This window comes from Gymnodraco acuticeps, unplaced genomic scaffold (assembly GCF_902827175.1).
Source record: "Gymnodraco acuticeps unplaced genomic scaffold, fGymAcu1.1, whole genome shotgun sequence".
In the NCBI taxonomy this organism is placed as follows: Eukaryota; Metazoa; Chordata; class Actinopteri; order Perciformes; family Bathydraconidae; genus Gymnodraco; species Gymnodraco acuticeps.
Window position 1 is genome coordinate 119,313 of NW_022991289.1, and position 72,089 is coordinate 191,401.

Genomic DNA, 72,089 nt, shown 5'->3' on the forward strand with positions numbered 1-72,089 from the left:
CCTTGGAAAAAGTGTTGTGTTATTTTTTTTCATGCATAAAATGAAAATATCCTTAGTTTGTTGTAATGCATACCACGAAGGAGTTAATACATCACACACTGAGGGAACATCACTATATTGTAATTATTTATATAGGCTTTTTCGATCAAAAATGTTCGGGATCGGTCAGGGGGTACTTGGCTGAGAAAATGTTTCAAAGGGGGTACATTACTGAAAAAGGTTTGAGAAGCACTGCCCTAGACTAATGGAGTCTCTGAAAAGGTTCAAATTGGTTACTTTAATTAAGTAGCGTGGTAATGAAACAGAGTAGTTGGAGGAGACAGAGCAGCTGTTTGTCTCGCAGTGGCTCCGGTGGAAGCGTGTCCACAAAGCTCCGGCACCTCTCTATATATCTCGTCATTTGACTCCTCTTCAATGGCGGCCGGGGACGTAAGGGGTTCTCCCGCCTCGGTCTTCTATGTCCGATATCGCGTAAAACATGAGGATTTAGACGTTGTGTATTCATTGCATCACTTCACACGCCTTTTCTCCTTATTCACTCTTTCATGACTTTTTATTTAATGCATTTTAACGGCTGTAATCGATGTTATCGTAAAACCGGAAGTGGTCATTGTTGTCAACGCCAACGTCTCTCAATACAGCTTTTCAAAGTAAACTTGAACCAGAACTGTTTTCAGAATAAAACAGTTTTGAACTTACTGTTTGTTTAAGCTAAATTACGTCATTCAATATTGATTTTAATTTCTAACATAGTATACAAGTATATCAATTCATATCAGTATGTATAAGAAGTTGTAAGTATAGAAAAATATTTAGGAACAAAGATATGACTTCTTAGGTGTGCAGGTGTGACGTGTTACATTCCTGCTCCAGTCACATGACTCCCAGTGGGTCCCCAGTACTCAGCTGTACAGAGCAGCAGTGGTACAAACCAAGAACTATGGCAAGTCTGAGAATAATGTCATTGTAATTCATATACTAAAACTACACACTCATCATGTCTCATACACACATCATCTCATCATTTCTATATCTTGCTTAAACCCACAGTGTGTAAAACCTGTGAGGTGCTACTAGTGGACCCTGCTCTCTGTAAAGTTCAAGCTGGCAGTCCCATTAGGCGCTTTCACACCGGAGTACTTTTTCCAGTGTAGTTCTGATATAGTTCCGAAAATGTACGTTCACACCAAAAAAATCCGGAACTAGAACTTAGTTCATGAGAAACTTTTAACCCCCTTTTCAGTTCCTCCTAGAGAGCATGTACTTTCATGGGAGAAAAAGGTTCCCATTTCTGATGGCGGATTGCAAACCACGCCCCGTAAAACTCCCAAAAAGTTTTGTGAAACCGCCATTTTATTATCCTCGCATTAGCATTATTAGCATTCAAAGAGTTCTGATGAACTAAGTTCTGATTAACTAAGTACGGCAAAGTACTTGGTGTGAAAGCGCCTCTTGTCATATGAACATCACCATGACAGCTAACTAAGTCACACCGCTGCCCACGACCATGCTCCACCACGGCCAGATCTACCACTGGCTGGCTACAGACAGAGCCTGTGGCATGTGCTGAGGACGTGGGCAGAAGCAATATCTATTTTATCCACCCAAAAATTAAGACCCATCTGAAAAAAATCGCTATATTTAGCATTAAATAACGTACACTTAAACTGATATAGCTTTTTTGGGTGGATAAAATAAATGTTGCTTCTGCCCACGTCCTCAGCAGTAGGCTGTATGGCTCTGCTCCTGTATGTTTCTCCACTGGTCTACTGTAGGTAATAATACACTGATTATGGATATATACCACATACTACTCCACTTCAAAAGACCAAGGGCCTCATTTATAACGCCGTGCGTAGGATTCACGTAGGAAGGTTGCTTACGTAGTAGAAATCCAAAAAATAGGTACAGAAATGTTCCGACATTTTCTGATTCACCAAACATTGCGTACCGGCGAGGAAAGTGCGTACAGCACTTCCTACGCCGGTTTCCCTTTATAAATCACAATCGACTCGAAATGCGGTGCAGCTTTTGCGGGCTTCACGTAACGCCCATATTTGCCTAAATAGTCAAAGAAACGCCCATTCCTTCATTTTGACTGACTTTATGAAGAATATCGCAGGAAATGACGACAGAACAGCTCAAAAATACATCTCACACCGTGTCAGATTTTGGTTATTTTGGGGAGGTCGAGATAAATCATATTGTTTGGTGGATGCAGTTTGAACCAGAGTAGCAGCATGGAGGTCGGATCGTCACCAAAATAAATAAATAAGTGGTCCGAAAAAGGTTCATGACAAAAAAAATACACATAGCCTTCCTCAGGCAGTGTGTTTGTACCGGGGACAGGAGACACCCCCTTGATGAGAAACTGTAAGAAATGATCGGGGAATCCCTCCGGAGTGGAGTCATGACGACTGGATCTGAATTATGTTTTTGTATTTGGTGGTTTGTGTCCCAGCTGTCGATCAGCTGTGCGCAGTGTCCACTGCAGCCTGTGCATCTCAACCCCCCCCCCCCCCCCCCCCCCCCCCGCAGCAACTCTATCCACCAGTTAAAGGAAATACAACCAATGTGTTGTGTTATATTAGCTGTACAATTTACCACATATGGTGTTCTTAGTTTCCATACCTCCTGTGTTTTACGAGCGACTTATCAAGTCTTGGCAAACGGCATAAAACACGATTAAACATGATAGTATATAAAACCATGCTCGTATCTACAACCTATAGAAAAGCAAAACGACGTCAGTTTAGACATAATTCTGTCCTCCTGCTTACCGCATCATGTATGAGAAAACATTTCATAACATTAACACAACATATTCAAGGTGGTTTTAAATAACATATCCGTATTTATTTATTTCTCCAAGTTACGTTTTTGTGTGCACTGAGGAGTCTCAAACAGGCGTTTATTAAATCATTTTAAGATTGGCTTTAATCAATGTTTGAAAATGAATTCTTCATATATGATAAATGAGAGGTAACATTTTATTTATGGTATTATTTCCACATATTTCTCTCCATTCTTCCTTCTGCCAACGCGATGTCGCAGTTTCTCGTCTCTCCCGTTTTTGTGCTTAGTGCGTACGCATGGGTTAGAGTTTGCGTGGAGGACGGCACATTTTCCCGTCAAGTTAGTATTTTATAAATCGCAAACATTGCGTAGAAACTGGCGTACGTCATTTTTTGAGCGTATATCCCTTTATAAATGAGGCCCCTGATCTATCCCCTTAACCCTCCGGTATCACTGTGGACGTTTTTGTCCATATGGGTCATTTATCACTTTTCATTTTGCAATAACTTTGGTTGTGTTGGTGCAAATGGCCTGATTTTTTGTAACAAGGCTATTTTCTCGATCTATTTTGGAATTCCAAGTAGTGTTAATTTCGTCAGCTATTTTTTAATTTAGTTTTAGTCTTAGTCCTGTGTTAAATTTCCTTTTTAGTTTTAGTCATATTTAGTCACCTTCATCCTGTTTCTATTTAGTCAAGTTTTAGTCGACTAAAAGTCTGAGCATTTTAGTCTTATTTTAGTTGACTAAAACAGTAACTATTTTAGTCACGATTTAGTCGACTAAAAGTCTGATCATTTTAGTCATATTTTAGTCAAAGAAAACAAATTATGTTAGTCTACTTTTTGTCAATGAAAACTGTTGAGTCTTTTTTAGTCATCAGATTATATAGAACATTTCAGTCAAACTAGTCTAGCCAAAACCAATAATTTGTCATTTTAGTATAAATAAATAGGATTATATCTTGTCCTTATTTGATGAAAAACACAGGTTGAATGATTAAGAATGCAGCTTTGCAGAGAGTATGGTCAGGTTTGTGGTGTTTTTACCAGCTGTGTTATGGCCACATTGCTTCCCTTCTGATGAAACAATGCATTCGCTTTTTTTCTCCGCCTCATTGTAGAGAAAATGGGCCCAAATATCACATAGTTTCTTTCTCCCAAGCAGTGGTGGCATTAGACTTTTTCGTTGTCAGTCATTTTGACGGACAGGATTGTAACATTTCCGTCATAATCCATTATTACCCGTCGAGTGCACAATTTATCACTCACTCGCGCTGACGGGGGTATTCGGTTAACGCGACCACTGCTCCCAAGCCCTGTTGTTGCCATTTCATTTTCTGTTAAATAAGGTTAGTTAGACCATGAGTTAGACCCGAGTCGTCCTGACAGTTCACAGTGTGCCGCTGCCCGGTGTAATTCAAATGTACCGCCGCGCGTAGCACCGACACACAGCTGCTGCCCTGCCGCAGCACCGGAAATGGAACTGCTGGTAGAAAAACTGACTATCAGAAATGTAACGTTATCTTTGATAATATTTCGTCTCCTCATTTTTCGTCAACGAAAGTAAAGAGAGATTTTGACATAGTTTTTATTTAGTAAACTACATTTTCGTCTCGTCACTTTTCGTCAACGATATTGCATGATGATTTCGTTGCAGTTATTGTTATTGTACAGCCGTCGGTGCCGTCTCGTCATCGTCTCGTTTTCGTCATTGAAAAAAAGGTGTTGACAAACATATTTCGTCATAGTTTTAGTCAGCAAAATTAACACTAATTCCAAGCAACTTCCGCCCTAATCAAAAATACCAAGAATGTAATCATTTTCAGGATTTTAACCCTTTAAATGCCAATACATGAAACCGCTGGTTTTTTTCATGATAACAGAGAAAATTAGTTATTTTCCATAAAATACATATCTGGGGACTGGCTCTTTTTTTTTTACAACAGTCTTGGATATGTCAAAGATTAGCAACAAAATAGATTTTTTTGCATTATTAGTTTTTGCATAAAATCAGATTGAACAAAAAGGTTACAAATTAGTCATTCGGGACAAAAATGTCCACTTCCAAAAACTGCTCTAAAATGACAACAGATTAATATTTTTTCAAACTTTTTGGGGTTAAATCTTTCAATCAACTTCAGTCCTGATCAAAAATACCAAATAATGTTCAGGATTTTAACCCTTTAACTGCCAGTTTGAAAACATGAATTTGCGGTTTCTATGAAAAACATGCACAAAAACGCAGTTATTTTCCATATAATAAATGTTGGGCGGGTCGGCTATTTTATCACAGTCTTGGATATGTCAAAGATTAGCAACAACATTCATTTTGGTTGATTATTAGTTTTTGCACAAAATCATATTAAACTAAAAACTCACACATTAGTCATTCGGGACAAAAATGTCCACTTCCAAAAACTGCTCTAAAATGACAACAGATTAATATTTTTTCAAACTTTTTTGGGGGTTAAATCTTTCAATCAACTTCAGTCCTGATCAAAAATACCAAATGTTAAATTATGTTCAGGATTTTAACCCTTTAACTGCCAGTTTGAAAACATGAATTTGCGTTTTCTATGAAAAACATGCACAAAAAGGCAGTTATTTTCCATATAATGAATGTTGGGGGTGTTGGCTTTTTTTTTTATCACAGTCTTGGATATGTCAAAGATTAGCAACAACATTCATTTTGGTGGATTATTAGTTTTTGCACAGAATCAGATTAAACAAAAAACTCACACATTAGCCACTCACGGACAAAAATTTCCCATCCACTCCCATTATAACCACATCTTTTGATCTCTCCGCCATACCGTTACATAATCATGCATTTTGTAATGTCAGGGTTTTATATTGGAGGAAAATAGTTCAATGTGTCCTTTTTACCAGATGTGACATTTTACCATTGAATTACATGCTTGTAATTTCTTGGTTTCTGGGCCTGTTGTATAATGGGGCCCTGACAGCCATTGGAATACATGTATGCAACTAATATGATGTAGGTGTGTTGGTATGGATGTGGAAGAGTGGTATCAGCTGAGAAATGTGTGTGTGTCTGGATGTACAGTGTGTGTGTACAGAGACAACAATATACAGTAGATTTGGTTTACAGCAAGTCGCAGTTTTCGCCTCATCTCTTTCTTTCTCTCTCTTTCTTTTTCTCTCACTCCCTCATTCCCAAACTCATACACACTCGTACATATTAAACCTCCTTATACCTTGTATGTGTGTGAGTGATGAGAATGAGACAGGGGCCCCCCCACTTTTCAGCCCTGCCCCACATTTTCGCAGCGGCGGATGCCGTGTACAAATCCCGTTTCAATAATTCCCCTCTACTCTAAAGTCACATCTAAAACGCGATCTGATCTAGCTGTGTATATTTTGTTATTTGTTATTGTTATATTCAATCTCATTAGCTACAGGCATTTTTTAAGCTTGTAAAGGGAAGATGACAGCTCGCCTCTCACTGGCCACTCTGCTCTTCCACAGCGCCGCTCTCCCTCCCTCCCGCTGAAATTATGAATGTAAGGCGTATTGTAATCAGATAACACGGCAGGGTCCGTTACAGTTTTTTTATATCTGATTTCAATTAAACAAAGTCTTGGCTTTCAGAATATTAAACTTGTTTCGGCAAATTCAGATGATGCTTGTAACGGCATAATTACAAGCGGAGAACGGAGTAACTTTACGTCACTGCAGGCATAACAACTGAGGTTACCTACTGTAACCCAGCTTCTATGAGTAAATGGCGCAGCCCTCTAAGGCTATCGCTATTGGGTTATCCCTCTGCGCCCCCACGCAGCACTGAAACACTTGTAGTCCACGCCCACCCGCCAGGTGGGCCCCACCCTCGGGCCTCCTTCCGGTATAAATAGGAAGGGTGCCCGGCAATCTGCTCCCATACAATATAACTTTTCTTCAGCTATTCGTAGAGCCAGTGGGGCCCAGCGCTTAGAGGGCTGCGCCATTTACTCATAGAAGCTGGGTTATAGTAGGTAACCTCAGTTCTATTTCGTATATGGCTTTGCCCTCTAAGGCTATCGCTATTGGGTTAAGGGCGAAGCATGATGTAGTCTGCGCCCCACTGGGTCCGTCCGGCACTTGAAGCACAGACATACCTGCTCAATAACACCCCCCTGCCTGTTGTGCCATGCGTAATGGCGCATCACCGTCCCTGGAGCAAACATACCTGTTTTCCTGACGGGGTGAAGGCTGGGAACAATACATACCGACCGCTGTGAGAAAGTAGAGACGAAGGTCCCACCTTGTCCTGCGATCATAGAGGGGGAACAGCCGCTCTCTCCGTGTCAGCCAGGTAGGAGAGCGCTCAGCTGGATCCCTGACGTCACTCACTCTGACCAGGCACTCTGTACGAAGTGTGTCAGAGTAAAGGGAACATCCCTCTCATACGAGGGGAAAAGGGCCGCTCTCTGTGTGCCGAGAGGCAGGAGAGAGGCGCACAGCTGGATCCCTGACGTCACTCACTCTGACAGGACACCCAGTACAGGGCGTGTCAGAGAGGAAAGGGGATCCCTCAAATAAAATTGAATAAATGAACAGGGGGAAGACCAAGATGCAGCCGTGCAAATATCTTCCACTGACATTCCTCCGTGTAACGCCGTGGAGGAGGAAATTCCTCTGGTGGAGTGCGCTTTGATATTCTCCGGGGGCTCCACCCCAGAGGAGACATATGCCTGTGACACAGCCTCACACAGCCAGTGTGACAGCCGTTGTGCAGACAGAGGTTGCCCGATCGAGCGCTCTCTATAATGCACAAACAGAGAACGGCGCCATGCCGCCGTGCGCGCCACATAGCAGGACAGCGCGCGCACCGGACAGAGGAGATGAGATGTGGCTTCTTCCTCCGATTTATGAGGAGGCGGAAAAAACCCGTCCAGGGTGATCACTCTTGACCTAAAAGAGCTTGTGATGACATTTTTGCATTTGGCATAAAGGCTGGGTTAGGACGTAACACAGCCGAACTGCCATCCCCTTGGATCCGGAGGCATGACGGGGCCACAGAGAGAGCGGATAAATCACTCACCCTTTTCGCCGATGTTAGAGCCAAAAGCAGTACTACTTTGGCTGATAACATGTTGAGGGGAACCTGCTCTAAAGGTTCAAATGGGGCTTTGCTTAGTGCTCGTAACACCAAAGCCAAATCCCACTGAGGCGCCAGTGCGCGTGACACCGGTCTGAGTCTTCGTACCCCTTGCAGAAACCGTTTCGTCAGGGGGTGACTGAACAACGTCCCTCCCCTTTCTGTTTATCTTTCTTACAGTGCAGACACTTTTCTGCTTGCTCCTGCCTCTGCTTACTTTTTATGCTGATTTTCCTATTCTTATTCTCTGAAAACTTCGAGCAGCGGCTCCTGGACATTAACTTATCACTGGGACAGTTAATCTTCGTAAATAGACGGAGGGTTTCAGCCATATTTCAACATTTTTACGACGACCTCAGTCTTACAGTAGCGTGGCCTAGCAACAGCTAAAGCCTGATAGGCTACTGCATGCTATTTAGCTTAAGCTAGTTGGTAGCAAAATGCCTCCGTTCTCTACAGATGACTTCCACAAACTTACAGAGAAGATGGCTGTGTTGGAAATGAAAATGCAACGGTTGGAAGTTAACGTGGAAGTGAATGGACTATGTCGTGGGAATGACACCACTTTACCAGTGTTGCAAAATAATGGAAAAGGGTATGCTAACTCACAGCTAGTTAGCAGCTACAAGGATTCCAAGGAACAGGAGGGCTGTGTACTGGGTAATAAATCTACAAGTGGTAGTCCTCCCTGGAACTCTCTGGGTGCAAAGCCTAAGAGTAAATCATTTCCATGGGATTTGGGAGTACGGATAACAGGCAGAGCCCAGCATTCTGAAAGCTGTGATGCGACCGGCTGGCCTGCATTGTTATCACCCAGGAAGAGCGCCTCTGCAACCCCTATTCATACTAGGAAACAGCAGTGGACAGCTGCTAAAGGGAGAATTACAAACAATCCTCCTAAACCACCAAGTGTGCCAATCCAGAACAGATACGCTCCGCTGACCGAGAGCCGGAGATCTCTTTCTGATGACCCGGATAACCTGTCCTCTTCACACAGCCGGGTAAGGACCAATAGCTACTCCAAAAGTAAAAGGCTAGAGGGAAAGCTAACGACTGGGCCTGAAACTCTGATTGTGGGTGACTCTGCTTTAAGAGATGTAAAAGGTCTGTGTAGTAAGAACAACACCAAAGTACTCTGTTTTCCCAAGGATGTGGTCTCTGACTTGGCTGAGAAGATCCTGCATATTGGGGCTGAACATCAGAATGTAAAAAATGTGGTACTGCACATTGGAACAAATTATGTTGTGAAACAACAGTCAGAAGTGCTGAAAGAAGACTTGAAATGTTTGTTGGAAACTGTCAGCTCTCTAAATGCAGAGGTGTTCATCAGTGGCCCTCTACCGCCAGTCAGAAGAGGAGTGGAGAGATTCAGCAGATTGTTTGCACTGAACACCTGGCTTTCAACTGTCTGTACTGACCATTCTGTTCATTTTATTGACAATTTTAACTTTTTCTGGGATCGCAGACATCTTTTTAAGGCAAATGGAGTTTGTCTGAACCAAGGTCACCATGCCTACCACAATCATCAAAACCACAACAATACAAGGAAGATGGAAGCAGATTTCCAAACCCCCCTTCCTACAGTGTAGCCCTCACCCTGCCCTCCTATGATGAGAGGAGCAGGGTGGTGGGTCCTCCCTCCCCTTCAAAGCCTGATAGGGATGTGTGTGTACAAAACGCTGGCATGTCCTTTACCCCCGCTCCTCAACGCCCACCAAAATCACCGCAGAGACGCGCACCATCTCCCCCGTCTTCATCACCGCGCCTACGTCAACCACCTCCCCCCCCTGGTCAACCACCTCCCCTCCCTGGTCAACCACCTCCCCTCCCAGGGAAGCCATCATGCTGTTACTTTGAAACCTCTAAATGCGGAAATGCCGTCATCAGCAGGCTATCACGTGGTTTCCGAAAAATAACCGAGTGACACGAGCAGATTTCGGTCGAGAACGGCGGAAAGTTGAAACAGGTGTGCAGCTGTGCGTCATATGCGAGGCCCCGCCTTAAATGGAGTGTGATTTCCGCCAAAGATTTTAGAAATTGGTCCGTGCGCAAAGCATTGTGGGGATTTTAAGACCGCGGAGGATACACATGTGCAGCCTCGAAATTTCCCGCAACGAAGGACGCCGGCCTCGATAGAATTCCAAGGATCCTGGTCATTGGAACAGTCCTTCGGCGGGACTCGATGACGTAGCATCCTTGAAATAGTGGCTCTGGAGGAGCCTTCCTCGACATTGAGAAACACCCTCTGTGTGTGTAAAAAGACGATCCACAAGCAGAGATTTGAGATCCACAAGCACTTTTTTGGTTGACAAATATAAAATGGATTCACAAATGCCTGATGGAAAGTTGTCAATGTTAAAGAGATATTCACTAATTCCTTTTGTTTATTTGTAAATGAATTATAGTATTCACAGATTTTTTTTTTATTTGTGAAAATATTTTGCGTATTTGCAGATCTGTTTTACATTTACAAATTAATTTGTGAGTTTGCAAATCTTTTAAATGCATTTGTGGATGGTGTTTTACATTTACAAATCACATATTTGCACACAAATTATTTTTATGTTCACACAAATATTTATGAGACAAATCTTAGCCCATACGTTAGCAATTAAACTACGAACTGACAACAGAGTTAAAGGAATCCAACGGGCAAGCAAGCAGCATAAAGTGTCATTATATGCCGATGATCTTTTACTCTACCTTTCTGATCCTATAAACTCTCTTCCCCATGCACTTGCAATTTTTCAAGATGTTGGTAGTATCTCAGGTTATAAATTAAATGTAAACAAAAGTGAACTACTCACCATAAACTCTAAAGCCAGAGGAATTTCATTTGAAACATTTCAATTTAAGGTAAACACTGATCACATGACATGTCTGGGCATCAAGGTTATAATCTGTATAGAAAGTTATTTGAGGAAAATGTTACCCCCCTTGAACGTACTAAGAAATATATCTCCCATTATCGCTAATTGGACGCATTAATGTAGTGAAAATGAACACCTTACCTAAATTCTTATATTTGTTTCAATGTATTCCAACTTGTATACCAAAAAAGTGTTTTAATTCTCTGGACAAATGCATTTCTGCATTTATTTGTAATAATAAAACCCCTAGGATTCGTAGGCGTGTGGCGCAGTGGTTAGAGCCTTGGTGTTTGGATCAGGGGAGCACAGGTTCAAACCCCACTGCAGTCAGCATGTCGTTGTGTCCCTGGGCAAGACACTTCACCCCAAATTGCTCCTGTGGGGATTGTCCACAGTATTGAGTAAGTCGCTTTGGATAAAAGCGTCTAACAAGTGTAATGTAATGTAATGTAAAGATTTCCTTAAAAGAAAAAAAACAATCAGGAGGGCTAGCCCTACCCAATTCCCAATTATATTATTGGGCGCAAATGTACGGAATATGCTCAATTGGCTAAGTGCTCCTTCTACAGAGACACCAGCTTGGCTTCTTATTGAATCGGCCTTCTGCGGTAAAACTCCACTGCCGGCTTTGTTTGGATCAGCTCTTCCATTGGAATTGGATTCTGCTTTTAAGATCTGGATCAATGGGGGAATACATCGTTTTGAAGATCTGTATATAAACAAAGTATTTGCCTCATTTAGTCAATTGACAGAAAAATGTAGTATTCCACCCAGCCATCTTTTCAGATATTTCCAAATTTGAAATTTCACACAAATTACCCGCAGTTTCCAAATCGACCAGCAGAAACAACCTTAGATAGGATTGTTGAAATAATTGTGCAGAATAGAGGAGTAATTAGGGTGTTGTATAATGTACTTTCCTCCCTGCATTCTCCCTCTCTCTCTGCAATCAGATCTCAGTGGGAAGATGATCTAGCATTTGAAATACAGATACAAATTGGCAATCCACACTTCAAAGAGTTCACTCTTCCTCAATTTGTGCCAGACATGGCCTTCTCCAATTCAAGGTATTACACCGCCTTCATTTATCAAAGGAAAAGCTAGCAAAGATTTATCCAGGGGTAGATCCCATATGCAACAGATGTATGTCAGAAACAGGGTCCCTCATTCATACTTTCTGGACATGTCCAAATCTTGATAATTATTGGATGTCTATATTTGATACATTTTCTAAGATCTTTAGAGTAAAATGTGCCCCTTCTCCTCTTACTGCAATTTTTGGAGTCGTCCCGGACGACATTGTCCTTTCCAGACATTATTCAAAGGCTGTTGTTTTTGCTTCCCTAATTGCTAGGCAACTTATACTTATGAGGTGGAAGCAGGAGGCGTCTCCCACTCATGTCTAGTGGGTGACAGAACTTGTGAAGTTTCTACACATGGTGAAAATAAAGTGTACTTTGGGTGGCTCCACTTGTACATTTTATAGGACATGGCAACCATTTTTAACGTATATGGAAAGTTTGAAACTGTCTACTCTTCCCTAACTGATTCTTCATTTTATTTTTTTAAACTGAATTAGAACACAGATTTACTATAGTCAACCATGACTAACATTTATCTCGACCTTGTTATGTGTGTTTTTTGTTGTTGTTTTAGTTTTAGTTTTTTGTGCTGTGATTTAAACCTATCATTTTAAAAATGTTTTTCTACTATTAATCTTGTCTTATTCTGTGGGGGGGGGGGGGTTAAAAATGTTTTACAACCTGCACACATGTTTTTTTTGTCATTGAAACTGTATGTCAGTGACCACCAACTGGTGGCCCGCGAGCCACATCCGGCCCGCCAGACATTCTCATCCGGCCCGCACGACGGGGGTGACTGTGGCGTTGGCGGAGCAGTAACCACTGTGTGCAGTACCGGAGTCCAACAGAGAGGCAGCAGCTGCGGGACAGTAGACTGCATACTGCGAAACCTTCCCTGCCTTGAAGAAGAAGTGATCCTTCGTTGTGAAGAGTTGTTTTTTGTGCGCTCCGCACCACAGCAGTAGGCCCGCTGCGACAGAGTCCAACAGAGAGGCAGGAGCTGCGGGACAGTAGCCTAGAAGCAGGGTTGGGTTGTAACGGAATACATGTAACGGCGTTACGTAATCAGAATACAAAAATCAAGTAGGCTAACTGTATTCAGCTGGCGTTACATTTGAAAAACGAGTAATCTGATTACAGTTACTTTCGTAAACCTGAAGTGAATACATATTGGAATACTTATTGGAATTATTGGTGGAAAAGTTTCCTCACAAAAAGTAATATTCATTACCGGCAGAACTGTGCACACTGCACAGCGCTGCAGCATGTCTGTGAGCGAGAGAGAGATGCTGAAATCAAAGTGAATGGCCTGCTGCTGCTGAATGCATGGGGCAAGTGACTGGAACAAGTTATTACATCGTTTCAGATAATAAATAATAATGATAATTCATTCTATTTAGGGGCGCCTTTCAAAGCACCCAAGGACACCTTACAATTCATAACATATTCCAAGGAAAGTTTTTAAGACAGTACAAAGAATGCAGTCCGGGTGATGTTTTTTATGTGGGGTGCAGATGAGAGGGCTGTCCAGAATGACATCAAGATGTTGTGTTTGAGTTCTTGATAAGCCATTAAAACAGTAAAACAAGTGTCTCCTGTTCACCAAAACTGTATTCTGATTACTTTCAGAGCATGTATTCAGTAACTGATTACATTTACAAAGTAACCCTACCTAGAAGTGATCCTTCGTTAGCGTGAAGAGTCTGCTAAGCTTTATGCGGTGTGTGTGTGTGTGTGTGTGTGTGTGTGTGTGTGTGTGTGTGTGTGTCCCCCCCCCGGTCAACAACTTCAAAATTCTGGGCTATAAAAAAATCGCTGGCCCGCGATAGTGTCTATTGGATACATTTTGGCCCTTGGACAAATGTAGTTGGTGATCCCTGCTGTATGTGTTGGAAAAAAGAAAAGGAGAATAAAGTTGTTGTCTTTTTTAAATGCCTTGGTACGCATGAGGGCCATCTTTTATAATTTATCATGTAGTGAAATTGATATATGTTCATATATTTATTAATATATTTTAATATGTATAATTATCTACTTTTCTAATACAGAACTTGTATTTTCTTGTGAGATTTCCTGGCGGCGCTGTGACGAGGTTTGATGTCAGAGAACATGTTGAGAAAAGTCTCCCCACGTCACAGCTGCTGGGGGGTTTCCTCCCCATGAAGGCTGTTCCTTCACATGTGTACACACATGATCTACCATGGCCTCTGTGTCCCGCTCTCTTGGACCTCAATAAGCCCCATGAGCAGTGCTATGACGCACCACATGTCACATGATATCAACCCTCTGCTGTATTAAAGCGTGTTTGTGTAGATAGGCCAACATTTGTTGGTATGAATCATTGTGTTGTTTACAGTGTGTCTTTATGCTTGAACTACTTGTTTGGTGCCCAGCAGCAGCAGAATAAGTGGGAGCTGCTACTGGAGAAGTATCATAGTTTTATATGATGAAAATGAATTGAAATGATGGGTTCAAATCTGACCCCTGGCCTCTTGTTATCCAGTCTCTCCTCCCTTTCCAGTCTATCCATCCTCTTTATCTAATACATGCACATATCTTAAAATTAAACAAATGCTTTATGGAAGGCTATCCACAATGTGTTTCCAACAGTTCTGATAGATGAAAAGCTCCATGTCACCTGGAAAACCATAAGGTATTCAACCCTCCTGTCGTGTTTGGGTCAAATCTATCATAAATATTGTGTTTTAATTTGTTTCCTCGAGGCCTTATGATATCCTCCACATTAGGCTTTGAACATATACATTGCTGATCACCACTTTATTGAATTTTGAGTGGTTTAGTCATCTTTGTTACACCATGTTCATCCATCAGATAGTACACACAATAATATGTATTGTTTACAGCTTAAATGGGTGTTAAATAGAAGTTGGGGATGATTAATGGTTTTGTGTTTATGTAATAGCAGTTTAAACAGACTGGTCAAATTTGACCGGGAACACCAAAGTAAGGGGGGAGAAACGAACACGACAGGAGGGTTAAGGGCTGCAGAACAGGTGCTGCTCAGGTGGGGCTGCTTCCAATTAACCCTTCACTTCTTGTTAGCTGAACCTAAATGCACATTTCAGAACCAAATTAAAACATACTATGGTTACCATGGTACAGCTAGGCAATAATAGACGTTCCTTTCCCTGGTCACATTAACCAGCTCTAACTGGGGGATTCCGAGGCGCTCCCAGACCAGAGTGGAGATAAAATCCCTCCACCAGGTCCTGGGTCTGCCCGGTGTTCTCCTCTCAGCTGTAAGTACCTGGAACACCTCTCTCTGAAGCAACCCGTTGTCATCCTTACTAGATGCCCTTTTCAACCCCAACTGGTTCTACGCCTTCTCCAAATCCACAAAACACATGTTAACGTGATAGGCATACTCCCAGGCCCTCTCCAGGATCGTTGCCAGAACTTGAATTGTTCCTCCTCAATCTGAGTTTTTACTTTCGGCCGGACCCTAGAGTGAACTTGCCCGGGGAGGGTTGAGTAATGGGTTCTGTAGTGTTCTCATGCAGTGTGTTGAAACTCTGATGTAAACGCTGAGTTAAACCACAGCCAGAGTCGTAGTAGGTTTGACCGTTTACTCACAAGTCACGATTCTTCAAAAATATGGCGGTGAAAACTGTAAATAAACACAATACATTGTTCTTAATGTAAATACAAATGTTCCTTGTGGATGGAAGCAGATTACATTTGGAGAAATACACTCTCTGGCCATGCCGTTTCTCTAACGCTAAACCGGAAGTGGCGATGCCGTAAACCGGAAGTGACGCTAAGAACAGCGAACTTAAAGATAACATGACCATTAGCACTCCTAGTGGTGACTTTATGAACTGCAAACAAATTATAACATAAAATGCCTTTAAGGCAGCACACTCCCCGTCTGACCTCTGTGAGGTCACTAAACTTAGAATCAGTCTTCTGGCAGAAGTAGAACAACGTCTGCAATTGGTCTGAGAAATATCTTAATCGTGCCTTGGTCCATCGTCTTCACTTCGACATTTCTTAAATTTTCATCCGCAGTTGCGGGTTACCTGCTTGTCTCTGAGCAGAACTAGATCTCAAACTTGAAGGTTTCTGCGTTGCACTGTCGACTTCTGTCTTTGCTGCAAAGAAGGTAGATATTCTCTGCTCCAGCGGGTCCAGAACTGGTTGGCTAGAGTTTGAACTTGTCTCTAGTCTTTGTCAGAGAAGTCTCCTGGTGGAGGAGACGGAACTCCTGTCTTCTGTGTTAGGAGCATCGATGGTGAACGTATGAAGGGGTTATCTGGATCCGCAGACACAGGTAGTAGTGGTCGTGCATTCATGATGGCGGTGACCTCTGCCATCAGTGTGCAAAGCACACTTAAGCGAGTGTTCTGCTGTAAAAACATTGAATCCAGGATTCTTCTGGCTACGGCTATCAAATGCTCCCAAGAGCCTCCCATATGGGAGCTGTAAGGCGGATTTAATTCCCAACTGCATCCTTGCTCATTGAGATAATTCTGCACCGCTTTGTCCATCCCAAGCCCCTTGCACGCTCCAACAAAGTTGGTACCGCGATCAGATCGGAACTGTTTCGCTGAGGCTCTCAATGCGAAATAAAGCCTGATAGCATTTATGCAACTGGATGTGTCCATACACTCCATGATCTCGATATGCACAGCCCTGGAACTCATACAACTGAACATTATGGCCCACCGCTTGCTCTCAGCCTGTCCTCCTCTGGTACGTCTAATTGTGATGGACCAGGGCCCAAAGACATCAAGCCCCACATATGTAAAAGGAGGGCAGGTTTTCAGACGTTCAGGTGGCAAGTCTGCCATAAGTTGCTCTTCGAGCTTTCCTCACAGTTTGCGGCAGATTAGGCATTTGTGGAGTACTGAATTGATTAGCGTCTTGCCTCCCAAGATCCACAGTCCTGCTGCCCTGATTGCTCCTTCTGTGAGGTGACGGCGTTGATGTTTTACTTGCTCATGCTGATGTCGAGTGAGTAGTAGAGAGATGTGATTGTCTTTAGGCAAAATGATTGGATTCTTCTCTGAAGTTGTGAGGTCTGAGTCAGAGTCCTGCATCGGGTCGGGTGTTGCATAATAAATATATTAAAATCCTCAGACCTCTCCCCCGCGGGACCACGCATAATCATAACCTCTGCAGCGCATCAATCTGCTGCTGAGCGCGCCACATTCAAAATGGCTGAGGTGAAGCTCTCTAGCGGAGAATACAGCATTGTCAATAACACTTCCTCAAAAGCGAAATCCAACGTCTGGGAGGCTTTTGGTGTCATCCTAGATGGAGAAAATAACCAACATCCCACGCTTTTTGAGACAAATATGCAACTGCGTGTGTTAATAATTGCACCTTTTCACTGCTTATATATATGCGGGTTCGGGTCGGGTTGCGGATCTTGTGCCGACGTGTCGTTCGGGTTGCGGAACTAATTGGCAATATGTGCACGTCGCGGGGTCGGGAGCGGGTCTTGAAAATTAGACCCGTGTAGAACTCTGGTCTGAGTGCTTGAGTCGGCCTCCAACACAGATTAGATAATTCTCCAATGTTGGGTTGAGTTTCTGCAAAGGACTGTTTTTTGGTACTGTCTTGCTTTCTCAGAGAGCCGAAATGTATTTTGCAAAGGCAGTCTTTTGTGTCGTTTTGAGGATAACATTCCTTGCTTGATCCATTTCTTCTGTTGTGCGAGGTAAGTTACATCAGTGCCAACCTTTGCAATTCTTGTTTTGGTTTGAATGTTTGAAAGATTTTACAATCTGAACCAGAAATGCTACTCCTCTTAACAGAGAAGCAAAGGTGGAGAAGCGTCGGAAGCGATCCGAGCTCAGTAGTGGTTCTCCCAAGTAGGTAGCACAAGTCTGTACTTGTAGTCTTTTTCAGGTTCAATGAGCTCAAATGTTTCACCTGCTTGTGTTTTATCCTCGACTGACTCACGCAGGAAGGGGGGTCCGTTGAACCAAGAGGTCTGTGACAGGCGGGATACAGGTAAGCATCTAGACGCGTGGTCTGCAGGGTTTTCTGGTAGTGGAGCGACCCAACTGTTGGCGTCATCTCTGTAGACACTCTTGTCCATTATCTTTAAGAAGGTGTCGTCCCCCACCGACGGAGCTGGTCTGTTGTCATGTTCAGTTTGATTGAACACTGTCTGTCCCAGCATTTTCTCAGTAACCTTGCCAGGTCTGTTGAAGCTTTGCTGTGTCTCTTTAACATGCATAAAGCTTGTGCATGGTTTAAACATTGAATGACGACCACGTTGGTTTTAAACGAGTTGACTATGGGCTTATGCACATTACCCAGGCACACCTCCTATCACCACCCAGCCCAGGTCCAGTCGTTGGGCAAAGGGGGCGTTGTGTGGTCCGTTGACCTGCTGCCTGACCTTGTGTGTCTGAAAGACGTCTCTTCCAAGGAGCAGAAGTATTTTGGCTTCTTGGTCCAGTTCTGGGATGTGATTGGCAATATGATGAAGATGAGGCTGGTGAAGAACGGCACTGGGTGTGGGAATCTCAGACCAATTATTTGGGATCTTGTGACATTCAATGAGTGGTGGAAGAGCGATGAGGACTTTCCCATCCAGAGACTCGATCTGAAATCCTTCTGCCTTCTTGCCAGATGTTTCAACGATGCCAGAGCAAGTTCTGAGACAGTATGAAGATGGTTTGCTCTCTACGTTGAATAGTTTGAAGAACTCAGGGGTAGCTAATGAGTGATTACACTGGTCATCCAGAATTACATAGGCTTTAATGGCAAAGTCCTTAGAACCCTTGGGGTATATCTTTGCGAGGCAGATTTTTGAGCATGAGCGGCTCCACTGACCTAGTCCACAAACTTCTGTGCAGCTAGTTCTAACAACGTCCTGGTTAGAATCTTCTCCCTCCCCGCCGTTCTCTTGAAGCTTTGAGGTGCTGGACCAGGATGCATGGCTGCATCATGATATGTGCTGTCGCACTCGGAACACTTTACAGAAGTATTGCAGTCTTTGGCTAGGTGGGTGAATGAAGAACAGCATTTGAAACATATTCCTTTCTCTTTGAGAAAGCTTTCCTGTCGTCGAGAAGTTTGTTTCGGAATGTTCTACATTTTCTTAGCGGATGAGGTTTGTTATGTAATGGGCAGTTCTTGTTAGGATCCTCGTTGGGTGCAGAAACCTCAATTTTGTGCACTGAGATGGGTTTGTTGGTGTTATAATTCTTCACAAAGACTTTATCTTGTTTTGTGGGTGTTGTGGTGTTTCCCTGATGCATGAAGCTGGGATCGTTCGCTTCTTTGACTCATAGCACACAAACCTGCAAAAATACTCCAAGGGAGGGAAGCGACCGTGGTTCTCTTCTTTATATCGATACCCAGTGGAAACCCAGTTGTCCTGGAGCCCATAAGGTAGCTTGTCTACGATAGGCCCAATTCCACGTGTAGTGTCCAGATATGACAGCCCAGTTAAATAACCATCTTCTTTAGCGCCTTGGATCTCCATAAGAAAGTCTCCAAGTTCCCGTCATTTGGTGTGTTCCTTGGCTGTAATCTTAGGAAAGCTGTCTAACCGCTGAAACAGGGACTCTTCGATGATTTCAGGAGCAGCATAGCACTCATGAAGTCTCTGCCATGCTCTGTGTAAAGCCAGACTGGGGTTACTCACATGCACTGAACGAATGCGTTTTATCTGCTCACCAGATTCCTTTCCCAGCCATTTTGTCATGAGGTCCAATTGTTGAGTTGCTGTGAGGTGAACTTCCCTGACTGTACTGGTGAATGAGGAGTACCATGCACGGAAATTCTCAGGCTTATCGTCAAATTGGTACAGTCCTGAACTGACAAGGTCTCGTCGTGCCAAATACTGTGCCAAAGGCTGCACCGTAGCTAGTGAGCTAGCTAGAGGAATATGTTGTGGAGTATATGACTGAGCATGTATGTTCATGGTGGGGTTTGGTCTGCTGGCTTCAGACTTTATCTCTACCTTAGTCCATTCAGGTTCGTCTGGGGCAGGTAAATGAATATTGTCACTCTTTACAGGCTTTAGCTGACCGTCGATCTGTTGTGAAATGTTCTTTTTGGGTGGAATCTACGTCATGAAGCTTTCGTGAGACTCAGCACGTAAGGGGAAAGGGCCAGTATATGTTTTGGTCATTGGATTTTCTTTTCACAAATGGATATTCAAAAACAAAAAACGACTGGATATTTGATTTTCGTTTTCAAATTGAAATACAAGGCGTTTTTCTTAATCATGGTCAAAAATGGATTTACTAAACTTAAAAAACGGGATGATTTTCATTTTCTACTTCTCAAAACAAAAAATAAAATCACTAGAAAACAGAAAAAAAAAAAACCCTGTTTTTTCATATTCTGCTACCGGAAGTTGTCTTTCAAAATAAGAGCGCAGATGAGGACGGTCAATCCGTGTATCTACGGTCCATTTGTTTTCACAACGAAAACGGCCAAGACACATATTGAGCCCAGAAAATGAATGTTATTAAGGGCTGTAAATATAATAAGCCTATGTCTAAAATGGACAACATTGTTTGGAGATTTCAACTATACAGCGATTCTGCACTGCGGTCAACTCAGCCGTCTCTCGAGTTTGTTATTATTTTTTCTGCCAATAGTTCTTCGTGAGATTGATCCTGTTGGACTCAGTAGGCTAGTAGTGAAACTACTCCGACAACAAGTACTTACTGTGTACTTTTTGAGTAATCCTCATGTTTCTCTACTATTTTGATTCAGCGTTAAAACACTTTTCTTCATGAGACTGATATTGTTGGACAGAGTATTTTAAGAGGATATGGAGGTAGACATGATATCAGCAATACTGCCAGTCAGTAGTCCGGCAGCAGCATTTTTACCCCTTGGAAAGTCTTGCCCGCTATTTAAATCAAATCAAATCAAGTTTTATTTATATAGCACATTTATAAACGATTTTTGGTCGAGCCAAAGTGCTGTACATAAAATAAAAATAGCCTACAGTAGAGACACTTTACAGCAAATACAACAGCACAGATTGTTCAGAATATCAGTATGAGAAAAACGACACCCTCTATCCTTAGACCCTCACATCGTACAAGGAAAAACTTCCAGAGAAAACCCACAGGTTAAGGGGAAAAAATGGGAGAAACCTCAGGGAGAGCAACAGAGGAGGGATCCCTCTCCCAGGACGGACAGACATACAATAGATGCCGTGTGTAAATCGAAGAGATAATACATTTTACAGCATATAGACAGAATGTTAGGAAATGCATGTGTCTGTAATAAGAAGATGAATCCACGAGGATGTCAGCTACAATCCTGTGGAAGCCATCAGGGAAGCAGCATGACGAGACCCAAGGCAGGACCGCAGAGACAGGTTCAGCCACGACCCGAAATCCACGACTTAATCCAGAACTCAGGATAGAGGATCCAGGACACAGGACTACAGCAAGAGGATCAGCCTCGACTCCGGATCCCGGCGTAGATATAGATACAAAACAAGAAAAAAGATTTGGCTGGGTTAATCGGAACAAGAGAATACACAGACACAGACAGAGAGGGAAAAGTTATTCTTGATAATCCTCTAGAAATATCTCATGAACTTCCCCACTCAATCTATCAAGACCCGAGCAGTTCTATTAGATATACAGTAGGATAAGAAACAGCGATAGGGAGCACAACAACCTATCTCTTCGTCAGATGCACTCCCCCGCTTATCTAAGCGACTCTGTACCCCGTTACCCTCTACAAGGCTATAGACCAGCAGAGGGAAAATGGGGGGTGTGTAAGAGTAAGGATTTTTAAGAATAAACCGCAAGGGTCTAAAGGGAAAAAATATGAAATATAAGGTACTATATTTTAAGTAATCCTATCTACTATTCCTATATTTGAATAATGTATAAACTATTTTAAAAATACTTTATGAAATCCTATGTTATGTTATAAATATTAAAATAAAGAACTAAATAAATAGATAATTAAACAAAAGCCAAAGAGAAAAAGTGAGTTTTAAGTGTTGATTTAAAAACCCCCAGGGTCTGGGCCGACCTCACATGGAGGGGCAAAGTATTCCAGAGCCTAGGGCCAGCCGCTGCGAAAGCTTGATGCCCTCGGGTTTTAAGCCTGGTCTTAGGCACCATCAACAACAGCTGATCAGCCGACCTTAAGGCTCTGCCTGGGGTGTAGCGATGGAGGAGTTCGGCTATATAGGCAGGAGCCAGCCCATTTAGGGCTTTGAAAACAAATAAAAGGAGTTTAAAATCTATTCTGAACCGAACTGGAAGCCAGTGCAATGAAGCCAGAATTGGGGTGATATGGTCGCGCTTTTTATGGCCAGTGAGAAGACGTGCAGCTGCATTCTGAACTAGCTGGAGGCGTCTAATTGAGGCCTGATCCATACCCACATACAGAGCGTTGCAGTAATCCAGTCTCGAGGTAACAAAGGCGTTAATAACCCTTTCTAGGTCTTTAAAAGATAAAAACGACTTGGTCTTAGCCAATAGTCGTATTTTGAAAAAGCAGGTCTTGACTACAGTGCTAACCTGCTTATCAAATGTAAAGGCGCTGTTGAAGGTCACTCCAAGGTTCATAACAGAGGGGAAGATATTTTTATTGAGGGAGCCCAGAATATCAATCGGGGAGACTGTTGGTTGGGGTCCAAAAAAGATGACCTCGGTCTTACTCTCATTAAGGGTGAGGAAGTTTTGGCTCAGCCAGGATTTAATCTCTGTTAAGCAGTCCTTCAACTGCTGTAATGAGTTGGCATTTTTGATTGAGAGGCAGATAGATTTGTACATCATCAGCGTAACAATAGAAGGGGATATTATGTTTTGTAAGAATTGAACCTAGGGGTAGTATGTACAATAGAAAAAGGATCGGGCCCAGAATCGAGCCTTGGGGAACCCCACAGGTAAGAAGGGCTTTGGCAGAGGAGAAGTCACCTAACTGCACTGAGAAGAATTTAAATTGACTTTGATTGAAGTTAATAACAATATTGATATTATATAGATATATAGATAGCCTATATAGCATATTTGATGGAGTCTTTCTGAACACTTTTAAAATAAAATACTGCAAATTAAGAATATTTGTAATGTTCTGCACAGATAGTGCCTTAACTTGAATTTGAAAACATGTGGCAGCTTTATTAATACAGCATATAAAAAGATTTGTGGAAGGATACATTCTTCATGGGCTTCAATGGCTCTAGTAAAGGGTGTTTTATGTTTGCTTGTATTATCCTCAGATAGTGGTTTGTTTAAATAACTATGACATTTTAATAAATATTGCAAAAAAGGGCTCCAAAAACGGCATTTATCCTGGCCGGCTTAGCCACTGTGTATTTTTTCAAGCACCACAAGATTCATAGTTTATAAAGTACAATTCTGGGCCATTGATTGTGTCATTTCTCCAAACACATACACTAAAAATGCCTGTTTTTTAAGCCTTAAAATGGTGCAGGAAAATGAGTTTACATTGTATTATACTTAAAGACAGGACTATTCAGTTAAGAGAGGAGAGAAAAGGAAAGAAAATTGTTATAATGGGTGATGTAACAATAATGACAGACATAATATGAGGTCCTTGGCACTCAGACTTTAGAGGGGTCATTTTGTGATCATGGGGCATCAGCCTTACAGCATCAGGACAATGTCATATGGAGTCAGACACTGGAAGTGTGCTGGAGGCGTTGACTGGGACTGATGGAAGGATGAGGCTGATGAGACTGAAGAATCTGCGAGCCACGAATTAGCGGCAGAGAAATAGTTATATATTAAAAGACAGCAGCATCATAAGAGGGCAACCATGTGACAGAGTGTGTTACTTTGCTGAAGGATAGTTGTGACCAGCTATCCAGGCCAGACTCTAAAGACTTTCCAAGGGGTAAAAATGCTGCTGCCGGACTACTGACGGAAGTATTGCTGATATCATGTCCACCATATCCTCTTAAAATACTCTGTCCAACAATATCACTCTCATGAAGAAAGGTTTTTTAACGCTGATTCAAAATAGCAGCGAAACATGCATTCTTGTTCTCAGGAGGGGAAATTGACAGAGGATTAGTCAAAAACTACACAGTAAGTACTTCATAGTACTTGTTGTGGGAGTAGTTTCACTACTAGCCTACTGAGTCCAACAGGATTGATCTCACGAAGAACTATTGGCAGAAAAAATAATAACAAACTCGAGAGACGGCTGAGTTGACCGCAGTGCAGAATCGCTGTATAGTTGAAATCGCTGTATAGTTGAAATCTCCAAACAATGTTGTCCATTTTAGACATAGGCCTATTATATTTACAGCCCTTAATAACATTCATTTTCTGGGCTCAATATGTGTCTTGGCTGTTTTCGTTGTGAAAACAAATGGACCGTAGATACACGGATTGACCATCCTCATCTGCGCTCTTATTTTGAAAGACAACTTCCGGTAGAAGAATATGAAAAAACGGGGGGGTTTTTTGTTTCTGTTTTCTAGTGATTTTATTTTTTGTTTTGAGAAGTAGAAAATGGAAATCATCCCGTTTTTAAGTTTAGTAAATCCATTTTTGACCATGATAATGAAAAACGCCTTGTATTTCAATTTTGGTTTTTTAATTTGAAAACGAAAATCAAATATCCAGTCGTTTTTTGTTTTTGAATATCCATTTGTGAAAAGAAAATCCAATGACCAAAACATACACTGACCGGAAAGCAACAGGCGAAACTGACGAGCGTTGTGAGGGAGGATGAAGAATCTGAAGGTCGATTTGTGATTGAACATATTCACTTGTGCGATCAGCTTTAACCTTCTCAGATTCCGATTTGCATTTCTCAACTTCAATTTGCATGACTTCAGCATTTTCCAATACTTGTGCCTCCACCACGGCTGCATCAGCTTCCCGCTGTAGCGTTATTACTTTCAACTTTGTGTCTATTCTTACTGTTTCCAGCTGATTTTGAGCCTTTTCCATTTTCAGTTTAGCCTCTTCGCTAGCATACAAGGCTCTTACCTTAGCGCAGTGGTTCTCAAACTTTTTCTGTCAGGCCCCCCCTTTGGAGAAAAAAAAAGTCGGGCCCCCCCAACACAAATACGCCACTTTCGGGTCCCGGGGGAGCAGCTGGCAGCGAAACAGCTCAGCTGCTCCCCCGGGACCCGAAAGTGGCGTATAGCCTGCACTTCAACATCAACGAAAGTGCTCGATATATGCTATATTGAATCAATAACACAAACTAACTGTATCACTATAACATGATGATGATGGTGATGGTGATGAAGAATGCATCTAACGTTCCGCTGTTCATTATAATACAAAAACAGAGCATTAAACAAATCATCATGCTCTTACTTTGAAATCATGTGGAAATGTCGCCATCAGCAGGCCATCACGTGGTTTCTGAAAATAACCGAGTGACACGAGTAGATTTTAGCCTAGACCGGCGGAAAATATGTCTCAAAATTCCGTGTGTGTAAAAAGACGATCCGCGAACAGAGATTTGAGATCCGTGAACAGAGATTTGAGATCCGTAAGCGCATTTTTGGTCCACAAATACAAATTGGATTCACAAATGCCTGATCGAAAGGTGTAAATGTTAAAGAGATATTCACAGATCTTTTTTTTATTTGTGAACATATTCAGCGTATTTGCAGATCCGTTTTACACTTGCAAATGTATTTGTGAGTTTGCAAATCTTTTAAATGCATTTGTGGATGTTGTTTTACATTTACAAATCACATATTTACACACAAATTATTTTTATGTTCACACAAATAATTATGAGACATATCTATGCCCATATGACTGTCACAATTCTTCAAAGACCTAAAACTGTAAATAAACACAATACATTGTTCTTAATGTAAATACAAACTTAAATTGCTTTCCTGCATTCTTTACAGTGTTTAATATAGTTGTAAATAAATCGTTTTTTAAACAAACTAATCAATGATCTTTTTAACAATATTCTTCCTAATAAATGATCTTTCACATCAAATAGGTCAAATAGACGAACTTACAGCATTGCCTCTAGGATGTTCCTTGTGGATGGAAGCAGATTACATTTGGAGAAATACACTCTCTGGCCATGCCGTTTCTCTAACGCTAAACCGGAAGTGGCGATGCCGTAAACCAGAAGTGACGCTAAGAACGGCGAACTTAAAGATAACATGACCATTAGCACTCCTAGTGGTGACTTTATGAACTGCAAACAAATTATAACATTATAAAATTTCAAATTTCAAATGTTTGCTCTCCCTGAGGTTTCTCCCATTTCCCCCTTTAAACTGTGGGGTTTTCTCTGGAAGTTTTTCCTTGTACGATGTGAGGGTCAAAGGACAGAGGGTGTCGTATTGTCATACTGATATGCTGTACAAACTGTGAAGACCACTGAGACAAATGTAACATTTGTGATATTGGGCTATATAAATAAACTGATTGAAATGCCTTTTAAAGGTGGGGTAGGTAATTTCGGAGAAACCAGCTCGAGTGCGCTAGAATTTGAAAATACACAACCGGAAAAAATCTGCCACTTCCTTACAGAGCCCCTCCTCCAACACACAAGAACGCGCACATGACCAATGAGGGTGCGAGATAAGTTTGTGCACAGATGGAAGGCTGACAGGCAGGTAGGCCATCCAGTTATTTTAGCCGGGCCAGCTTATTGGTCGTGCTTTTTACAGCGCTACGGCTTCCACAGATGACATTTTTTAATGTTTTTTTTGTCAAAGCACTTAAGATATTCATTGCTATCGGGATGTTAAGAGCATTCCATGGAATATAACAAAAAGTGTATCTCGAGCCGGTTTCTCAAACGTACCTACCCCACCTTTAAGGCAGCAGTGTCTGGTAACACAAGTGGTGCAGTTTGGACCTGCGACACGTTTAATATCAGTAATAATTGAATAGAGAATAGTAAAGCAGTAATTGCTCACGCCCTGCAGTAGCCTAGCATAGTTACTGCACTATTTGTCAAAAAAAGTATTGTAAGCATATGTATTGTTTGTGGGGGGCACTTAATGCAGTAGTGTTTTTTCAAATCGGAAAAAAGTATCCCCACCCATTTTTCTAGTAAAGCCCATAATGGGCACACCCTCTGGTCCCCCTTCTTGAACTAGGGAACCACCACCGTTCCTTCGGTACAGCCCCCAACTTCAACACAAAGTTGATGAGATGTGTCCCTCAACACCCTGAGCCTGCAGCGTTTCTGGACAGGTCTCATCACTCACCGGGGCTTTACAGCAGTGGAGAAGTTGAACCACCTCAGTGGCTGGAAATACCCGAGTCTCAGATGCACCACCAATACCTCTCCAATATACACATAATAAAATATATTCTAAGGCAAACTGTATCACCGGTAAAGGTAATTGACTGTAGAGACCATTCCCCAGCCCAGTCTCAAATATGTTGAAATGATCTCCACCCTAAAAATACACAACACTAACAAGGACACTCTTTACATCCATCCCGTCCAATCTCTTTATCAATGTATGTACTCTGGGTTTGTGTACTTGCGTGTTCCTCTTTGTTTTCTGTCACTATGGGTTTTATTTATTCCTTAGTTTGTGTGCTTCTACCGCATCTGTGACTCACAGACAAACAGGACAGCAGGTGGTGTGTGATGTAATACGGGGCACATATAAGTCAGTCTGCTGGATCTACCTGAGGAGCAAACTGGAGACTCTCACTGGCCAACTGGACCCCACACGGGTTCAGCTTTTAGACATGTCTAAATATGCATACTGAAACTTTTCACGGGCTTCAAAGAGCGCATCAGTTGTAGCTTTTTCTTCGTGGCTTTTCCTCTGAGAGACTGAAGCTGGAAAACATTTTGGGTACATTTTTAAGAATAAATTGATACTTAGACTTACAAATTTATACTAAGAAGTACAGAATAGTCAAATCTCTAAGGCTTCCAGGATTGCTGCGCAGAGCATGTCATCATCCAGGTCCAGGCTGCCTCTGCTCCTGCACGGGATCCTGTTGTGCAGCTCCTTCGCTCCTCTCCCGGTCATCAGCAGCAGGAGACAGAGCCTCCGGAGCGTCCGGAGCGCAGGGCCGCTGGTGCGCTCCTGGGATAAGAGGGAGGATATGGCTGGAGATGGAGAGTACCTTCTGGGGATAAAGAGACTGAGGAGGCTGTACTGTAACGTGGGCATCGGGTTCCACATCCAGGTCTTACCAAACGGCAAGGTCACTGGAGTGCATAATGAAAATAGATACAGTAAGTCACCTTGCATTTTGCTGTTCAAATCCACATAAAGCAGGCTACACATGTGTTACTGTACACGACACACATTCACCTAGTCTTTTTATAGTAAGACTTGAGTTACTTAAATTACTCGAATGAGTATGGATTGTTTAAAGTGTGTGTGCATACCAGGTGCTCACTGGGCACAATGGGAAAGGGTCTTACTTTTTCGTCAAAATCTCTGATGTTTTATATAAAGGGTTTCATGTTGTGTTTCATTGTAAAGAATGTGTATCATGATGTTACCTCTGTGGATATTCTGTGCTTGAGGAGCCTATGCTTCATGAAATAAATTGTACTTTCCTAAATCTCCTCCTATTATTATTAGTTGTATTATTATTATTCTAGGTACTACGTTTCCTTGCCAAAATTCTAGTTTTTACAGGTTTCGGTTTCAGATTTCTGTTAAATCATCTGACATTCAGTTAAATAACTTAATAAATCCTTATGAGTTTACATTATAAACTCTGTGTGATATTTGTGTGAATTCAACCGCTGTCTGAGTGGATTCTGATTCACTGAGCGAGCCAGAGAGTCGATAGATTTGGACAGAAAGACGTGCGTGTCTTTGACTCAGTGTGATACATTTGTTGAGCCCAGCAGATATTAAGTACCTCTAAGAACACTAAGTGATTTGGCCTTTTGGAGGATAAATGTGTTCAGTTAGAAGTGCAACACATAAGTGAGCCACAGTCCTTTCAAGCCCTGCAGTTTGAAGATGATGAATAAGAACATTATTCTGGGTAGTGCAAACTTCCAAAATTGTTTTTTGAGTCTATATAACAATTCTGAAACAATCATAGTGAGCATCATTTTGTTCGGCTTTCTCTTTAAGATGCCCTTTATCATTTCTGTTTCATCCCAGGCCTTCTGGAATTGTCCCCGGTGGAGAGAGGAGTGCTGACTCTTTTTGGAGTGAGGAGCGGCCTCTTCATCGCTATGAGTGACAAAGGGAAGCTCTATGGCTCGGTAAGAACCGGTTCGGACTTTTTTTCTCCATAACCACTGTTTTTAAACTTCTGCAAGTTCTAACTAGTAGCTGGTTACGGCACATCTGAGTACTGTAGCAGTTGTGCTTGGGTGTACCAGATCATTGCAGCACTTTATCTTTCTCTCTTCAATGGTCAATGGGGGTCCCTGCTGGGTCATCGGGAAACTCTTGGCTGAAAAGAAATCCCCCGCAGATGACGCAGTTAACGCGTGGCCGACTCGTAGCGCCCCTGTGGCACATCATGTGGGAATCCGTTGTAATGTAATGGTTAATGTAGTATCCGCAGTTTACTGCAGCTGAAATAATCTGGCATTATCTTTATGACGTGAGAGATGTGCTTCCCACACAGAGCACACATTCAGTGGAAACTATCCCATCATGATGCTGTCATAATGTACAGCTCTCAACAACATTATGCTGAAGATGTTTTGTGTAAAAGCCCAATCAATCAAGATGTTTTTTTGAAAAGGGAGACAGTTGAAGGTGACACACATTTGGCAACTAATAATACCTCATATTTGGTCTATGAAAGCTATAATTAATAATTTCTTCAACAGATGAAAATGAATAATAGGTTATGAATGATATGGGCCTTCAGTAAGAAATAACTGCGTGTGACAACAATCCATGTACTGGAGCTCAGTTGAGAGGGCACAGGGTTGAAATCCATTTCAAATCTATCTCAAATAAAGGTTAAACTGGTCTAAAAAACTCAAACTTTGTTGGTGAATAGACTAGACAACCTTCTTTAAACTTTATAAAGTCCCACCTAACTCAAGTCGTGATTTTAAATGGAGCCTGGCAGGGGCAGACTGGGACTGAAAAACAGTCCTGGACCAGTGTTAATGTTGGCAGCTATTTTTGATTTAGTCTTTAAAGGGAAATGGTTATTAGTTTTAGTCACATTTTAGCCCTTTTTATCCTTCATAGTTTTAGTCGACGAAAACTCAAAACTTTTTAGTCCAGTTGTAGTCGATGAAAAATCTTTACATTTTAGTCAACTTTTTATGCTCGTCACCAAAAGTAATATTATTACAGTAACGCGTTACTGTAATAATATTACTTTTGTCGGTAATGGAGTAGTGTAACACGCTACTTTTATAATTCAGTAATCACACTACAGTTACTAACATTGCCCCGACACGCGTTACTTCGTTACTTACTAAAATCAGTCATAATCAAACCTCAACAAACACCTGCAAAGAACACATGCTAAGGTGAAGCTAAAGCACAGCTATTTGTTGTTTGTTTATATCACGTAGTCTGTTCTTCTTCTCTGTTTTCCGGTTGTTGCCTGTTTTGAATGACGAATATACACTACCGCCGCCTGCTGGTAAGGAGAGTTATTGCCACTCACGCATGCGCAGTTCGTACGTGCTCGGCTGAAGTCTTTGCGGTGTGCTCCAGTCTGGTTCCAGTGCAACACATGGCCAACACGCAGGAGAACACGCCGACGCAACAGCGTGAGCAGAGATAGACTGCGCAAAATATACAGATAGCAGGAGACAGAGGACAGCCACGGTCAGATAGGAAAACATTCAGGATCTGGATCAGTCTTATGCGACAATGGAAACTGAACTAAAGAGAACATTTGAAACTTTAGCAGTCTGCCTGATCTGCCTGTAGGGAGGGGCGGGCCGGCCCTGCGAGTAAAGTAACGAGTAAAGTAACGAGTAAAGTAACGAGTTACTTTATGTAGAGAGTAACGAAGTAGTGTAATATATTACTTTTTTTTTTAAAAGTAATATGTAATATATTACTTTTTTATAGTAACGACTCCATCTCTGCTCGTCACCCTCTCCCTCCGGTCCACATTAATACAAATGATCGCAATACGTATGATTGTATGAAAAGATCTTAAAATAAATACAAATGTATTTATTATAAACGTTAGTCCTTAACACCTATCACTGTGTATATCACCATTCAAACATCTTTTAAAAGTTGAACAAACTCCACACAGCTCAGTAAAGACTGTGAAATGTTGACTTTATTTGATCATTTCCGTAAAAACCAACGTTCATATTTCTCTCTTTGATTATAATACTGATGAACGTTCAAAACAAAGCACTTTGGCAACTTACCACATACGTTTTAAAATGCTTAATAAGCACCGTAACTTTCATGATATAATTTCTCCGTCATAATCGGTTGTTTCCGTGAACGGCCGACTGTTGTGTGACGGCAAATGCTGCGGCTGCAAGGCATTGTTGTCAGGTTTGGGGAAAATAGGACCCAAGTGCAGTTTAAGAAGGACAAAAAAGGTAAGGTAACAAAAAGCGAGCTTTATTTATAAAAAGCCGAAGGCATGAAATAACAAGAAACGAATGAACAGAAACAAAACCGGGGAGCACGACAGACAGGAACAAACTTAAAGACGGGAACAGGCAGGAGACATGGACAAGCATAGACGACAGGTAGCAGGGACATGACGACGAACAGACATGGAGCACAGAGGAAAAGACAAGACTAAATACAGAGAAGGGTAATCACAGGACAAGACACAGCTGGGGAGGGGAGGCAGAAACACAAAGGCAACAGGTGAACACAATGAGGCACAATCAGACACACCAGGGAAACTAATGACAGGAAGGCAAACAAAGGGGGTGGGATCAGACAAGACAAAAGGAGGAAAACATTTCAAAACAAAAAGGTGGAAAATGAAAACATAAATCCAAAACCATGACAATTGTGGGGCAGCATTTTCTCCTCTCCTTTCGTAAAAGGAGGTCCAGTGGTTCCTAAGCTAAAGGAGGTTATAAAGGAAGTTTGAAACCTCCTTTCCTATCATCTAGAGCAGGGGTCGGTAACAGGCGGTCCGGGTCCGGACCCAGACGCCGACCTATACGGACCCAGACCTATAATCAATACATTAATAGGGGATTTCAATTTTGACGGGGCGATTCTATTTTAACCGCCGCCGACAGGGGGCGAAAGAGACGAGTGAGCGATACAGGGAGAGAAACACAGAAGAAGAGATGAGTGAGCGGGAGAGGAAAGTGAGTGAAGAGACAAGTTAGCGATACAGTGAGAGAAGAGGAGAGGAGAGAAGAGTTAGCGATACAGGCAGAGAAGCGGAGAGGAAAGTGAGTGAAGAGAAGAGTTAGCGACACGGAGAGAAGACGGAAAGGAGAGAGCGGCAGGAGAGTGAGTGAAGAGCAGCGATACAGGGAGAGGAGAGGAGAATGAACAGGCGTGTTAGCGGCAGACAGGGAGAGACACATAATGACACATGGCGCTCTCCAAGAAGAGGAAAGTGGACAGTGAGAACAGAGCTTTTAACCCTGAGTGGACTCATTCATATTCATCCTGCCCACTGGGAGCACAGAGCCAGTGTGTCTCATTTGTTCAGAGACCGTGGCGCTCATTAAAAATGACAAAACGCCACTATGAGACAAAACACAAAGTGTTTGACCAAACATTCCCTCTCAAGTCAGAACTGAGGTCACAAAAAATAAGCAGTCTCAGAGCCCAATATGATCAGTCCACCAGGACCCATCCACCAGCTGACCCATTCATTCACTGCCCAACAACGTGCTAATGAATGTTCCCTCAGAGTGGCTTGGATTTTGGGTCGAAACAAAAAACCATTTACTGATGGAGAGGTTGTCAAGGAGTGCATGAGTGCAGTAGCTCAAACCTTGCTTGAGGGAAAACAAAAAGAAGAGCTTTGTGAAAAAATTAAGCAAATACCTTTGTCAGCATCATCAGCCACAAAGAGGAGTGAAGTGTTAACCAGGATGTGCTAGCCCAGCTGGATTAAGCCCTTCATAAGGCACCCTGTGTAAGCTTAGCTGTAGATGAGTCCACTGATGTTTCTGACTATGCTCAGCTGTTCATGTATGTAAGGTTCTTCAAAGTGTTCTGTGAAGACATGTTAGGTGTAACTCCCCTTCAGGCCAGAACAAGAGGAGAGGACATCTACCTGGCCATTAAGGAGATGTTAACGAAGCGAGGAATAGAGCCAAAACAAGTGGTTTCAATAACCACAGATGGAGCCCCTGCCATGATAGGGAGAGAGAAAGGAGCTGTGTCAAGAATGAAAGAGGATCATCCTGAGCTCATCTCTTACCATTGCATCATCCATCAATCTGTCCTGTGCTCCTCCCTGTCAGATGAGCATGCTGAGGTGATGAACACAATGATGAAAAGGATCAATTTTCTCAGGGCATCCTCTTCCTATCAGCATCGCATGCTCAGGGAATTCCTCAGAGAAGTTGATGCAAATGCTGATGATCTTTTGCTGCACAACAATGTAAGATGGCTCAGCAAAGGCAGGGTGTTGGAGCGCTTTTGGTCCATCAGAAGGGAAGTAGCAGCTTTCTTGGCAGAGATGGGAAGTCAGAAGGCAACACAGTTTTCTCTCTTTTTAGAAGATGAGAAAAAGATGGATAATGTGGCCTTTTTGGTTGACATCACTTCGCATCTGAATGAACTGAATTTGAAGCTACAGGGCAAGGACAATTCGATTTGTGAATTGATGACAGCTGTCCGCTCCTTTCAGAGGAAACTTGAAGTGTTCAAGGGAGATCTGCAGGGAGACTGTGCACACTTCCCAGCAGTGCAGGAACAGGTTCAGGGACAGAGAAATGTGTCTTCTTTTGTTGACTTTGTAGATAAGCTGATTGTAAACTTCAGCAAATGTTTTGACAGCTTCAGTTTTGGACGTCAGCTCACCATGTTCATTCAGAACCCATTTCTTATTACATATGTCAGGGAGTTCTCAAAGGAAGTCTCACAGCACTTCAAGTGGGCACATGCTGGGCCTCTCCAGATGCAACTGGTTGATCTCCAAGCAGACGTGGCCCTGAAAGAGCAATTTGGAAGAACTGACCCTGCCACTTTCTGGCTCAAAACAGTCTCTGAGACAGCTTTCCCAGGTCTGAGGAAAGTAGCTCTATATATATTCACCATGTTTGGCTCCACACACAGCTGTGAGGCAGCTTTCTCTAAAATTAAGCACTTTTAAGATGCACATATTTTCAAAAGCTATTTTATTTATTTTCTCTATTTTATTTTTAAATGCAGCCCGAGAGGAACATTTCACATATCCACAGTATTTACTGTATGTCTGTATAGTTCAATGTTAATTGACAATAAATAGTTGTTTATGAATTGTACTTTCTTTACACGTTGATAAAGCTACAGGTCACTTCAATATATATCACACTAATTCATAAAGCAAGTTAGACATTTTGATGTTCCGGACCTTTGCATGGCAAGGCAAGGCAATTTTATTTATATAGCACTTTTCAGCACGTGGCGATTCAAAGCGCTTTACAGATTAAAAGCAAACGACATTTAAGAACAAATACAGCATAAATACATTATTAAAAAGGCATAATAAGCAAAGGTAATGAAATAAATAAAATAAATAAACACAGCAGGTACAGAATACATGACTGAAAAGGCATACTGTAGTGTGAGTATGGGCAGCTCAATTAAAAGCAGCGGCAAATAGGTGCGTTTTTAGTCGGGATTTAAAAATAGGAAGTGTTTCGGCGGACGTGCACGATTTAGGCAGTTTGTTCCAGATTGTTGGGGCATAATAACTAAAAGCTGCTTTTCCATGTTTAGTTGTTATTCTCGGAACAGAGACCCGACCCAGAAGACCTGAGACTCCTGGATGCTTCATAGTGATGGAGGAGGTCGTCTATATACCTCGGTCCTAAGCCATTTAGTGATTTAAAAACTAGCAGTAGTATTTTAAAATCAATTCTTTGGCAGACTGGAAGCCAGTGTAATGATCTCAGAACCGGAGTGATGTGATCCACTTTTAGAGTTAGAGAGTTAGTCGTTGAATTTTAGTTGAATACCCCTGCTGTAGGGAGTAAAACTCTAACACAGAAAAGACCTCCCCAAAACGCCTCGTTGGAGATTTCTCATGTTCTTCCTGGGCATCGTAACGTCTGGATACCCAGAAGCCACGCCCAGAGCTATGACGCACGCTCAGCCAGCCAAGCATATATACTGTTGGAATCTCAGGTTCAGTTCAAAACAGTGCTAACTGGGCTAACGAAGTTGCTAGCGTTTACATATATCAACTACAATGTCAGCAGATGGCCTTGCAGGAGAATGTCTGCATTCACACACGAAATACTCATTGAAAATATACTCCGGGTGATTTACCCTACGGTCAGTACATTATAGTTGGCGTTCCTAACCGAGCTACCGTTCATAGCGTGTATGCTACCGAGATAAACAACGACGCTACCGAGAGGTAGACATGCTAGGCGAAAACATTGTTTTCATGCCAGCTACATGAATGACCGAACGTAGCAGACTACCCGTATAAGATTGCAATTGTAAACACGTTCTTCCTAGCCTAATATGAACCACTAGCTTTTGTTCATAGTGGATTTATTACACAGAACAAGCCATTGACAGTGCTAACTGCACTAACGAAGTTTCTAGCGTTTACATACAGTATACACACAAAATACTCATATACAGTATACTCCGGGTGATTTACCGTACGGTCAGTCGTGAAACTTAATTACATTATAGTTGGCTTTCACATGCTAGGAAAAACATTGTTTTTATGCAAGCTAAAAAGAATGACCGAACGTAGCAGACTACCCGTATAAGATTGCAATTGTAAACACGTTCTTCCTAGCCTAATATGAACCACTAGCTTTTGTTCATAGTGGATTTATTACACAGAACAAGCCATTGACAGTGCTAACTGCACTAACGAAGTTGCTAGCGTTTACATACAGTATACACACAAAATACTCATATACAGTATACTCCGGGTGATTTACCGTACGGTCAGTCGTGAAACTTAATTACATTATAGTTGGCTTTCACATGCTAGGAAAAACATTGTTTTTATGCAAGCTAAAAAGAATGACCGACACGTAGCAGACTACCGTATAAGATTGCAATTGTAAACACGTTATTGCTAGCCTAATATGAACCACTAGCTTTTGTTCATAGTAGGTTGGCATTTATTACACTGAACAACTAGCAAACGTAGGTTAGCTTATACAAAAACTAATGCTCCGCTCAGAGCCGAAAAAACAGTGTTAGACATGGGCGGAGCCTCTCTGGTGGTTGACTAATCAGAACAGAGTGGCCGAGCTGACCAATCGGAGCACACTGGGCTCACAGGGAGGGGGGGCAGGAGCTCAAACAAGCCGTTAGGGCAGAGAGTGAATACAGTACACACATACTTTACAGAGATGCTGTATGCGAAACCAATGTGAGTTTGGAAAATTGCACAGTATAAATCTATTTTAGTATACCTCTCAACAATGGAATTATGATCAGTGGAAATGGCCATGACATGGGACCTTTAAGAGCATTCCATGGAATATAACAAAAAGTGTATCTCGAGCCAGTTTCTCAAACTTACCTACCCACCTTTAAGTATTTATTTTTCTCATGACTTTTTACTTTTACTCCCTACATTTTGACACATATCTGTACTTTTTACTTCTTACATTTTCAAAACAGGCTCATTACTTTCGTTTGAATGCATGCGAGGTGAATTATCAATTATTTTTATTTTGCATCATTGCGGGCCTTCCCCAACATCAAGACTGATTTAAAACTAAATGAATGTGACAATAACACGTAGAGAAGACGAGCCATGGGGCCTTTCTCATTTCACTAATTTCCCCTCCTCGACTCCTATCCTCGACTCCTATCCTCGTGTCTTAGTCCCGCCCACAGGAGATGCGAGCGGAGGAGCCGAGGAGGGGAACCGAGGAGAGAGGAGGGGAAGCAGCAGGGCAGGCGGTTAGAGAAATGAGAAATCCTCTCCTCTGAGCTGTCACTTTAAACTTTAAAGAGACGTCCATTATTGATGAGAGGAGGCACAGCCCTCTGTCTGATGGACATATATTTACTTTGAATTAATTCACAGTGCGGTATAATGAGACAATAACAGGCTACAGATGCGGACATACACACACGTAAATATATACAATTTCAGAATCAAACAAGTATGAGAGCAAACGGGCCAAAAGTTTTATTTACAAGCATTAAAAGTAAGCATAGGACACCAAACCAACTGAGACCTGTCTGTCCGCCGCACGCACGCATGCACGCACGCACGCACACACACACACACACACACACACAGTACAACACACACCTACAGCTCCTAAAGCATATAATATCAGGCTACAGCCATTGTGTATTTTATTATGTGAAGCACTAAATGGGTTTAGACAAATATCGACTCTTTGTTTGTAGATATCTACTAAACTAAAGCAAATACAGAGAGTAATGTAGGCCTGTTATACTGAGTGATATATATATTATACACACTGCTCTGCTTTCTGCACGGACCTCACAGCTGTTCTCAGTGTAAACATCGCGTCGCGATGAAAGCAGTTAATAAAATAATATCCAGGGGATGCATGCAGAGCTGTCATTGGCTGAGATAAGTCCGGCCGTGCGTCACGACTCTTTTAAACATCACTGTTGCCGGAAATGCATCCGCGGAGGAGCCGTGTAGGACCCATCAGTGTATCCTCGATTAAAGCTCCTCCAGAGAGCCTCCTCGATGCTCGATGCTCGGTCCTTGGTCCTCGATGTGCATTTAGAGAAATTAGATGTCCTTCAACATGGCGCACTGAAAACCATTTCCGGGTCACTACTGGAGGACCGAGGATTCGAGGAGGGGAAATTAGAGAAATAAGGAAGGCCCATGGTGTGCAGATCATGCACGACAGACGAAAACAACGTAAAAGACGTATGACGAAACAGCTAGGCAGAGACGTTAAGGGATTGGTCTAACGGCATAATGTCCAAGAGTATCGCTAGTACAGTCAGCTAGATGAATGATGAATCGCCTCCGTCGATGTTATCTTCATTTTCAGACCACCAGCAAGACATCCCGCATCCATGGCCTTACTTAAGGGAGATGTTTGAAGTTGTGGGTGCAACAAATTATTTGTGGTGAATTCACTACAATCATTTTTGTTTGATTTGTTTAGGCTTATATTAAGGCAAAGTAACCCATCTACAATGTTGGCGACAGCAAATACAGGTAGCCTACTGTTTTTGTTGTTCACGCTGAATACATTCAGAATGGCAGTAATAAAAGTTTAAATGAAGCTCCTTTTCACTTATATTAATATTATATTATATTAATATGATGTACGGTTCAGTTAGCTTTGCACAAAAACAGCCAGTTTAAAAGTTACTTTTTACTGTGAGTACATTTCAGAGACTGTACTTTGTTGAATCAGTACTCCTACTTTTACCAAAGTATTTGTTTACACAAGTATCTGTACTTCTACTTAAGTAAAGAGAGTGTGTACTTTTGCCACCTCTGATTCTGAATAAAGTTTCCTGAATCCATTAATAAAGTTTGAAATCAGCATATAGTTTATATTTACCTTGCATTTGCCTTGCATGTTTTTGATTCACAACACACAGCATGTTAGCTAATACTGTGTTAGCACGGCTAACTTTAGTTATGCTGTTTAACACGGTTGTTTTTAAATGAACACTGTATAAAATGTGTGGACAACTAAAGCTCACATGTATTTATGTGAAAGGGACAGAGCACTAAATGAAAATTGGAATAAAAATACAAGATGTGAACATGTTAGAGTTAGCAAAAATGCTAATTTACACCCGAAGTCCCTAGGTAACTTTACAAGTAATGTACCTGAATGTTGATGAGAGGTGGTTGATCCACTAAAACTCTGTTAAGACAGTATCCCTGTATCTCCCTAATGGCTGCTACCCTGTCTCATCTGTGAACGCATGGCAGGAACCCACTGAGTTGGAACTTCAACTAGCTGAACCAGAGTGCTTTATCATGGTGTTGGCTGTAAGTAGGGTGAATCTGGGATGATGTGGATAGTAACAAACTAAATACCTGCTGCACAGCAGCTACAACAGAATGTTTAAAGCTGCAACTTTTAAAATAAACGCAAGGCAGAAAATCAGTGTGTAGGCTATTGATGTTTAAAGGTCCCATGTCATGGCCATTTCTACTGAAATGGCCATGGCCATTTCAGTAGAAATGGCCCCCCCCCCCCCCCATGAGCCCACTGTGCTCTGATTGGTCAGCTCACCCACTATGTTCTGTTAGCAACCAGGAAATGACACCACTAATGACAAACAGATGAGAATGCTGCGTGGGGTCTGGGTGCCGTGTTGGCGGGACGTTGCGGGGCTCGCTGCTCCGCTCTTTGAGGCTCGAGGAGCGGACAGTGTGAGCTGGATTACTGGTGTCGTTTCCTGGTTGCTGCGTGGGGTCTGCGAGACAGCGAGACACCGCAGAACTCAGCTTGAGCACACACACACGTGAGTGTGTGGCGAACTGTGAGTGGAGATCCACGGAGCCGCGGCTGAGAAAAGATAAGGCTGAGTGAGTGTGTGTGCGTGTGTGAGGAGCTCCACTGATTGGTCCATTTGGACCTGGGTATGGTCACGTCACTAAACTCAGGGAGAAAAAAATGGAAAAAGAAAACTGTCCAACGAGGCGTTCTGTGGCAGTTGACAGATATTTTCTGTGTTAGAGTTTTACTCCCTACAGGGTGTAATTTGAGGGTTTGTGACTTTGCAGACCGTTTACATGCAGAAAAAGCTACATAACACACGGGTAATAACCGGAAAAGTATGACATGGGACCTTTAAATGAATGAGTGATTCTTCCAGAATGTACTGTCCACAGTTGCTTTAAATGTGTATGTATGAGAACCTTCAGTTCATTTAATCTGAAGCAGCAGGTCCGATATGTTGATAAATTTGCAGTGCAATTATATTTTATCCATACACAAGTATCAGCATGAATTCTGTAAACCTTTATGTCTTCCTTAGGCTTTCCATAACACTATTTCCAATCATATAAGCCATTCTCTAAATCACAGAGAAAAAGATCTCCAATAGAAGTAAACAATTATTACTCTTTATTGTTAAATTAATAAAAATAATATTTGAACTGCCGTAATTCAGTAATTGAAACATATAACTGTTAGAACTATTAATAACCTGATGACGTACACACACTGAGCTGGCTGCTTTTGTCTGAGTTTATTAATGTCACAGTTAATTGTAGGTCATTTCCTGTGGCCCTGAGCTATAGGTGTAATGTTTTATTACAGCGAGCGCCAAAACACTGCAGTTAAAATTGTTTTGCACGCTGAATGAGGCCAACTCAGCCGTAATCCAAACAACAGTTAGTCATCCAGCAGTTACTCATGTAACAGCAGGCCTGTATACACAGAGGTGGGCGGGTCGGGGGTGTCAGATTGACCTTTGGCTGGTGAGGCCCCCAGCCTCAGTGAGGGAGCCTGCCGAGCCGCTGATGTGTTTCCTTACATTAGCAAACATTAATGTAAAAGGGGCGGGGGGGCGAAGTGTCTGTGGTGAAGGTGACTCACGAGGATAGTTCCCCGGTGATCTCTCCAGATCTAACCGTATAGATGTCATAATGCAAGCACTGGAGCATCAGCTCGAAGACTTATCTTGTGATCTTCCGAGTAAGATGACTGTGATGTTGCATGTGTCTGATAGATAATGTAAAGTCTCCCTTTAAATAAAGCCAGTTTGATGGGAGGTGTTAGAGATGAGACAAGGATTCCGTTCATTTCAGATTGAATTTTAATTGGCCTCTGTTAACTTCAAATTTCTGCTGAGTCGGATGAGGTTCATGTTCCTTTTTTAATTCAATAAACAATTAAATGTTTTAATCAGTGTTAATAACTTAAAGCATTACAAGAAAACATTCCCTCACTGTCAGATTCACTTTGAGTGTGCTTTATTTTGGTTTTAAATGAGTCCAAACTAATTGAACAAGCAAGACATGAGGAACCAGGATAATTAGACTGGGATGAATAACAGAAAATATCACATTGTGTCCTCTAGTGTGTATTGTGATTTTGATCTGTAATGATGTGAAAATAAAGTGAAGAAGTTGTCACATTTCAGGAGCTAAACAGTGACTAGTTCGAACTAATACATGTCTGTTTTCTGTTTTCTTTTCCTCAGGGCAATTTCAACGATGAGTGCAAGTTCAAGGAGAATCTCCTGGCCAACAACTATAACGCCTACGAATCAGCGGCTTACCCTGGCATGTACATCGGCCTCAGCAAGACCGGCAAAACCAAGAGGGGCAACCGGGTCACCCCCACTATGACCATGACACACTTCCTTCCCAGGATATGACATTTGAGAACAAAACTCTCAGCAATGCAGAATGAAGTCTGGCCACTGTTTGGTCAGATTTCACTGTCAGACTGCTCATGTCCTCCTTTTACAACCAACACCACATACCATTGTGTGAAACTGTGGCCCTGTGCATCAACTGATAGTATTCACCAACAACACAACAGTATGTGGCATCAACACACACTGGATTAAAACAATCAGGGTCCAAATCACGTTTTATATTCACGCTAGACCATATCAGAGCATTACTTCATTATTAGCGTTATTTGGACAATTTTGGAGTGGTTGTTGGGGTTATTGAGGATGCTGAGTCAATTTCTTGCAATTCAGGATAAAAAACTGCAGAAAGTGTCTGATTTTGTTACATTTTGGGTCGATTTGGAATATTTAGGGGACTATGGATCATTTGGATTGAACAGATTTTCTATTTATTTGAAAAATAATTGTCCACAGTAGAGATAATAACAACACTGCTCATGGTAGTCAAAATCAGCCCACCGGGAGTACAAATATATGGTGGCCCTGAAGTGCAAGTCAAAACAACATTTCACAAAACACTACAGCATTTCACAAAACACAACGACATTTCAAAAATTACGGAAAGGGTATTCCTTTACGGAGAACACTTCTTGTTTTTGATTGGACAGAGAGAAGCACTGCTGTGATTGGTTGTTTCGCTGCCAGTCAAGAAATTACGCTTCGTGATTGGTCAGCACCCGACAGCGCCACGTATTTCCTGTTTGGTACTATTCAGCTGTTTCTGCACAAATTTTAAACTGAGTTTGGATGAGGAAGAGATGGAAATCCTTAGGGAATATTTTAACAAAGGATATAGGCTACATATGATGTTATCCTCTATGGAATTCCGTTTAAGCCAAAATTAAATAAATAAATACATAAATAATTAAATAGATATATATATATGAATATGCCTATGAAATAAATAAGGTTATGAAATACATTCTGAAATAAATAAATAAGGCAATAAATATATATAAATGTACATTTAAATACACATTTATTTATTTCATAATGCCACATTTATTTATTTCAAGAGACTTGTATTTCATAATGCCACATTTATTTATTTCAGGGGACTTGTATTTCATAATGCCACATTTATTTATTTCAGGGGATTTGTATTTCATAATGCCACGACATTTCCATTTCTTATATTCAAATGAACAGGGCGTGGTTAGCTCACAGATCCAGACCAAAGCAACAGCACCACAACACTGACTCAATAGCTCTTGTTTCTCCAGTACTCTTAAGTGGTTTGACAACCGCCAATAAACCAAACCGGTTCCGGTTCAAGAACAGTTCCTGTGCTTTTCTGGTGCTTAACTGGTTCTTCTCTGGTTCTGCCCCTTTTCAACCAAACCGGTTCCAGAGCCAGTTCCGGGCTACAGCCTGATTTAGCTCTGGTTCTTCACTGTTTCAGCCGCAGCGGAGCCGGTGTTCCAGATTAACTGGTTTTCCGATCAACTGGGGCACAGATGTGGGGGGCGTGGCCTTCGACTGAAATACACATTTCGATCGCTCCTTCTGTCGTTTACATAAATCTTTTAGTATATTTGGCTCGGTAGGAAGACTTTGATGCACATTCAGTACCAGTGTGTGAGGTTGTGGTTACGATGGTGATATCCGGACGCGAACAGCGAGGACTACAAAAAGAAAAACGAGTTGACTGGGGATGTCTGTTCAAAACATTGCGAGCTCCAATAAATAATTTAAACCAGCTATTGTTGCCAGACTTATTACTGAATATTGTTCTTAATGTGATACCAAGTCCATCTGAGACCTGTGTTCACCTTCAGACAGCCTCCCAGTCAAGCGTATGTTGTTTACTCAGAGAGTTTGAAAGCAGCGTGGAGAAGTCTTCAGCTGTGGTAAACTGCGATCCGCCAAGGGAAAAATGGGATCCGCCCAGGTTAAACTGTGTTAAGACTTCTGTGGCTATCTAGCAGCGATCATGTTTAATATGAAAGACTAATTAAACATGTATCCCTTATAAAAAAGTATTCTGCAGCACTCATCCAGACTGTTAACTCGTTTTGCAAAGATAGCAGCAGAAATGTCATTGCTGCATGTGCAGGGATATTTAGACTTTAAAATGCTGATGGGTATTAATGTTGGTCTTGGCAAACAATATTAGGAATCCTCTATTCAAACATAATATTCAGTGTCCATCGACATGAAAAATAATAAAAATCACTCGAGCCCTGCGAGTTATGAGTGCAACACGGATCAACACGACGTATTAGACCACCATACTTCAATTTGTTACATTAACCTTGTTAAAAAGTTCCAGAAAAATGCAACCTGACCATCATTTATAATGTAAGCAAATGTAGGAGGCGTGTGGTGCAGTGGGTAGTGCGTTGGTGTTTGGATCAGATGGTCACAGGTTCAAACCCCTCTGCAGTCAGCATGTCGTTGTGTCCCTGAGACACTTCACCTCAAATTGCTCCTGTGGGGATTGTCCACAGTATTGAGTATGTAAATCGCTTTGGATAAAAGCGACAACAAGTGACATGTAATGTATGTATACATATTATAGTAGGCATTTGCTTAGAAATAGTATATACTGTATCAAATCTCATTAAGACCCACCGAGATCAGATATCTTAGTTTATCAGCCTGCGAGCCCACATTATGTTGTGATAAGTGTTAATTTTACATATAAAATTCCAATATGCATATCAGGCCATGTGTTTCGTTATATTTGCCATGTAACATTATGCTATACAATATAATATTTAGCCTCACAATATAGACATTTTTAAACGCTAACTTTCTAAATAGGCCCCCCATTTCCTGTTGCTATGTCTGCTAATGCAGTAGCTGATAGGATGTAAACCTGGACTAAAGCTGTTGCGCTAGAAACAGAATGCAATTTAAAAAAAGGTTTATATTCTAGCAATACTGGCTGTCTTTTCTGTCTTGCGACAGACTCACCAAAATAAAATAGTTAACAGCATAGGCATCACGTCCCCTATGGTACATATTGCAACTATAATAACAGTGGCCAAATTCATGTTCTAATATGCAATGCAAGCTTTGCTTCTGTATAGTACATAGACTTACTCATTAGTGTGACAGAAGGAAAGGCAACAACAATGATAGTAATTACATTACATTACATTACATTGCATTTAGCTGACGCTTTTATCCAAAGCGACTTACAATAAGTACATTCGACCAGGAAGACACAACCTTGAAGAAAACAGAATCATATAAGTACATCAGGTTTCATAGAGCCAAACATTTCAAGTGCTACTCAACTGGCTTTAGGTAAGCCAGTCCTTTATTAGTATAAAAGTGCTTCGTTAATAGTTCTAACGCTCGAAGTGGAGTCGAAAGAGATGAGTTTTCAGTTTGCGCCGGAAGATGTGCAAGCTATCTGCCGTCCTGATGTCAATGGGGAGCTCATTCCACCATCTTGGAGCCAGGACAGCAAACCCACGTGTTTTCGCCGATGGGAACTTGGGTCCCCCTCGCAGCGAGGGCGCAGCGAGTCGTTTGGCTGATGCAGAGCGTAGTGCACGCGCTGGGGTGTACGGTTTAACCATGTCCTGGATGTAAGAGCCAGATCCATTCGCAGCTTGGTACGCAAGTACCAGTGTCTTGAAGTGGATTCTAGCAGTTACCAGAAGCCAGTGAAGGGAGCGGAGGAGCGGAGTGGTGTGGGAGAATTTAGGAAGGTTGAAAACCAGACGAGCCGCTGCATTCTGGATGAGCTGCAGAGGTCGGATGGCACATGCAGGTAGACCAGCCAGGAGGGAGTTGCAGTAGTCTAGGCGTGAGATGACGAGAGCCTGGACCAGAACCTGAGTCGCTTTCTGAGTCAGCTGGGGACGTATCTTCCTGATGTTGTAAAGCGTGTATCTGCAGCAACGGGTTGTAGCAGCGATGTTTGCAGTGAAGGACAGGTTGTTATCTAGGGTCACACCCAGATTCCTTGCAGTCTGAGTCGGGGAAACAACTGAAGTGCCGATGTTGATTGTCAGGTCAAGAGTTGGACAATCTTTTCCCGGGAGGAAGAGCAGCTTCAGTAATGATTCAGTATCCGCTTTATTTGGCATGTGTACACATACACTGAACAAAAATATAAATGCAACACTTTTGTTTTTGATCCCATTTTTCATGAGATGAACTCAAAGATCTAAAACATTTTCTATATACACAAAATAACCATTTCTCTCAAATATTGTTCACAAATCTGAAAAAATCTGTGTTAGTGAGCACTTCTCCTTTGCCGAGATAATCCATCCCACCTCACAGGTGTGGCATATCAAGATTCAAAAACCTTTATTTATCCAGGTAAAATCCCATTGAGATCAATGATCTCTTTTTCAAGGGAGACCTGCAGCAGTAGGTTCCACAAGAAGACATAAACAACAGAACAACAAAAGGACATCATACAGCAAAATGTACAGGGATTACAATTTACATATTTAACCACAAGTACAGGTACCAACAGCATCTGATTTTGTAGCATCCAACCGAGCTTTAAAAACATGTAGTGGTACTAGCTTGGTAATTTTCCATTCTTTTTGCAGACTGTTCCATGTTAGTGGAGCTGCACATCTAAAAGCTTTCTTCCCTAAGACAGTCCTAGCACTTGGCACATTTAATAAAACCACAGCATGCGATCTCAGGCAATAAGTACTTTCAATTCGCAGAGAGATCAGGGAGCAGATATAAGATGGTAGTTTATCCAACATGGCTTTGTAAATGAAAAAGTACCAGTGACTGAGCCTCCGTACAGTAAGTGATGGCATAACCGCCTTGGTATACAGGGTACAGTGATGCGTAAGTGCTTTACAATTTGTCAAAAATCTCAGTGCACTGTGATACGCAGCATCTAACTTGCTCAGGTAATTGGCAGGTGCATTCATATATAACAAATCACCATAATCCAGCACAGGTAAAAAGGTCACAGTGACTAGCCTTTTCCTGGCCTCAAGCGAGAAACAGGACTTGTTCCTGTAAAAGAAACCTAGCCTAACCCTCAGCTTTTTAAGCAGGTTATTGACATGAAGTTTAAAAGTGAGACAGTCATCAAGCCAGATACCCAAGTATTTGTAACAGGTAACCACTTCAAGTTGTATTTCTTGCGTAGTTACAATATCCAAAGCAGTCTCCGGTGTATTTTTAGCTTTAGCTTTAGAAAAGAGCATTACCTTGGTTTTATCCACATTTAAAAGAAGCTTAAGCTCAGAGAGCTGAGCCTGAATAATGTTAAAAACAGCCTGTAATTTAACAACAGCCTCGTTAATCGAGGGACCTGCACAGTACATAACGGTATCGTCCGCATAAAAATGTAAGGTTGCTCCTTCGACATTTTCACCTAAACTATTAATATAGATAGAGAATAATAGCGGACCTAAAACTGAACCTTGTGGTACACCATTATGTTTAACCACTCAGAAGACAGCCCATCAAACTGAACACATTGGGATCTTTCAGAGAGGTAGTTTACAAACCACCCTACTGCATGGCTGGACATGCCTATACTGACCATCCTTTGCTTCAAAATGCGATGATCGACAGTATCAAAAGCTTTGGATAGGTCAACAAATAGAGCTGCACAACTCTGCTTATTATCTAAAATACTCGTAATATCATTTACCACTTTCATTGTGGCAGTGATGGTGCTATGTTGCTTTCTGAAGCCTGACTGATGTTTAGACAGGATGTCATTGTTACATAAAAACACCTTTACCTGTTCACTCACTAGGCGTTCAAGAACCTTGGCCAGAACTGACAATTTAGAGATGGGTCTATAATTGTTTAATAAGGTGGCCTCCCCTCCTTTTAGTAGTGGCAGGACATAAGCTGACTTCCATACTTTTGGGATTTTGTTCGTGCTGAGGGAGAGGTTAAAAAGAGTAGTAAGAGGTGGAGCAATAAAATCTGCAGCTATCTTTAAAAAGAAAGGTTCTACGTTGTCCGGACCAGCCGGCTTTTTAGGATCTAGCTTGGTTAAGACTTCACGAACAACATGAACAGTAAAAGGAGTAAAACTGAAGGGGTTTTCCAGACCACATTGTTCTGAGTCACCGACTGTGGTGTTCACAGAAGCAGAATTAGAAACAGAATGAAACAGAGAGCCACAGGACACAAAATGCTCATTAAAACAATTTAGTATGGTGGTCCTATCCGATATAGATATAAGATGCTGATTAGACAGCATGATTATTGCACAGGTGTGCCTTAGGCTGGCCACAATAAAAGGCCACTCTGAAACGTGCAGTTTTGCTTTATTGGGGGGGTCCGAAAACCAGTCAGTATCTGGTGTGACCACCATTTGCCTCACGCAGTGCAACACATCTCCTTCGCGTGTTGATCAGGTTGTTGATTGTGGCCTGTGCAATGTTGGTCCACTCCTCTTCAATGGCTGTGCCAAGTTGCTGGATATTGGCAGGAACTGGAACACGCTGTCGTATACGCCGATCCAGAGCATCCCAAACATGCTCAATGGGTGACATGTCCGGTGAGTATGCTGGCCATGCAAGAACTGGGATGTTTTCAGCCTCCAGGAATTGTGTACAGATCCTTGCAACATGGGGCCGTGCATTATCATGCTGCAACATGAGGTGATGGTCGTGGATGAATGGCACAACAATGGGCCTCAGGATCTCGTCACGGTATCTCTGTGCATTCACAATGCCATCAATAAAATGCACCTGTGTTCGTCGTCCATAACATACGCCTGCCCATACCATAACCCCACCACCACCATGGGCCACTCGATTCACAACATTGACATCAGAAAACCGCTCACCCACACGACGCCACACACGCTGTCTGCCATCTGCCCTGAACAGTGAAAACCGGGATTCATCCGTGAAGAGAACACCTCTCCAACGTGCCAGACGCCATCTAATGTGAGCATTTTCCCACTCAAGTCGGTTACGACGACGAACCGGAGTCAGGTCGAGACCCCGATGAGGACGACGAGCATGCAGATGAGCTTCCCTGAGACGGTTTCTGACAGTTTGTGCAGAAATTCTTTGGTTATGCAAACCGATTGTTGCAGCAGCTGTCCGAGTGGCTGGTCTCAGACGATCTTGGAGGTGAACATGCTGGATGTGGAGGTCCTGGGCTGGTGTGGTTACACGTGGTCTGCGGTTGTGAGGCCGGTTGGATGTACTGCCAAATTCTCTGAAACGCCTTTGGAGACGGCTTATGGTAGAGAAATGAACATTCAATTCACGGGCAACAGCTCTGGTGGACATTCCTGCTGTCAGCATGCCAATTGCACGCTCCCTCAAAACTTCTGTCATTGTGCTGTGTGATAAAACTGAACATTTTAGAGTGGCCTTTTATTGTGGCCAGCCTAAGGCACACCTGTGCAATAATCATGCGGTCTAATCAGCATCTTGATATGCCACACCTGTGAGGTGGGATGGATTATCTCGGCAAAGGAGAAGTGCTCACTATCACAGATCTTTTCAGATTTGTGAACAATATTTGAGAGAAATGGTTATTTTGTGTATATAGAAAATGTTTTAGATCTTTGAGTTCATCTCATGAAAAATGGGAGCAAAAACAAAAGTGTTGCATTTATATTTTTGTTCAGTGTAGAAGGAATATAGCCTTTTTCTGTCCTATTGGGATCCAAACCACACAGCGATGGATGTACAGAGAACAGACTGGATTATTGCAGAGTAATAATAATAATACATTATATTTATATACCGCTTTTCTTCAACTGATAGTCGCTTTACAGTATGAGGGAGGGTAGACAAACAAAGACAGGCAAACAAATGAATATAGTAAAATAAAATAAACAGAAAAGGCAGTCAAGAGGAAGTTGATTGAGAGTGGGGGGGGGGCTTATGGGTAGACAGAGTTGAAAGTAGAAAGAGTAGAACTGGATCAGCACCTCCTGAGGCAGGTTGTACTCCGAGCTGGCGCAGGAAGTGTTGTGGCATCACGACTTGCATGCAGGGCAAAAATACTCGTCCTCTGCGGAGGGCAGTCCCATGCATCCAACGTGATACCACATTTTACAGGTGGTGCACTCAATCTGACAGGGAAAAAGATAAATACCTTAGAATACTGTCAAATATTTTGTCAGGTTCACATCAATCATCCTGATTAGGATGTAAATTTAAGCCGTTTTAACTTCCTTAGACATTATTTATTTACATAGTATGGCAATGGGTGTCAGATATAGGGTTAACATCTTAGCTGTGGTCCTTTCTGTTTGGAGTCTGTGTTGGTATGTTCCTTCAGCTGCTCCAGTGCCCACCGAAAGTGCAAAGACATGCAAGTTAGGTGAATTCAACTATACATTTACAATAGCTGTGTGATAGTGAGTGTTCACCCAGTGATGTTGAGGTAACCTATCCAAGTTGCATCCCAGTTATCCAGCAGAAGGTTGGTCAGGACATGAGTTTCTCTACATACCCACGTATCAATGTCAGCCCCCGAGCTGAGCTCCCCACAAGCCCTACAGAGCTGGGATAGGTCATCTGTAAAAAATAAGATAATGTAGTTTAATGGCAATATAGACACATTCAAGTATACCTGGTAGAGTTCTGTATACCTGAATTTGTCACCAGAGACATTTGCCATGTCCAGCCGCAACATGGCCAAACCCTTCTGGTCAACAGGCAGGGTAGTCGACTGTTTGTCTAGACAATATCTGCTCTGCAAGCTAAAAAGTGTCCGATAAGTATAATTTTGAGGACTTTTTAATAATGAGAAATAGCAACAGATATAATCAACTGTTTACCTTGTACACAAACACCCCGCATGATGCCGAGTCCTGTTGCTTAGGGTGAGCAACGGTTGTTGCATATGCCCATCTACCTATTGCCGGACACTTCTTGCGGACCAATGCTCTACACACAAAACACACATTTATTACAGTTTGCCATTTTTAACATATGCCCAAGTCAAGTCATTTAATTCAAGATCAGTTGAATCCTGTTAAAGGACAAAAATGCTTGAATTACCTTTTTGTTGCTCCCAAAAGATGATCCATGGTGTATGAATACATGTATTTGTGTAATGCACACATCAAAGCTGACATTTAATTCACCTTGTTACGTCTTTGCATTTTTTCACCTGCTCTTCTGTGACCCCAAATGGATCCAAGTACAGTGCCCGCCTCTCCTTTAGGTACATGATCTATGGAAATGAAAATACTAATTATAGCCAACCCCTACATCAGATAGTGTCATGGTTCCGTCTAGATCTGTTTGATTAGATCTGTTTGATTTAGATCTGTTGTTGTCCGTTGAAGATGACTTACAATCAGTGTCCGTTGTGGCAGCTGCCCAGCTGCCACATCCTGTTTTAAAAAGGTCCAACTAAAAAAATTAAATAATAATTACAACAACTAATGTATACACTAACATAAGTATGTATTTGTGTGTATGTACATACAAACATACATATACACAATATACATAGGCCTACTTATGTAAAAAAAAAAAAATCATCCTACTATATAGTCCTTCTCAAAGAACCTTTGTGGGTTCCCTCCCAGAGTGACGACAACAGATATGAGTCTATGACTAGAGCGCCAGCTCTCCTTCCCACCATAGACCAATATGCGTTGACAAACTAAGAGTACAAAAATAACTTGTGATACAATCTAAATAAATATCCGTCCAATATTATTTTCTTTTGTAACTAACCTCTCCGTCCAACCACTTCCCTGGGGCCAAGTCCATTAGATTTTGGGAATACACCTTATTTGGCCCAATCTTGGACCAGAGCCTCTGCTTTCTCCTCCCTGTCCATATTTCTCGAATTACTGTAAACATAGCAATGGCAGTTATTTGTGAAATGCATCATTTGGAGTGTACTTTCTTTTCTGTCTGTTTACTTACAAAGTTCAGGATCCTTTGGTGGCACTTGGGCCTTGTCCATGGATGGAGGTGCCACTTGTGGTGTTTGTGTGCTGTGGATGTGTGTCTGTGTCTTTGTGTGTTGTGGACCAGCCAGAGGAGAGGGATCGGACAACTTTTTTAGTTTGGCAGGGATCCTCTCCTCTGGCTAGAAATAATGTGTCATATGATCAATGTTTGTCTGCAGCTTTTTGGTACCCTTACCAAGAATGGCCTTTTCCCCCTCTATTTCTAGGATGATATATGGTCCCAACCAGTCATCCTCCAGTGTGCCCCCTTTTCTCTGCTCCTGTCTTATGTTCCTCCTTAGCACCTGATCCCCTACTTTGAAGTTGTCCTCCTGGCCCCTTTCTAGCGTGTGTTTTTATATATTCATTTTAAGTTGATTCTTTGACGGAGGGGGAGCCAGTGGAGGTTCTGGAGGACGGGAGTGATGTGGTCTCGGGAGCGGGTGTGTGGGTGAGGAGGCGGGCAGCAGAGTTCTGGATATGTTGGAGTTTATTGAGGAGGTTGGATGGTATGCCGTAGAGGATGCTATTGCAGTAGTTGAGTCGTGATGTGATGAATGCATGAATCAGGGTTTCAGCAGCAGAGGAGGAGAGTGATGGGCGGAGACGGGCAATGTTTTTGAGGTGGAAAAAGGCGGTCCTGGTGATGTGATTTATGTGGTGGTTGAATTTGAGCTGACTGTCGAAGATGAGTCCGAGGTTGCGGATGTGAGGGGGGGGAGATAGAGTGTGGCTGTCAATGGTGAAGTTGAAATTCTGGATGTCTTTGATACGGGATGGGGGGCCGATGATGATGATGTCTGATTTGGCACTGTTCAGTTGGAGATTATTACATTGCATTTAGCTGACGCTTTTATCCAAAGCGACTTACAATAAGTACATTCGACCAGGAAGACACAACCTTGAAGAAAACAGAATCATATAAGTACATCAGGTTTCATAGAGCCAAACATTTCAAGTGCTACTCCACTGGCTTTAGGTAAGCCAGTCCTTTATTAGTATAAAAGTGCTTCGTTAATAGTTCTAACGCTCGAAGTGGAGTCGAAAGAGATGAGTTTTCAGTTTGCGCCGGAAGATGTGCAAGCTATCTGCCGTCCTGATGTCAATGGGGAGCTCATTCCACCATCTTGGAGCCAGGACAGCAAACCCACGTGTTTTCGCCGATGGGAACTTGGGGGACCCAAGAACTTGGGGGACCCAAGTTCCCATCGGCGAAAACACGTGCAGTTTGTTTGCATCCATGCTTTTATTTCTGAGAGACAGTTGGTGAGAGTGGAGTGTGTTGTGGGGGTGATGGTTTTTGTTGAGATATAAAGTTGGATGTCATCGGCGTTGCAGTGAAATTGAAGGTTGTGGCGACTAATTATTTTGCCAAGGGGGAGCATGTAGAGGATGAAGAGGAGGGGGCCAAGCACCAAACCCTGGGGGACACCTTGGGACAGAGGAGCAGTGGAGGAGGTGCAGTTGTTGATGTTGATAAACTGATGTCTGTCGGTGAGGTAGGATTTCAGCCAGGAGAGTGCAGTGTCGGTGATGTTGAGTGATGATTCGAGGAGGGACAGCAGGATGGCGTGGTTGATGGTGTTGAATGCTGCGGTGAGGTCGAGGAGGATGAGGATGTTAAGGTTGCCGGAGTCAGAGGAGAGGAGGAGGTCGTTTGTGATTTTGAGAAGAGCTGTTTCTGTGCTGTGTCTTGATCGGAAACCGGATTGAAATGGCTCAAAGAGGTCATTGGAGCTGAGGTGGGATTTTAGTTGTGAGGCAATGACACGTTCAAGTATTTTTGACAGAAAGGGGAGATTTGAGATGGGCCGGAAGTTGGACATGATGTCAGGTGTGAGTCCAGGTCTTTTGAGAATGGGTGTGACAGCAGCCAGTTTGAGAGAGGGGGGAACTGATCCAGATCTGAGGGAGGAGTTAATGATGGTGGTGATGAGTTGGGAGATGGCAGGGAGGCTCTCTTTAACAAATTTGGAGGGCATTGGGTCAAGTATGCAGGTGGAGTTAATTCCAGTCATGAAGTCAGACAGTTGCATGGGGGTCACAGGGGAGAAGTGGGACAAGGGCTGTGAGGTGAAGGGGGGAGGGGAGCCAGGAGGGGAGGTGGGGGGTGCTGATGAGGGTGTCAGATTGCTGTAAATGTTGCTGATTTTGGTTTGGAAAAACGAGAGGAAGAAGTTGCACTGCTCTGTGGTGAAGGATGAGGTGGCGTTGTCACAGGGTTTGAGAAGTTTGCTGATGGTGGAGAACAGACGCTTGGGGTTGCTGGAGCCAGACTGAATGAGTTGTGAGTAGTAATTAGACCGGGCTGCTTTGAGTGCGTTACTGTACTACTGGAGATAGTCTTTGCAGATTTGAAGATGGACTGTTGTGTTTAGTGTGGTTTAGATATATTAAATAAACACTTTGTCATACAATCTAAATGTTGTGTTTTTTAGCGTTACCTGGTGATTTCAAAGAAAGCTCTCAGGGAAATGTTGACTTACTGTCAGTGTTCGACATGAAGCTAGAAGCTACCTTACAGTACACAGTTGATCCTGAGTCCTGTCAGTTCAAGTGTTTCATAGTTAGCTTAGCTAAGCATCAACCTAGCACTGAAATATATGGATGTTATGTGACAGTATTTCTGAGAAAAAGTCAGCTGAAATGGTGGCATAGTTGCCACTGCTTTACGTGTAGACAGCATGTTTGAACGTATTTGCAGCAGTAAATGTGGCTGTCTGGCCACTGACGTTGCCATAACAACACCTGCATTTAAATGTGCAACCTCTTTTTGTGACAGATTTTTGCATGAAATTATAATTCTTCTGATTGATATTTCCTATTGACAGCTAGTTTCTATGTGAACATTATGAGATGGACAGCCAGCTAACAAGCTTTTTATACAAATATTTCAGATCAAAGCCAATCCAGTGGGGCTCCTGAAAGGGGGTAAGGGACACTATGCTCCCAAATATTAAGCCTTGACCCCCATCTTAAAATTGATATGATCAAAAAAGTATCGGAGGCCTTTTTTCCTCATTATCATGTCAAATTGTACAGCTTTCCTTAGTTTTGAATGCAGAAAGATGACTATATTAGAGTATTAAGTGAAAATGACTATATTAAAGTGTTAAGTGAATATATTAAGTGAATTACTCAAACTGCATTTGTATAGGAATGATTCTGTCCTATTGGCAGATAACTACTCTTAACAGTGATATCTACAAGAGGTTTCCAATGTAAATGTAACTATTTTCAATTGGTTAGTATTACATTTTGTGACAGTGTGGTGACACTCATTTTAATGAAGACACATTTGTGTATCTTGAAATTCATTTATTTGACAGAGCTGGAAACTGATTGACTTACATACTGTACTTGTTTGTGTTTACCTACACAGTCATCACAGATGAGCCAAACAGAGTAGAGGATGAAGAAAGGAGAACAGGAGAAAGGGACACACAAGAAGGAGATACAACAGATAAGAACGACAATGGAGACAACAATGAACAGGAACACCAGAACAGACAAGAGTCAATGGGTAACATGACTGATTTAGGGACTGCAGATACAGGGCCAAGGCAAGTGAGACATCACTGCTTTCCATCCAGCATGTTTGGCCAGCAAAAGAGATCATTTCAACCGCAAACAGCAAGTGAGGAGGGATTATTATTTCCTCCTTCCATCCCTTTTTTCTGTTTAATCTGATTACTAACAACTTCTAATAATTTGACATAGTTTATGATTTAATTGGAAAATGAAGTGTTTTTAAATAATAAACCCGTTTCTGATTCTGAGATATTTTTTTTTTACATATGAGTGTTGAGAGATGTATCCATATCTCTTAATGTTGCTCTCAAAGTGCACAAGATTGATGCTTTTAACTTCAATATTTAAAAAAAATCTTCCTGTGGGACCCCAGAGGAGGTGAGTTCCCCCCAAAATAGCACTTTATCAATCAATCAATCAATGTTTATTTATATAGACCAATATCACAAATGTTACATTTGTCTCAGTGGACTTCACAGTGTGTACAGAGTATCAGTATGACAATACGACACCCTCTGTCCTTAGACCCTCACATCGTACAAGGAAAAACTTCTGGAGAAAACCCACAGTTTAAAGGGAAAAAATGGGAGAAACCTCAGGGAGAGCAACAGAGGAGGGATCCCTCTCCCAGGACGGACAGACGTGCAATAGATGCCGTGTGTAAATTGAAAAGATCCGTGTGTAAATTGAAAAGATCTCTGCTTATGTAACTCCGGTGTAGTGTCCCCTCGGCAACAGATCACTCAGAGCTGGTGATTACTTTCCTGCATTTCAATGCATTTCAATTTCATATAAAAAGGACACGTGACCTGCATTGCTTAAGAGATCCCCACATCCTCTCTTTTACAAAATAAGTGTCCAGTCAACAACAAAACATAGTCGTAGTATATTTTTCATAAGCAATGTGAAACATTAAACTTATACAAACTGGTGTACAAAACTCACATACCTGCGTTGATCTACTGGAGCAGGGGTGGCCAACCCGCGGCTCTCGAGCCGCATGCGGCTCTTTGCCTAGTTTCATGCGGCTCTTCAGAATATCGAATTGTATATGTGTGAGTTTGGGGGAGAGACACTGACTCCTGAATAGTGTTGCACGGTGTACCGATACTTGAAAGGTACCGCGATACCCTGCCGTTAAAAACGTTACTATTCCTCCGTTTCATTAGTATCGGTACTTTAAGAATGACGGGGGAAAGTACTCCGGTGAGAAAGCGCCGTTTAATAAGAGCCGTGTGTGTTCAGCGCTCTGCTTCCATTCCCTGCACTGCATCCGTGCCTGCAGTCCCGCCCCTCTCAAGCACGCTCTAAGTCCCTCCCCTCTCAAGCACGCTCTAAGTCCCTCCCCTCTCAAGCACGCTCTAAGTCCCTCCCCTCTCTCATGCACGCGCTAGCTGCCAGAGCATGTGAGAAAACGAGAAGCATGGCTGCAAGTGGGAGTACAACTGCCGCTGCGCCTCGGCTTGTTGACAAAAAAGACGTCAGAAGCGAAATTTGGAAGTATTTTAGCTATATCTCTGACAGTGAGGGCAAGCCTACAGACACCACGAGGCCCGTCTGTAAGAAATGTATTAATTTTATTTAATACGAATTATTGTCATTTATTTTATTTATTGTTCTCATTGTTTAAAAGTGTGTGTTATGGTTATGGTTCTGGTGTGAAATAAAGCACAATAATTACATTTAAGACTGTTTCCCTTTTTTTAAGAAAAGTATCGAAAAAGAAACGGAATCGCAATTCTTGACTTGGTATCGAAAACAAAATGTTGGTATCGTGACAACACTAGCTAGCTACTCCTGACAGTTAAACCTGATTTAGTAGGTCTGTTAAGTATTGAATGCTGATAATTCTGATGTAATTTGGCCGGTCAAAGTTGTTTGGGCTCGGATAAAATCGCTCCGTTACTTTCGTCCCGTGTTACTTTCGTCCCGGCTCTCCCTACGTGTTCACATTGAACATGTGCTCTTTTATTAAATAAACTAAACGCTTTCATTTGAAGTTGTGAATTTAGTGTTTTTGACCCTAAGAAACACTGATGCATTAATCAATACCAATAATCCACAGCTCCTCTCTCTGCTCCAGAGGATTTAAAAAATATATATCCCAATGCCACAAAAATGCATCAGTGACGTGGTTGAAATCTTGTCTCCAGAAAACAAAAAACTGAAACAAGCGGTATCAGTGACTGTGTGTTTGATGTGGCTCTTTGCAGTAAAATAGAACAAAATTGTCTCTTAACCTCTGACTGGTTGGCCACCCCTAATCTATAAGGTTGTTTGGTTTAGTTCAGTTTACTGGGTTCTGCTGCGTGAGGGTCTGTTACTGTCTTCTTAATGTAGAGTGTAATTTTACTATGATCAGATAAGGGTGTTAGGGGGCTGACTGTGAATGTCCTCAGACAGAAGGGGTCGAGGTCTGTGATGCTATAATCTACTGAGCTATTTCCAAGAGGAGAGCTGTGTGTTAACAATGTACAGGCCCTGCGTTCGGCACAGCTGCAGTAGTTGCTGCCCGCTTTTGTTGACAGTTTCGTCAAAGTTGTTCCTGTGGGGATGTGAAGGGAGGGGAATGCTGATTTGGCCAGGTATATGTGTGTCTCCCTGTGGGCTAATAGAATCTGGTTCTATACCTGTCCTGGCATTAAAGGTGGGGTAGGTAAGTTTCAGAAACCGGCTCGAGTGCACTAAAATTTGAAAGTACACAGCCGAAAAGAATCCGCCCCTTCCTTCAGACTTCCTTTCCAGAGCACCTCCTCCAACACACATGAACGCACAATGCACGCCCAATGACGGCACGCCCAATGAGGGCACGAGATACATTTGTGCGTGCACAAGATGGAAGGCTGACAGACAGGGCGGCAATCCAATCCGTTTAGCCGGGCCGGCTAAACGGATTGGATTGCTTTTGGATTGATTTTTGGATTGATTTTTGGATTGCTTTTGGATTGATTTTTGGATTGCTTTTGGATTGATTTTTTGTCAAAGTACTTCAGATATTCATTGCTGTCGGGATGTTAAGAGCATTCCATGGAATATAACAAAAAGTGTATCTCGAGCCGGTTTCTGAAACTTACCTACCCCACCTTTAAGGTCCCCACAGATCAGTACACTTCCCTGGGCCTGGTATTGATTGATCTCATCTTCAAGAATGGAGAAGCTATTCTCACTATAATAAGGTGATTCTGATGGGGGGATATATGCTGTACACATGAAAATGTCTTTATCCATGGCGACCACCTCTCTTTTTATTTTGAGCCAAATAGAAAATTCGCCTTTTTTGATGAGTTCTATTGAGTGTACAAGTTTTTCCTTGTACCAAATCAGCATTCCTCCTGAATCCCTGCCCTGGGTCACTCCTTTGAGTTTGGTGGATGGGAACACTATCACTCGATAGCCTAAGGGACAACCAGTGGACATGTCTCCTCTACTCCAGGTCTCCTGTAAAACCATCACATCTGCATCTCCTAACTCTTTGGTAAAGTCTGGGGTCCTGCTCTTAAGGCCAAAAGCAGAGGACCTCAGACCCTGGACATTCCAACATGAAATAATAAATGATCTAGATTGCATTAAACTTAAAACAGAGAAAGATTCAGAGCATTCAACATTAAAATGAGAAACTCCCAAATAGCTGGTTGTCAATAAATAGGTTGATTTAAGAACACATTAGATATATGGGATTTCAATATAAGATAGATTTAACAATTTTCCAGAACAGTTTTTTTTTTTTTTTTTTGTCTACTGTATGCAAGCAAGAAAACAAACAATGACTACTGATTGTCTACTGTGGTAACTGACCTATCAGGTGGGAGCAGAGCAGGCTGAGCATCTGCTGAATGTCTCTCAGCTCGTCGTGTGGGGGGGTTCAGGGACATGGGTGGTGGTGGTAAGGGTTGGGCCTGCTGTTCTCTTCACTGCCTGAGCATAACTCAGTGGGTCAGGGTGTAGCTTCCGTCGCAGTGGTTGGGGTAGGACCCCTGGGGACAGGAGTGGTTCTGGCCTTGCTTGAGGGTAATCATAGTTGCCCTGGTGGGATCTTAGTGGGGCATGGTGTGGAAGAAGATGAGGATGATCTTGTCTCCATGGGTGTTGTCTGGGTGGTGGTCCAGTGGGGTGCCTTTCTGGTCTAAGGGGTTTTTGGGCAGGACTGCTCCTTCTGCGGGGTGTGGATTGGTCTCTGTTGAGAGCGTGTTCTTATACAGATGGACTTGGTCGTATAGACAGTTGATATCCAGGGTGGGGTGGTGGGCCAGGTGGACGTTGGGCCTCAGGATACAGTCTCTGGACATATTGCTGTTGATCCTGTGGATGGTGTCGGGGTGGAGGTCTTTCCTTGGTAGCAGGGTTGACATGACCACTCTGCTGTTGGGGAAGGTGGTGGAGGCTTTCTCTATCACTCCTCTGAGTGACTCTGACACTCTCTCTTGCTGGCTCCTCAGGTCGTTGGAGCCAATGTGGATGATGATGTGGCTTGGGGATCCCAGCTGCTCCTCTGACAGCAGGTCCATGGCATGTTGGGTGTTTGGACACCAGATTTTAGCCACTGTGTGGGTGGGGAAAAGTTTCTTTTCATCAATGAATTTGCCATTGGAGTCGATGAGGATGACAATGTCTGGCTTCCCTCTCTGCTGTGCTGGTCTGGAAGGATAAGGGGTGGTGTTAGTCTGTGGGCTAGGGGTGGTGTTCATCTGTGTGATGGGGGGAGATCTGGGAGTTGGGTTAGCCTGTGGGCTAGAGATGGAGCTGGGGGTAGAGGGTGGCTGCTGAGTTGGAGGGTTCTGGCTGCTCTCAATGTGGGTCACAGGGTTCTGGTTGTGGTCTGGGTGTGAGTCCAGCTGCTCTTTCAGGGCCTGTGCAACTCTCTCTGTCTCCTGAAGCTCCTCAGATAGAGTAGTCAGTTCTCTCCTGTAGCTCTGTCCCTCCTCTCTCAGCTCCCTCACCTCCTCTGTCAGAGCGGCCAGCCATGCCATGTGACTCTCTCTGTCCTGCTGCAGCTCTCGCACCTCAGTCCTCACGGTGGACAGCTTTCTCCTGTTGCTGTCTCTGTCCTGCCTCAGCTTGGTGAGCTATGTGCTGATGGCAGACGAGTCCCGCTGGACCGTGGTGTCCTGGGTTGGCTGTTGGCTGATCAGCTCTCGCAACTGTACGAGCTCTCTCTCCAACTCTGTGAACTTCACCTTCAGGTCAGTGATGGTGTGGTTCAGCTGGGGGTCCTGGGCCTGTTCTGGGCCGGCGGGTTCTCTCTCCTCAGGGTCAGCAGTGGGGCAGCCAGAAGCAGGGTGTGGTTGTTCTCAGTGGGGGCAGATTTCTCCTGTTGGGCCCGTTCCTTTATAAGGAGAAAGTCCAGCTCAAATTGTGTGAGGTTCCCCTGCACCATGACAGTCCCGTTCTTATATATGTTGACTGTTGTCATGACAGTGTCTGGGTCTTCTACCTCTTTCATTTTGAGTTTCCAGCCATTGCAGATCCCCTCTTTCTTCACAGAAGGATAGTGGGCACTTATGGCGGCGTGCCATGCTAATGGCTGGTCTGTGAGGAAGATCAGATTGCTGACTTCTCCACTTGACTTGTACAGGTCAGCAAAAAGCGTCTCTGGTCTATCCTTCAACAGTTTTAGTTTGTATGCCTTCCTGGCACTGTCATTTTTGACCTCTTGTGGGTATACAAGAGTAACAGCCTCTGTACAGGCTGTGGTTGAATCCATGGGGCTCTGCTGCTGCTGAACTGCTGCTGTTGTTACTCCTGAATTCCTCTTCTTAGCTTGGTGTTAGTTAGCTAGCAGGACAGTTAGGCTAACCGTCAGTTTGGCAGTTGGTTAGCAGTTGGTTAGCAGTTGGTTACATTCTCTGCTGGGTTCTTCAGTTGAACAGTGTCGGTTAGCTAGCAGGACAGTTTAGTAGAGGAACAAACCCCCAAAAAAGGCTTTAGTTATCGAGATACCCCTACCCGAGGTAGAACAAAGCACAACCATTTTTTTTCATTACTTTAATATCTGTAATATATGAAACGGATTGTTGCATAAAAATATTTTACTGCTAAATAAAACAATTTGGTTGATGTATGGAACCTTCCCATAACCGAAAATAGTGAAAATGTAGGCTCCTCTGAAGGGGGCCATGTCAACCTTATCATGTGTATATCTGGAAATAAGGATCAGAATGTCACCAACTTTGGTTTATATGTTCAGGGTGAGGCAAAGCATACACTAAAGCACATTTTGTACCAATACCTTTGTCCATCTTTGTAAAATATACAATCAAACACTGATACAATTTAGGCGGAAATGAAATTTGAAAGGAAATATCCAAAAGGTATGTTTATACTTTTCTGTCATTATTAAAGTTAGGAGACCAATTCCCAAAAAACCTTATTTATATGTACCAAAGAGTGTTATCTTATGATAAAAGTTGGTTATTTGACTATTAGGGGCTGGTGACAGAAGAGGTTACCAGCCCCTAATAGTCAAATAACAGGTTGCTAGTGCAGCAAGGTCTTCAAACTGACAAATAGAATGGGCCCTATAGGTGTAAATGGATAAACGATAGATTAATGCAAAAAATAAGATTTAATATAATTATTTTTATATAATATATATAATAATAAACCCATCTTTATCATTCTCCATCCATCCATCTTCTCCCGCTTATCCGTGGTCGGGTCGCGGGGGTAGCAGTTCCAGCAGAGAGCCCCAAACTTTCTTTTCCCTGGCGACATCAACCAGCTCTGACTGGGGGATCCCATTGCTCCCAGGCCAGCGAAGAGATATAATCCCTCCACCTGGTCCTAGGTCTACCCCTTGGTCTCTTCCCAGCTGGACGTGCCTGGAACACCTCCCTAGGGAGGCGCCCAGGTGGCATCCTAACTAGGTGCCCGAACCACCTCAACTGGCTCCTTTCGACGCGAAGGAGGAGCGGCTCAACTCCGAGTCCCTCCCTGATGACCGAACTTCTCACCTTATCCCTAAGGGAGACACCAGCCACCCTGCGGAGAAAACCAATCTCGGCCGCTTGTATCCGCAATCTCGTTCTTTCGGTCATGACCCATCCTTCATGACCATATGAGGGTAGGAACGAAAATGGCCCGGTAGACAGAGAGCTTTGCCTTCTGGCTCAGCTCCCTTTTCGTCACAACGGTGCGGTAAAGCGACTGCAGTACCGCTCCCGCTGCTCCGATTCTCCGGCCCATCTCACGCTCCATTGTTCCCTCACTCGAGAACAAGACCCCGAGATACTTGAACTCCTTCACTTGGGGTATGGACTCATTCCCTACTTGAAGTGGACAGTCCATCGGTTTCCTGCTGAGAACCATGGCCTCAGATTTGGAGGTGCTGAACCTCATCCCAGCCGCTTCACACTCGGTTGCGAACCGATCCAGTGAGTGCTGAAGGTCGCAGACCGATGAAGCCATTAGAACCACATCATCTGCAAAAAGCCGTGGTGCAATCCTTAGTCCACCGAACTGCAGACCCCCTCCCCCATGACTACGCCTCGAAATCCGATCCATGTATATTACAAACAGGATTGGTGACAAAGCGCAGCCCTGGCGGAGGCCAACCCTCACCGGAAATGGGTCCGACTTACTGCCGAGGACCCGGACACAGCTCTCGCTTTGGGAGTACAGAGATTGGATGGCCCTGAGTAGAGACCCCCTCACCCCATACTCCCGCAGCACCTCCCACAGTAACTCCCTGGGAACTCGGTCATACGCCTTCTCCAAGTCTACAAAACACATGTAGACCGGATAAGCGTACTCCCAGGCCCCCTCCAGGATCCTTGCGAGAGTAAAAAGCTGATCCGTCGTTCCACGACCAGGACGGAATCCGCATTGTTCCTCCTCAATCTGAGGTTCGACAATCGGCCTGACCCTCCTTTCGAGTACCTTAGAGTAAACTTTCCCGGGGAGGCTGAGTAGTGTGATGCCTCTGTAATTGGCACACACCCTCTGATCCCCCTTTTTAAAAAGGGGAACCACCACCCCGGTCTGCCACTCCTTCGGTACTGTTTCCGACTTCCACGCAACGTTGATGAGACGTGTCAACCATGACAGTCCCTCAACACCCAGAGCCTTCAGCATTTCCGGGCGGACCTCATCCACCCCCGGGGCTTTGCCACTGTGGAGTTGTTTGACGACCTCAGTGACCTCCCCCCGGGAGATTGGTGTTGATCCCCCGTCATACTCCAGCTCTGCCTCTAACATAGAGGGCGGAGTTGTCGGGTTCAGGAGTTCCTCAAAGTGTTCCTTCCAACGCCCTAACACTCCATCAGTTGAGGTCAACAACGTCCCATCCTTACTGTACACAGCTTGGATGGTTCCCTGCTTCCCCCTCCTGAGGTGTCGGACAGTTTTCCAGAACAACTTTGGTGCCGCCCAAAAGTCCTTCTCCCTGTCTTCTCCGAACTTCTCCCACACCCGCTGCTTTGCCTCGGCCACGGATGAGGCTGCTGCCCTTCGGGCCTGTCGGTACCTTGCAACTGCCTCGGGAGTCCCCCGGGATAACAGATCCCTGAAGGCCTCCTTCTTCAGTCGGGCGGCTTCCCTGACCACCGGTGTCCACCAGGAGGTTCGAGGGTTACCGCCCCTTGAGGCACCTAGGACCTTGAGACCACAGCTCCCCGCCGCGGCTTCGGCAATAGAGGCTTTGAACACCGACCACTCTGGTTCAATGTCCCCAACCTCCACAGGAATGCCCGAAAAGCTCCGCCGGAGGTGTGAGTTGAAGGCCTCCTGAACTTGGGCCTCCTCCAGACGTTCCCAGTTCACCCGAACTACACGTTTGGGCTTACCAGGTCTATCCAGAGGCTTCCCCCACCACTCGACCCAACTCACCACCAGATGGTGATCAGTTGACAACTCCGCCCCTCTCTTTACCCGAGTGTCCAAAACATACGGCCTCAGGTCCGATGATACGATAACGAAATCGATCATGGACCTTCTGCCTAGGGTGCTCTGGTACCACGTACACTTGTGAGCATCCTTATGTTCGAACATGGTGTTTGTTATGGCCAATCCATGACTAGCACAGAAGTCCAGTAACAAACCACCACTCCGGTTCAGATCAGGGGGGCCGTTCCTCCCAATCACGCCCCTCCAAGTGTCTCCATCATTGCCCACATGTGCGTTGAAGTCTCCCAGCAAGATTAAAGAGTCCCGTTCAGGAGCCCCATACAAGACTCTTTCCAGGGTCTCCAAGAAGGCCGTATACTCTGAACTGCTGTTGGGTGCATAAGCACACACAACAGTCAGAGTTTTCCCCCCCATAACCCGCAGGCGTAGGGAGACGACCCTCTCGTCCACTGGGGTAAACTCCAACAACGAAGCACCTAACCGGGGACTTGTGAGTATCCCCACACCCGCCCGGCACCTCACACCTTGAGCAACTCCGGAGAAGAATAGAGTCCAACCCCTATCCAGAAGTAAGGTTCCAGATCCAACTGGTAACGCTCCACCTCCCACACAAGCTCCGGCTCCTTCCCCCCCAGAGAGGTGACGTTCCACGTCCCCAAAGCCAGCTTCTGTCGCCCGGGTCTGGTCCGTCAAGACCCTCTGCTTTCACTGCCACCCTTCTGGCAGCGCACCCGACCCCATCGATGTTTCCCGTAGGTGGTGGGCCCGCGGGACGGAGAAGCGGAGGTGTTGCCCACGTTGCCTTTTCGGGCTGGGCCCGGCCGGACTCCGTGGCAAGCCTGGCCACCAGACGCTCGCCGACGAGTCCTCCTTCTGGGCCTGGCTCCAGAAGGGGACCCCGGGCTCCCTCCGGGCCGGGTATCCTCACTTCTTGTGTCGTCTTTCATGAGGTCTTTTGAACCAATCTTAGTCTGGCCCCTTGCCTGAGACCAATTTGCCATGGGAGACCCTACCAGGAACACAAGGTTCCAGACAACACAGCCCCCAGGTTCATCAGGGCACACAAACCTCTCTACCACGGTAAGGTGCTGGTTCTTTATCATTCTTAATGCATTTATCTTTATATTTAGTTCATCTTTGAATTAACATGGCGATAGGCCTACTGTGAGCCAACAGGCTTACATTTAAACCAGGTATATCAGGGAAAGACATTTAGCCTATAGGATTGAGACTACTTTTTATCATTCCTAAAATGTATATACATAAACATATAAATCCTACAGAAAAGGAGAGATATCATAGAATGAGACAGAAATTACATTACACTAATGCAAGCACATTAAACAGCGTTTAACATTTAAAGTAGAGATTTCGGCTCAATGAATGGAAAAATCTAAAATGAATCATACATTCAAACTTTAATGAATCATCAATTATATACAGTTACAAAATGACTCAACATTTTTTCTAGTGTGCAACTATGCTGTCATTCACACTTCCGTTAGCGCACTCAAGACAGTCACAGGAACAGAATTCAGTGCATGGCAATCCAGCTTCAAAACAAGGACATTTCTTCTGTTGACTGCATTTTGTGTCCTTGCAGTAGAGATTTGTTAAATCTCGCACTTTTTGCGGTGCTGCCGCTTTTTCATACATCACTGGTTGCATGACTCCCTCCATCAACCTCCAACCTTTCCCCACAGGACTCCAAAGCACTGTTTTGTTTTGGTGACTGTGGCACCAAACAGCAGTTTGGTACATGGCTCTTAGTACGTGTTGCCTAAATGAATCTTCAGTCGGGGGAAGTTGAGAGGAAGGCATGTCTGAGGTGGATGCCAGTACATACCTCAACTCATCCAGGCTTGTACACTGTTGCCCTTTCTGATTCTTCTTCTGGCCATTGTTAGAAATTAAAATCAATGTTTTGATAGCATAATGTACCCTAAACATACCGTCAGTTTAAATGCTGTTTTATACTGAAAAACCAGAAGTTCTTGTGCGTCCAGTTGTTAAGCTTTTATTCTGAAAATCCTTCATGACGACATCCGGGACTACCGCCCATTAGTATCATTAAAGTGGCTATTGACGCCGTTAACATGTATTACATATAAAGTTATGAAAGAGATAAGGAGGAGAAAAGGCATGTGGAAGTAAGCAATGAATGTAAAATGTCGAAATCCTCTGTTTAACGCGATATCGGACACAGACGAACGAGAGGGGAAGTCCCTTACGTCACTACAGCTCACAGAGAGGAGGAGCGAACAGCGAGGAAGCGGGAAGGACGAATGCTTGTACGCTCTCTTCTGCACGGCCGGCACCTGGAGAGGAAGCTGCAGACTTTCTCTCCAACGGACCATATCCTGTTTGTGACTTTACCACGCTTTTTATTAATTAAAGTACCAATTTTGAACCTCCAGAGACTCCATTTAGTCTCCTTTTTTAGCTTCTCTTTCCTGGACGCTGAGAATAAGAACACAGTTAACAATTGGTGCTCCTGAAGACGTGATTCTCGTTGCACTGGGAGAGACTATACACGCGGCTGTTGTCCGGAGCCGCTGGCAAACCCGTTCGACACACAGAGAGCTCAAACTACGGTAAAGAAGAAGCCTGTTACGTCAAAATTCTTCAATAGTTTATGCAGAACAATCTTAGGACTGTGTGTTGGACGGCTGCTTCCGGTTCCTGAAAATAGCTGGGAAATTAATGTTAAAACAACCAAATTTATAACAATAACAATCATAACACGTGGCGTTGCATTTTCACAAGCAGGGTGAGTTCACATTTCTTCTTTTTCTTATATTTAACCCTGCATGCTATTCGTTTGTCTGTTATTACATGTCGGCAAAAGGCTAATCATTTCAATTGTTTCTTGTTACGTCTTAATTTAAACGTGAATGGTTTTAGGCCATTAATCAGTGGGGACTGGTTGAGACAAGAACAAAGTGGAGTGAGTGTTTGTGTTAAGGACAGTGTGAGGCTGTTTTTCTTTTTAAAAGTTCTTTGTGTGATGATGGCAATCATTTAAAGTGTTTCTTGTTACGTCTTAATTTAAACGTGAATGGTTTTAGGCCATTAAACAGTGGGGACTGTTTGAGACAAGAACACAGTTGAGTGAGTATTTTAATTACAGCAAGGGGCTTTCTTATTAAAAAAGTCCTATTTGAGGAAAAGGCCTGAAAAGTTTGAAGCTTTCAGTGTTTGTTTTTTCTGTTTTCAAACAGACATTGCGCGTGGATTACGACGAGAAATGCGACATTCGTGCGTTAGATAGACGATATTCTTCTGATAGTGTTTGATTAGCTTCTTACTTTGTCCCATGATAGCGTGTTTAAACAGAGGAGATAACCATACTGGCTCTTAAAGTCAAAACATTACGTACACAGGTTGAAGGCTGTGACGTAAGGGTATGAGGCCCATCTTTGGTAACACAAATCAGTATTGTTACCGAGCCTGATAATCTATTGACCTATCTAAGCTTAACGTTATTACAACAGTAGAGTAGGCCTGGTTGCAAACGGGACTATAGGCCAACGTGTTTATAGCATCATGCTAAGTTAGCGTTTAATACCACAAACATTTTTACCACATACAACTATTATTTACTTTATTAACGCTTAACGAGGTTGGACAGTCGATGTTGTACTTTGATAACGAGACAATTGTGTGTTAAGAAAAATGACATTACAATAAATATAAACATGCATCTCTGGAAAATACTATTACTGCTGTTTCAACTTTTTGTTCGGCCATCGTGAAAGAACGAATGACTTCTTCTGCGAGGATTTATAAAAGCAGCTGGAATCCCTTAAGTTGCATTACTGCCACCTACAGTATGTATTTCTGCTGAGTGTCATTATTCTATTGGATACAAAAAGTTAGGAAACGCCCCTATACGATCCGCCCCTATATGATACGCCCCTATACGATACGCCTCCTTGCTGTGGTCTGCAGACAGACTCTATTGGTCTGCAGCCAGACCCATCTCATTCTATTGGATAAAAAAAGTTAGGAAACGCCCCTATACGATCCGCCCCTATACGATCCGCCTCCTTGCTGCGGTCTGCAGACAGACCCATCTCCAACAACTAGCTGGCGTTAAACCAGACCAAGGGCTATAAAGTAACGGCTGAAACCGAATAATACTGGACCTGCATCACGTGATGCAGGTCACTCACGACGCCCAATCACAATGTAGCAGTTTGCGCGCCAACTGTGGTGGAGCCAAGTGCATCGGTGGACGGACGGTTATTGTTTGAAATTGAGCAGCCAGACTACAACAATTCAACATGTCTCTGCTGGACCTACCAACATTTGGACTGTTCTATTTCCCAGACGGGTCGGTTAGAGTAGAACATACATCTATCATAAAGGATGTAAACAGGGCTGCAAAAGTTACAGTCACCTGCAGGGAAGACCTCGATTTGGAGCAAGGCTGGATAGAGGTGATTTGGCCTGCCAAACGTCGACCGCAAAAGGGGTCGAAGCCAGTTGCTGCCAAATTGCTGTTCGTAGGAGGTAAGTTACAAATACAAATTAAATTATTCTGAAAAAATCTTTATAACGTTAGCTAACTTTGGTTATAGTCTCTCTAGAAATGTAACTGATAACTTAATGCTAGTAGAAAGAGTTGCTTTATTGTCTAGCTAACTAGCTTGCTAGCTAACGTTAGCTTGAGTCCAATTATGAAGCTCTTCAGTAAAAATGTGTATATGGTGGTGGTAAATTATAACGTTAACATATGTTCAAATTAGGGGTGTGGGATATTTATCTCTTAGATAATATCTTAATTGTTATTTTCACATATGCAAATAAGGACTTGTGAGCTCCTGCAGGCACTGAATGTGCTCACCTTGCACTGAAGCTAATAACGCGGCGGTAACCATAATCTGGGTCATGCGGGGTGTTTTTTCACTCGAGGCTTCTTAATATTTAAAGACCTATTAATGTGTCATACTCAGTTAACGGTTATAAACTCAGCTAACTGAAGATATGAACCATTTTTTCCGAATCAAAGCACAAGTCTCACAAGAAGCATCTAAATTAGCCCTGAGCGAAAAAATGCTAACAAATTTAGCCCAGAACTCACGGTAAAACATAGACTTATTACTTATTATTTTATATTATAAAACGATAAAAACGCGGCTGAAGGTTAGTCCTATGTGTCTGTGTCACTTAGAAAGTATTACTGATAATACTTCATTCCATTTTTATGTAAAAACCGGATATTTCATATTAGCTGCTAATGATAGCAGCCAGAGCGTATCGCAGCTTCCGGTTCCAATTCACCAATGGGTCTTGTTTAGATGGATTTTAGGAACGTCCCCTCGATTCTATGAGCTCTAACTGTTAAAAAGATATGTCAATCATCAAAATCGAACAAGGGGGGCCAGAGATAGGTCAAATTCACCCAAATGACCTCAGAAGTGTTTTTTTTCTTCTTCTAAACCTCTCTAAAAAGGTAAAATTGAACTTGTTTTGCATCAATCTTGATACAGGGTACATATTATATGTTATAGTTTGGATTCCTAAAGCTTTTAATTTACTATCCCATCATTCAAGGGTGGTTTTCACTTTAAATAATGGTTGTTTTTTGGATGGGCACTATAATTTACATTTTACCCTGTATATGGTGTGTGTATCAGTGTGAACAATAGTGCACGAAAAAGTGCTTACATTTTGTAATGTCAGAATGAACTGGATCTTGTTCACAGAAGTCTACCAAGAAGTGGTTCAAAAGCGGGATGCTTTCATCCGAGGGGAGGACATATTTTCGGTAGCCGAGTCCCAGAAAAGAGGCAGCAGAAGAAAGACATGTACAGTCAAAAATGTGAAGGAGGCTGTACAAAAAACAAACCAAGGAAAGGCAGTAAGTTTGATTGGTGTGTTTTGATGATTGATAGTTTGTGATTGAATGGAATGACATTGACTGATTTTGTTTATTGTTATAACATTCACTGACAAATAATTTTCCGTTTCACCTTGAATGATATTGACAGCTATGGCTTTTTGTTATAACGCATGTTTTTTTGTATTTTGAGGCCACTACATTTTCATCCTACAATTACCAAATGCTCTTTTTAAATACATGCAACGTCTGTGGATTAATGGAAAAGTGTAGTCTTAATATGAGGAAATGTAATGTGGGTGAAATGTTGTTTTAAGTTACAAGCGTTAAGCCTGGTGTTTGGGTGGTAATTTTCCAAGGCACACTCAAACATGATGTATGTTGTCAGTCTGGTTCACAGATGGTAACTGCCATGGGCGAACAGCTCAAGAGATCCCTACAGGCTGAGAGAACCTCCAAGCCCTCAGAAGAGGTGACATCTGAATCACCTCAACACTCTTCAGATTCTGATGTCACCTCGATTGACCTGTTTGAGCCGATCAAAAAGCAACCATTTGTAGGTCTAAATATTTAACTGTTTTTTTCAAATTGATATGCAGTGTTTCCCATATAAGTAAAATTCATGAAATTCCCACATTTATTTTGAGACCCGACCCGACTTCCCACATGTTACAAATTTGAAAATAAACTATCTATTGCATTTATACAACAGTAAACAAATGCAAAAGAAAGAGCGTAAATTCAGAAAATCAGGACTGTTGGAATGCACCATGGTCAATCATAGTATTTAGTATTTTGCGGCTGACACTATTTTATGTCTGAATTTGTTATTTACACCTGGATACTTTTTATACCCACTTTTTAGAGATGCCAAGATTGGTGGCTACCATGAAGACAGCACTGGACAACATTTCAGGGTCGTCCTCATCAGGATCTTGTTCCAGTAGTGGCCACGGTGACTCCCAGCAAACTGGCCGCAATACTGGCAGTAATGACTTGGTATGACCTACATAGTAATGATACTCTATTGCTATTGTTCTATACAAAATTAATCACTGCGGATCAATGGAATTGTATTTTCACACCATTGAAGCCTAGACGAGAGCTGCCCCACATAATATACAGAAGTGTACTCGAGTACTGTTTGAGTACACCTTGACTTGATTACGGGGGAAGGCTGTGGTAGAGCAGGTCAGCTACCAATCGGAAGGTCGGTGGTTCGATCCCCACCCCGCCACTGGCAGCCATGCGCTGTTGTGTCCCTGAGCAAGACACCTAACCCCAAATTGCTCAGAATGCTGTGCATTGATGTGTGGATGTGAGTGAATGTGTTACCTCTGATAGTTTATCTTCCGCCATCAGTGTATGAATGTGTGTGAATGTGATATGTGGTGTAAAAGCGCTTTGAGTAGTCTGCTGACCAGATAAAGCGCTCTACAAGTACAGTCCATTTACCATTACAAATATGTTTTGTTGCCATTAGAAATACACTTGCATGACTATTATATTATATCTCCGGTGTGTTTAAAATATAGCAAAGCATTCAAGTTCATTTGATGGTACAGGTACAATATTTGTAATTTATCTTGTTTTAATCCGCCTCTTTGTTTTTACAGATGTTCCTAGGCAACTCCTCCGTCCAGGTCTCCACACGCCTCTTCCACAGATTAGGCAACAGAAGGATGTCTCTCTTTGCCCAGGAACTAGCAACGCTAATCTTTGGGAAAGAGACCCTGGCGAAGTCTACCCTTACTGGGAAGGGGAAAACCCAGAGACCCTTGACCCGGAGAAAGTCAATGCCATTATAGGTACAGATATTCTGTATTAATGTTATCATTATGAATGGATTTCAATCTAATATATTGTCTATATTATCAAGTATTAAGTCCCATGCTTCCTTCCTGTTTTGTAAGACACCGTGAGAGAAAAATGTCCAGGCACCGAGGTGAGTGCGATCCGGGCCCTGCTGCGGAGGAAATGCAACAACGAGAGATATACAAGCAACGTTACTCCTCACTGATGGTCACCATTTAGTTTATATAGACTTTGCAAGTTAGTTAGTCAGTTTAGCCATCATGTTTTGTTAATTGTTAAATTTAGTATAAACACGTTTTTTGGTTTGTTGTTGTTTTTATGTCATTAAAATTATGTTTTTCTCATAATTGAAGTGCAATTTGTCATGAAACAGAATAGCATACTTGGTGTGTACTTAAGTAGTATCCGGAAGTAGCTTAAAGTGTATGAAGTATAATAGTGATGTATTGTAAGTATGTTTCTGTAACACATAACCCAGTACTTGCAGTGGTAACATTATTGTAAAATACACTTCTATTCTGTAGTATAAGCAGTGATACCATACACTTCTACTCTACATTATAGTATAATAACATTATACTTAAAATACATGGATTTATGGTGCTTAAATTGTGATAGAACCTTACTATAAATACATTTTTATTAACATGATAGCACAATTTAAAAGTATTAAATACAGTCAGAAAATGCATTTGAAGTTAATTGGAAATACAACAGGTGTGCTTGAATAAGTATGATAATAGTATGTTGAAAACACTTATGAATTGAGCTGAATTCCCTTTTAAGTATATTTCCAACACACTGGTGATACAATACAATTATACTTAAAGCATGTTTAGAATGCACACGAATGCCCTTTTAAGTATATTTCCAACACACTGGTGATATAATACAATTGTGCTTAAAGTGTGTTTCGAATGCACATAAATCATGATTTTAACTGGTGTACTTTAGTACACTTAAAGTTTACAAAAAGATGTGCCAATTTAGCACACTATTTACACTTCAAGTATACTCAGCTAATGAT

The 72,089-nt window shown here is 42.7% G+C and overlaps 1 protein-coding gene and 1 long non-coding RNA gene across 2 annotated transcripts in view; both read left to right on the forward strand.

The window, feature by feature from the left end:
* Positions 1-27,705: 27,705 nt before the first annotated feature.
* Positions 27,706-41,147, forward strand: LOC117562193 (fibroblast growth factor 4-like). Its single transcript, XM_034240031.1, has 3 exons — positions 27,706-27,994; positions 28,887-28,990; positions 40,971-41,147. Exons 1-3 carry the CDS (start codon positions 27,706-27,708, stop codon positions 41,145-41,147), a joined length of 570 nt encoding a protein of 189 aa, XP_034095922.1.
* Positions 41,148-65,765: 24,618 nt separating this feature from the next.
* The window catches only part of LOC117562207, a 6,497-nt gene continuing 173 nt past the window's right edge, over positions 65,766-72,089 (forward strand). Inside the window, exons 1-6 of the long non-coding RNA XR_004571513.1 lie at positions 65,766-67,917; positions 69,114-69,268; positions 69,636-69,803; positions 70,113-70,246; positions 70,864-71,055; positions 71,161-72,089. The exon at positions 71,161-72,089 is cut by the window's right edge and continues 173 nt beyond it. This is a non-coding gene — a long non-coding RNA (uncharacterized LOC117562207). The remainder of the gene's footprint in view (positions 67,918-69,113; positions 69,269-69,635; positions 69,804-70,112; positions 70,247-70,863; positions 71,056-71,160) is intronic.

Bases quoted from the DNA above. Each gene is read 5' to 3' on its own strand.
- LOC117562193 (XM_034240031.1), top strand. From the start codon at position 27,706: ATGTCATCATCCAGGTCCAGGCTGCCTCTGCTCCTGCACGGGATCCTG. The intron at 27,995-28,886 runs GTAAGTCACCTT...GTTTCATCCCAG, and splicing joins GCATAATGAAAATAGATACA to GCCTTCTGGAATTGTCCCCG. The intron at 28,991-40,970 runs GTAAGAACCGGT...TCTTTTCCTCAG, and splicing joins AAGGGAAGCTCTATGGCTCG to GGCAATTTCAACGATGAGTG.